This window comes from Mytilus edulis, chromosome 10 (genome assembly GCF_963676685.1).
Source record: "Mytilus edulis chromosome 10, xbMytEdul2.2, whole genome shotgun sequence".
Classification (NCBI taxonomy): domain Eukaryota; kingdom Metazoa; phylum Mollusca; class Bivalvia; order Mytilida; family Mytilidae; genus Mytilus; species Mytilus edulis.
Genome location: NC_092353.1, coordinates 76201995 through 76274083, shown reverse-complemented (window position 1 = coordinate 76274083; position 72089 = coordinate 76201995). Strand labels below are relative to the sequence as shown.

Here is a 72089-nt window from a genome sequence, read left to right as displayed (position 1 = left end):
AATGAGACAACTCTCCACAAGAGACTAACTGACACAGAAATTACTAACTATAGATCACCGTACGGTCTTCAACAATGAGCAAAGCCCATATCACATAATCAGCTATAAAAGTCCCCGAAATGACAAAAGTAAATCAATTCTAACGGCCTTATTTATATAAAAAAAAAAAAAAAAAAACGAAAAACAAATATGTTACACTTAAACAAACGACAACCACTGAATTACAGGCTACTGACTTGGGACAGGCACATACATAAATAATGTGGCGGGGTTAAACATGTTAGCGGGATCCCAACCCTCCCCCTAACCTGGGACAGTGGTATAACAGTAAACATAAGAACGAAGACACGTTCGATCTTTACAATTTACTCTATGGCCATGCAAAAAAAATTATGTCTTTCGTACCAAATTTATTTTATTTTTTAATGGGAATAGGGATGTTTTTCACAACAATTTATCATTTTTTTCTAATTTTAAAAAGGCAATTGCAAATTGGTTAATATAAAAATATGAAGATGTGGTATTATTGTCATATGAGACAACTCTCCATAAGAGACCAAATACGCAGAAATTACACATCTATAATAGATCACAGTATGTATACGTAGGACTCTAAAGTGCGATGTATTCTCTAAAACGCAATAGTCACGATAAAGTGCGATGGCCTACGTTTAAGTGCGATAACTTAAGGGTCCTACATATACGATCTCCAATAATGAGGAAAACCCATACCGCATAGTCAGCTATGAAAGGACCCGAAATGACAAATATTAAACATATCAAATGAGAAAGTGAACGGCCTTCTTAATGTACAAAATAATGATAAACAACAATACAATACAACCACTGAATTAAATGCTCCTGCATGACTTAGGAGAAATACATAGATATAAGAAGATGCAGTATGACTGCCAATGAGACCACTCTCCATCCAAGTCACAATTTATAAAAGTAAACTATTATAGGTCAAAGTAAGGTCTTCAACACGAAGCCTTGGCACAGCAACTTACAAAGTGTTCCCAAAACTACTAGTGTAAAACCATTCAAACGGGAAAACAGACTAACCACTTTTCCGGTTAAAATCATAAGTAAGGTATCCGTACCCATATGTCAAACTATGGTAGTACATTGTAACTTGATGAAAAGAAGGCGAAGAGAAATGGCTAGTTCTCGGTCAACAGTTGAACCAGGTGCCTGAATCTGCACCCTGCGCTCCTCCCTTAAAGAATTAAATGAATTAGGATAAAATTTACATTCAATTTAGCTTCAAAAATTAGGTCCTACAATTCCTAATTCTCATGATCAACCCCCATCCAACCCACCCTAACATCTACGTATGTATACCACATGTTTTAAGGACCCTTTTAGAAAGTGAAATAGTAAGAGCAAATTTCAACAGAGTCTTCCCTCTAGTCCGACATGCAGCAACTTATCGGTACTGCTAGTATTAAACATTCACCTCAATACTTCAACAGTTCATTAGCACTATTCGTTCTACCACTCAGTCTAGTCAGCTATGCCACTGTTCGTCTCATGCCACTTAGTCTAGTCAGCTGTGCCACTGTTCGTCTCGTGCCACTTAGTCTAGTCAGCTGTGCCACTGTTCGATATGCTACTTAGTCTAGTCGGCCGTGCCACTCTTCGTCTCATGCCACTTAGTCAAATCAGCTGTGCCACTATTCGTCTCTCCGTCAGTCGTCACTCCACAAATAAAATATAATGTATCTCCGTACAATATAATAGTTAAACTTAATGTTGACAATAAACTTTGAAATTTAAATAAAGCGTGTAAAGACTTAATACAGTATCTCACATTATCTGCTTTATTTTTGTCATTTAAACAAATTTAATTATTGTAGCTGATGACAATTACAAATCATGAACAATTACAACGAATATATGTATATGCAAAAACTACAACCTATGCCAACATTTGAAAAAAATATATTCAACATCTGCCAGCAAATCAAATATAATAGGTGTTGTTAAACCATTCAATTTACACCTAATGATAGATAAAATACAATATTTTGAATGATGTAAACATTACCCCTATACACAAGAGTGCTCACACTAAAAATGTATCGCCGTCTTTACTGACCATTGATCTCATGATGATAGTCCTAAATATAAAGCTTTACTACACGTATCACATAAACTTAACAAGATCCAAGAAAATGAGGTCAAGGTCATATTTATATAAACGATACAAGAAATATATACATGAACACCTTACAATCATAGAATACACACCCAATATAGTTGACCTATTGCTTATAGTTTCTAAGAAATAGACTTAACTAAGAAAATTAAACATTGACCAATGAACCAAGAAAATGATGTCAAGGTCAGATGAACTATGCCAGGCAAACAAGTACATCTTACAATTAATCTCTGCATTAAATAAAGTTGACATATTGCTAAATAGTATATAAGAAACAAACTTAACATTGACCAATTCACCATTAAAAATAAGGTCATGGCCAGATGATACCAGCCAGACAGACATATTGACCTTACAATTCTTCCATATAACAAATGTAGTTGACGTATTGCTTACAGGTTAAGAAAAACAGACCAAAACACAAAAACTTAACATTGAGCAATGAACTGTAAAAATGAGGTCAATGTCCAATAAAACCTGCGAGACTGACATGTACATCATAAAATATGTCCATACACATTTTGCATACAGAAATTATATTATTCAAAAACATAACTTTGACCATTGAACCAACAAAATAAGGCCAAAGTCAGATGACATCTGCCAGTTGGAAATGCACACCTTAAAATCATCTCATTATACACCAAATAAAGTAGACCTATTGCTTATGGTATCTGATATATGGGCTTGAGCACGAATCCTTAACCTTGTTCACTGATCCATGCAATGAGGTCAAGTCAAAAGAATGTATGGCGGGTATGTAGAGATAAGAAAACACCGCAGCCGGATCACAATTCCTATGTCGTCGAGCTTTCTGCGACAACAAAATTTAAACGAAATCTGACTTAATGCTTGATTGATATTTGGTGTTCAGAGAAAACCACCGATCTTTGGAAGTTTTGAACGCAATATGAACGTGCACTGATCTCAGTGTTTATAGGCTAATGAAGATGTGTGTGTGCTTTTCTTTATTGCTGTAGAGGTATATTCTTGTATAACGTTGACTTTTAAAAGGCTAAATGTACCCTGCAGAGTTCAAACACTCTTTGTGGACTTGAAAGACAGTGGTTACAGGTTACTAGACTGACGATGTAGAATACCAAAGAGTCTCTCAACTTGTTCGATTAGTTTCCATTGAAATTGGGATATACAGAAGTAAGATTTATTATAGAGTCCTATATAAAATTTATTATAGTTTATAAATTATTTTTGTTTATGACCCAGGTTGATCAAAGGTATTTTATGGTTTTCATGGGTACATAAATTTTCTAATTTCCTAACCAACTTGAAATTAGACCGAGGAAAAATATGTCAGGAGTTTCCATCTATATGAATAATTATAATACAGTGAAACCTATTTAAACCGAGCCTCTTCGGGACTTAATATTTTAATCGGTTATATCAGGTTTTATCAGGTTCACAACGCATACAGTTGGTATGACGGTGCCTAAGAACATGTTTGGTTTATTCAGGTTCTCGGTTAATGCAGGATTCGGTTTTTTTCGCACTTGATTGAATTTTCATTAAATACTTTCAGTATATCATCTAACGTTTAATTGGCAATATTCTTTATTATTGTGTATGGGTGATCGAGTTTTCCTTCAATCAATTAAATTAGAAAATTGGCTTTTTTATGTTGAGAAAACATTTTAAAAAATCACTTTATTCACATACTACCTACATTTTTACTGAACATTAGGTATTTCCATATAAAAAAGGGTATTTCCATATAAAAAAAGGTATTTCCATATAAAAATGAGGATAGGTGGTATGATTGTCAAAGTAACTATTCATCAAAGTTCAGATGGTGTGGAATTATAGGCATTTGTAGGCCACCGTACAGCCTTCAACAATAAGAAAACACAATAACTTATAGTTGGCTGTAAATAGCCCACACATAAAAAATGTCAAAATTTTCAAACGAAATAGCTGATCACTGAATGACCAGCCTAGGTTCCGGACTTGGGACAGGCACATACATAATGTGGCGAAGTGAAAACATGTTCCCTTTTAATTTAAACCGAGATTGTATGCTATATCACTGCACTAGTATCCAAAATTAATAACATGTCTTTACAAACAACGTTATGGCAATGGCTCCTCTAGATGCAAAGAAAAGACTCCTATTTATCAACATTCATTTTATCAACAAGTAAAACCTGGCTTCAGAGTTACGATGAAGCTGTCGTCTTTATGGGGGCATAATGAATCATATTCCACAAAGAACAATGCACACATTTGTTAGGTTTCCTACAATCCTGTCTGTATCCTCGAGCAAAATACGATGATATCTCTACCGTTTACATTATAGATTCAACCACTGCATCAAGTGTGTTACTTTATTTCTCCATTCAAGACAGTTCCATTTTTATTTAAATTTAAAGAGCGAGGCTTGTCAAGCTTTTTGAATACTAAAATTTTAACAGTTGAAAATTTTACTGAAGTAATTATTGCAATATTAGAATATAAATCTGATCCTCCTCGTCCTTATAAGTGTAACATGGACATATATATGTATTTAACCATAATTAGGAATAAAATATTGGTCTTCTAAATTCTACACTTAACAAAACATAAGAAGACTGAGCAACGATCATTCAAACAAGTACGAACTTCAATGTTTTAGAAAACTTGCGTTACTTGTGACATGTAAAAATCCTTTATAATTAACGAAAGAGAAAAAGAAGGCGAGTTCTAGATCTAAGATCATATAACTAAATGCTTAGAAAAGCAGATATATTAGAGGACGAGATTGAAGGTCATACGCAGAGCATTACATTTCACACGTATTTTCCACAGAAACAAGAAATATGTGCATTTGAAAGTTGTTCAATATACCAAGACATAATCAGATTAATCAAAGTTCAATGGTATTTTTAAACGTATAGCGTAGAATATCTATTTCTATGTTTAGAATATAAAGCGCACTATACAAAGAGAGATAACTTAAGAAAAAAACATGTAACATATAAAACCCACAACGACCTTGCAAGTTACATTACAAGTGAGTTGTTTACCATTTTCTTTGTATTATAATTGTGTTTGATAAATACCTACAAATCTGATATTTAACATACATTACTGAAGAAACAACACGCAGAACAACAGTTGTGTGTTGGTTTTTTTTCACAAATTTGATTGTGGTTTCTTATATATAGTGTATACAGTACATTATGCTAATTTTGTATATATTACAAATACATTACTCTCTTTCAACACAACTGGAAAACGACTTTAGCTACAGTAACACTACACAACTGTCCAAATTGAAGAGAGCTCATCTTTTAATAAAGTGACGATGTCTTACTTCCCTTTTTTTAATAGTTCAGTGACAAACGGTTCACTGTCAAGATGAACACAAATTAAAAAAGATACTTCTTATAGCTAGATTCTGCAAAGTAGATAGAAGCGGTATATGCTCTCTAATACATATAGATAGAAATCATTTTCAGCATACATAATAAATTTAGAATATTATTGACGTTTGATAAAGATTTCAATGCAAATTATTTCACTGTATATATTAAAGTGTGCACTATAATGCCATTACGCTAGTGTCGTGCAATACAAGAATATTTATAAAGATAATACTCATAGATGCAAGAATGCGTAATTTCCATTTGATTTCCGCTCCATGGAATGAAAAACACTGGATATGCATTATCAATATTAATTTACAATATAGATCCAAACAAGTAACAAAGAACGTGAAAAAGCTCGACGCAAACAACAACAATTAAGTTTACACCCTCTTTACACGTAAACAGTTCTAAATACTATAAAAATCAGTTGAAATGGGCTTAGTCGTAGATACGTGACTTATTTTATTAGTTGTTATTGGCATTAACTTGACTAGCTACATTGTATCAGTAACTGACTGAGAGTACTCTCTCTGAGTACTGTGAGTACTCTCAGTTCTGTACTTGGTGTCTTTTGTTGTCGGGGTGAATAAGTACCCGTCCATGCACAGCTGTCAGTAACTGACTGCGAGTACTCTCAGTTCTGTACTTAGTGTCTTTTGTTGTGGGGATGTATAAATACCCGTCCACAGCTGTCAGTAACTGACTGCGAGTACTCTCAGTTCTGTACTTAGTGTCTTTTGTTGTGGGGATGTATAAGTACCCGTCTTTTTGTTAGATGTATAATTATAGCTAGGATTTTTATTTTTTGTTCTTACTGTTACAACACTGTCCCGAGTTAGGGTATGGTTGGTGCCTTTAAACAAGTTTAACCCCGTTACATTCTATTTGTGCCTGTCCAAAATCAGTAGACTGTAATTCAGTGGTAATAGTTTTTTTGTTTTTTTTGTAACATTTTTGTTTTTCGTTCATTATTTTGTACATAAATCTATGTTAGTTTTCTCGTTTGAATTGTTTTACATTTGTCATTTCGGGACTTTGAATATGTGGTATGGGTTTTGCTTATTATTATAGGCCGTATGGTGACCTATTATTAGTTGTTAATTTCTGTATCATTTGGTCTCTTGTGCCTTGAGAGTTGTCTCAGTTGAAATCAAACCACATTTTTTTTTACATTAACACAGATCGATAAAAAGCATAAACAACTAACAAAAACACAAAAGACGCAATGCACAGATCTGAGAGTAGTACTCACAGTTACTGAAACCTAGTTTAAGCCAATTTCTAAAAAAAACCAAAAGAAGAATGTGTCTGAAAACACGCATATCCCCTCTTACCGTTTGCCATAAACAATTGACTATAACATGGGTTCCACGAAACCATTGGAATCTCCACCAGACTGTATATCAATTGTTCATGATATTTACAAGGAAAATTGATCACGAACATGTTTAATCCAGTCACGTTTCATATGCGCCTGGCCATGCAAGCACGAGTATTTGATTCTGCAATGGTTTCTGCGTGGTTGATAGATATAATATATTTTCGTTGACTGTTTTGTCATATCACCTTATTCATTGCTGTGCCTTTTACAGCTTACTATTTTGTACTGGGTTTTACCATATTTTTGAAAGTCGTATGATGACCTATAATAGATGAAATCCACCGCATTTGGACTGTAGTGGATATCTGCTTATTCTATCATTTTCGCTAGCCAACGGTTACGATCCGGTCTTCTATTCCAAAAAGGGGGATCAGATCGTAGTCATTTGCTAGCGAAGATGTTATTTTATATAAAGTACTGCTACCCAATCTAAGAATAGAAGAATATTGTCGAGGATTAATTGCTCAAAATGAACATTTTATCGTGTATGTCTAGTTTAATTGTCTAGTTGTTATCTCACAACACATGCATGTTTAACTCTGCCGCATGTTTGCGCCTGTCCCGAGTCAGGAGCGTCTGGCCTTTGTAAGTCAAGATTTTTAGCTCACCTGGCCCAAAGGTGTTTATCAGGTCAAGATCTATCTGCCCTGAAATTTTCAGATGAATCGGACAACCCGTTGTTGGGTTGCTGCCCCTAAATTGGTAATTTTAAGGAAATTTTACTGTTTTGGGTTACTATCTTGAATATTATTATAGATAGAGATAAACTGTTAACAGCAATAATGTTCAGAAAAGTTAGATTTACAAATAAGTCAACATGACTGAAATGTTCAGTTGACCCCCTAAGGAGTTATTGTCCTTTATAGTCAATATTTAACAATTTTTATAAAATTTGTAAATTTTTACTAACATTTTCCACTGAAACTACTTGGCAAAGTTCATTATAGATAGAGATAACTGTAAGCAGCAAGAATGTTCAGTAAAGTAAGACGTACAAACACATCACCATCACCAAAACACAATTTTGTCATGAATCCATCTGCTTCCTTTGTTTAATATTCACATAGACCAAGGTGAGCGACACAGGCTCTTTATAGCCTCTAGTTTTTAGTTCATTTATATGTTTTGAGAGTTTAGTATGACCTCCATTTCTCTGAACTATAGTACACATTTTATTTACCCAGGTGAGACCAAACTCCGGGGTCCGGGATTTTCTCGTTGCGTTGAAGACCCATTGGTGGCCTTTGGCTGTTGTCTGCTCTATGGTCGGGTTGTTGTCTCTTTGACACACTCCCCATTACTATTCTCAATTTTGATATGGCTGATGCATTATTGATGCAGAACTAAATTTGCATGATAGGCTATAAACGAACCTGCGACCTATTTCTTTTTTTCTTTTCATTCAAATATTTATTATACCAAATTGCAAATGTTGCAGGGATTTGTCCGTCTGTCGGTCCGTGTGTGCTTCTGATTCAATTAATATATATACAAATCAATTATGTTACTATAGAACCAATTAAGGGGGTGGTTGAAGGCATGGTTACATAAATCGGGTAATTCATCAATCAGGAGAATATATCATACTTTTATAATATGTTGTTTTGTCTGCATTTCTAAGAAGTCTTTGGTACAAGTACAATATGAATGACATTCATAGCTACGTACCCATTCAATCTTGTCTGCAGGGCTATCAGTATGAGCATAACAGCCTTTAATAGCTGACTATGCGGTATGGACTTTGCTCATTGTTGAAGGCCATACGGTGACCTATACTTGTTAATTTCTGTGTCATTTTGGTCTCTTGTGGAGAGTTGTCTCATTGGCAATCATACCACATCGTCTTTTTGGTATATATAAGATGTGGTATGATTACAATTGAGATAACGCAATAGCATGTGTTGTAAAGGAGCTACCATTTGGTTTTGATATAGGCGTGTGTGGATTTTGGGAGAAAAGGAGGGGGCAAGGATGCCTGAAACTTGAAAAAAAAAAACAGGACAGAAGTTTTGAGTAAACAAAAGGTAGGATGAGACACTTTGCAAAATAAAATGCAGGATCACAATTTATGTAAAAGTAAATCAGGATAATAAAAAAAAACAGGACCGAATACAGTGAAAAATAGAAAAAGCATAAAGAGATTGCAACTAAAAAACAAATGCAGGACAATTTTATTAATCCAATCAAGAACCCATAAAGGGCACCATTTTACAACAATATTATGCACAATATGATTGGAAAAAGCAAAAACAGAAAACTAATACCATACTATAACGTTATGGACAGGATCAGAGCATATCCTAGCACCCCCCCCCCCCCCTTCCCCCATAAAAATCAAATGGTAGCTCCCAAAGAATGTAAAGCATTACGTAATCTATTAAAAACAATATTTGCATTATAAAAACTCTTCTGAATGCGAGTTTGTTTATGATCAGTTGTTTCACAGAACATTGACATTTTCCTCTAGCCTCTATGTATGTTTCGTCTGGTGAATTCAATTACCGACTCGACCATTTGCTTTATTCCATGTCTAATTTTTCATGCAATTATAGACACTTGGTAATGCTAATATGCGTATATTAATACAGTGACCAGCATATGAATAATTCCCACAAAACGCTATCTCAATATTTCCGTTTTGCGTCAATAGAGTATTGCCATTTTCTCCATTGCGTTTGATGAAAACCTTCGCAATCATAGGTTTGAACGTAGTTTTCAATTTAGACTCGTTTACAAACGAGTCTAAATTGAAAATATATATAAATAAACGAGTCTAAATTGAAAACTACGTTCAAACCTATGATTGCGTTGGATAAAAACCGCAATTTTTATACGTGTGCATGTAAAACAAATTTCGTTGTAGAAGGGTCCAAATACAGCACAAACAACATTTTCCAAAAGACCAAAAAAGTGAAAAAGTATATTTAAACAAGACGCATTTGACTAACAGGTCGAATAACTGATGTTCTTTAACCCTGCTGACTGCCATTGGCTCAGAGGCCATTGGCGATTGCCAAATAAAATTGATCACAAGATGTAACAAGCATAAGCCTTTCAAAAAGGGCTAGTCGACTCTTAGCTGATGAAAATGGTAAGTGCTCTCGCTTTGTAGATTAATTTATTTACTAGAACAGCCACGTGCATCAATCAACAAATTTTACCACACACGTGAGGTCACACGTTATGAAGTAGTATATATCGTTTAACGATGTTGTTTACGAAACTCCAGAAGATTCGACTATTTATAGATAAAAGTTACCTGTATACCAATATCATGAATATGCATGATTAATGACCAGGCAAAATCTAATTGCTAAAATAGAGAGTACAAATCCGATACTCTACGGGATTGAAGGACATTTACTAGGTTTGGATTGTCCTAACCAATCAATAAACTTTGATTATTCACGTCTCGTAATAGTTTTTAGAGTCTATCTATCTATCTATCTATCTATCTCTCTATCTCTCTATCTCTCTCTCTCTCTCTCTCTCTCTCTCTCTCTCTCTCTCTCTCTCTCTCTCTCTCTCTCTCTCTCTCTCTCTCTCTCTCTCTCTCTCTCTCTCTCTCTCTCTCTCTCTCTCTCTCTCTCTCTCTCTCTCTCTCTCTCTCTCTCTCTCTCTCTCTCTCTCTCTCTCTCTATATCTATATCTATCTATCTATCTATCTCTCTCTCTATCTATCTCTCTATCTATCTATCTATCTATCAGGAAAAATTCACGCACTAACTGTCCATCGTTCAATTCTTAATATCGACTTCTAGGAGTCGATAACTAGGAGGCCATATAAAAAGTACCCACATTTTTAGAAAAAGTACCCTCATTTTTAGATAGACTCTTTAATTTTAAGAGTCAATATAGGATGAACGGATCATATACACCGGAGGGAAAATATGATACAAGCCCAAACGAAAAATATAAACGAGTCTAAATTGAAAACTACGTTCAAACCTATGATTACGTTGGATAAAAACCGCAATTTTTATACGTGTGCATGTAAAACAAATTGTATTGTAGAAGGGTCTAAATACAGCACAAACAACATTTTCCAAAAGACCAAAAAAAGTGAAAAAAGTATATTTAAACAAGACGCATTTGACTAACAGGTCGAACAACTGATGTTCTTTAACCCTGCTGACTGCCATTGGCGATTGCCAAATAAAATTGATCACAAGATGTAACAAAATGGATCTTAATATAAATTTAATACTAAACAGAAAACAATTAGCTTGTGGCCACGATGTTATGCCACAAACAAATATATATGATACAATGTAAATAAAAAAAATCAATAAAATAAGAGATGAATAATTTAACAGTATTATACCTCTGTGAAATGTTTACTATTTGCATGCTTATGAAAGAAACGAAAAACCATGAGTCTTGATATTTTTCGTTTTTCTTTGCCAATATAATTTGTACATGACTGGAACAACATTTTGGAATATTTTTGAACTACAGTGATCACACAATAAATACGTGAAGGTGATAATTTTGACTACTTCGGGAATTATCCGAAAACAATATAAGAAGGACATCCTTGTGACAAAAACAACAACGCATTAAAAGTAAAGCGATCACATATAGTTCTTCGAGTGTAGACTAATTTATTTTGATTAGAGACGACCTTCGATACCAAATTTTACCAAAAACAAGAATGTGTCCCAAGTACACGGATGCCCTACTCGCACTATCGTTTTCTATGTTCAGTGGACCGTGAAATTGGGGTCAAAACTTTAATTTGGAACTACAATTAGAAAGATCATATCATAGGGAACATGTGTACTAAGTTTCAAGTTGATTAGACTTCAACTTCTTCAAAAACTACCTTGACCAAAAACTTTAACCTGAAGCGAACGGACGCACAGACGGACGAACGGACGCACAGACGGACGAACGGACGCACAGACGGACGAACGCACAGACGGACGGACGAACGGAGGCACAGACCAGAAAACATAATGCCCCTTTACTATCGTAGGTGGGGCATAAAAAGTACAGTTTTCAATATATTGTCTTCAGCGGCGAATATATATGCTGATTGCTTTTGTAATTTCATTTAACTATGTAATATTGTGTATAATTTGTGCGAGAATATTATAAAATTCCTTATATATGCAAATGGTGTCCCTGTGAGTGAGTGTACCTAAAAGAATGTTGGCATGTATTGAGAAAATAAAAATAATATTTAAATTTAAAAAACCTCGATTGGTATCACCTGCCTCATATTTAGAACTTTGCATGCATGAATTAAACATGCAGCATACACTTTTTACATGTGCTGAATTTGCCAGAAATATTTGACGCTGGACATTGCGCAAAAATTGTCACAGAAAAATGCAAATGAACATGCATTGTTTTCGATCATAGGTAGTTTATGTTGAATAATAAATATAAAAGGGCATGCTGAATTCGAAATCAGAACACACATGCCGGGTCCCAGGTTGAGGGGATTGCTGGGGCCTGCAAACAAACATCTGATGAGTTGAGCCTTTTTAATTGATATTTATAGTTCGTTCTTATGCTGTAATGTTACACTACTGTACTATGTTAGGGGGAGGGTTGGGATCCCGCTAACATGTTCAACCCCTCCACATTATGTATATGCATGTGCCTGTCCCAAGTCAGGAGCATGTAATTCAGTGGCTGTCATTTTATGATGTGTTATATATTTGTTTTTCGTTCATTTTTTGTACTTGAATAAGGCCGTTAGTTTTCTCGTTTGAATTGTTTTACATTAATTGTCCTTTTGGGGCCTTTTAAAGCGGACTATGCGGTATGGGCTTTGCTCATTGTTGACTGCCGTACGGTGACCTATTATCGTTAATTTCTGTGTCATTTGATCTGTTGTGCATGGAGAGTTGTCTCATTGGCAATTTGACCACATCTTCTTTTATATATAACCCCGCCCCATTCTGTATATATGTGCATGTCCAAAATCTGTAATTCAGTGGGAGCTGTGTATTTGTTGCTATGTATCATATATTTGTTTTTCGTTCATTGTTTTGTACATAAATCTCGTTTGAATTGTTTTACTGTGTACACACGACATTTGTCTTTTTTGGTACCTTTTATAGCGGACTTTGTTGATAGGTTTTGTGCAGTCACTTTGTTGAAGGCCGTGCAATGACATTTACTCGTTATCTTTAATGTCATATGAACTCTGATGAAAAGTTGTGTCAGTGAGTGGCAGTCATATACCACATCTTCTAATTTGAATAAAATATGTTTCCGTTAGACAAATTTCCTATTTCAAACAGCTCAGCTCAACTAATCAATTTATCATGCAGTTTAAAGTCTGTTTCAAACAGAAAAACAATGAATTGGATTTATAAAATCAGTGTCTGTCCATACCAAGACATTCCAATGCTATTATTTCACTTTTTTCAAGCAATGCAATACACATGCACTTTCAGTTATTATATAGTAGTTCCTTCTGGTCTCTATATAGCAAACTGTGATCATATTATTTCTACTTTAACAAGCATGATATCAAATTGTTCACACGTCATGAGGGAAATTCGCCAAAATAATGTAGTTCGTAATGTACATGTTCATTCTTATACGGTTTTACGCAGGAATGGTCTTGCACACGTCCCAAATGCCCTTCAAAAGTTTTCTTATTGTCCCGTTTATCTGCCTTCTTATCAATATATTTAAATTTGTTGCAGCCTTATATTTTGTAATAGGCGACTTAAGACATTTATTGAATTAGTTTTGTATGTGTAAGCATATTTAAAGGTTAGATTAATTACTTTATACCGAATTATTAAAGTGCAACCAGTTTTATTTTACTCTAATCCGTGACGGTAATACACATTTACAGAGGAATTAAAGATTTGTTGGCTAGAAACTTAATCAGGATTAAAACAGAGGACTGAAGAATCTTAAAATACAAAGTTAGAAAGTTTTTCGTACTTAAGTTGATGTGAGCATTTCTTATAACGAATTCTGTGTTTTAGTAATTGGTGTAAATGTAATTATGCTTCAAATTCAAATGCAAAACTTATCACTAGGTTTTCCCGACTTTGTGATAGAATTTTAACTAAATTTACGTCACAATAGCCTGACGTTGTCTTACATCACTTCCTGCCGACGCTAAGCCGTTTATTGTTTGGTTGTTTTTTTGCTGATCAGTTTTGTTTAATTTTTAGTTTCTTTTATTTTCAGTTTACTTGATTTTTTTTTACCATGGCATCACTTGACGAGCTGTACAACAAATTGAAAAAAGGAGACAGCCATTCTCTTTTGAAAAAATACCTTACGCAAGATGTTTACGACAAATTGAAAGGACTCAAAAGCAAACTTGGTGGAACCTTGGCAGACTGCATCAGATCAGGTTTGTTTAATATTATAAAAATGTATTGTGGGTTCGTGTTTCACAATCTTAAGTTTTCTGAGATTTGTAACATATTTTTCACTTAAACTTTACTGACTTTGATTTCAAGGACAAAAATCCCAAGAACGATAAGCACTAGCCACTACTGTCAAAGCTTCCAAATATTTCTGTTTTAAATCCTTGAAATAGAATATTTATAATATTAATTTGAAAGCATAATTGGTGTGTGATAGCTGCGGAACTAGGGAACCAAATTGTCAAAAGGATATTCAAAAGGAGCTAAGCCTACGGTTCCACAATTCCGCAAATCGCCCTGATCAAAATCTTGTCTTTCCAGATCTAAATTTGCTGCTTTCTATCTATTTTTTATTTGTGTTTTAGTCTTCAACCACCCCAAAAAAAATCTGTTTATGTTTTGTATCAATTCAGACAATTGCATTAATTTTCAATATTTCCACTCGTGCCAACTCATGAACCGATATAATAACTGGTTATGTTTTTCCTTTCAACAGGTTGCGAAAACTTGCACAGTCATTGTGGTGTGTATGCCTGTGACCCAGAGGGATACGACACCTTCGCTGATCTTCTCCACCCAGTCATCAAAGACTACCACAAAGTCCCAGAAGTCAAACATCCTAAGCCAGACTTTGGGGATCTCAGCAACCTAGGATTTGGCGATCTCGATCCTAAAAACGAATACATCTTGTCTACACGTGTCAGAGTAGGAAGAAGTCATGCTGCTTTTGCCTTTCCACCAGTCAGTTCAAAAGAGGTAATTTTTGAATCGTCAAATGTATAAAGCTTAAAAAGTTTAGTATGCGATTATTTCTTTGTTCTTCTGATTTATCATAAATTAAAATATAACTCTCCAATTTCGTCACTTCATAATGAAGACTGCTAATAATATTATTCATACAAAACCAACAAAAAACAATGTAAATGTCAGATGTAAAACCTGTGACTTGAGGAATTCGGTCCAGCCGAAACTGTATCGTTTTACAATGAATCATTTACATGTATATATTATGATTTGTGACAAAATAAAAAAAAAAACACAGAATAAAAAATCATGATACAAATGATCAGAACAAAGCATGTATTGTGTAATTAAAAACAAACTTGGATGGAGAGTTGTCTCATTGGCACTCACACCACATCTTCCTATATCTATCTGTTGTCATGGCCTCTTTGTGCTGAAAGAAAAAGATGAAGAATCTAACTAAACAATAGTCTGTCAGTCTGTGCCAAACTGTTTATGGTTTGTCTGACCGAACTAAACAATAGTCTGTCAGTCTGTGCCAAACTGTTTATGGTTTGTCTGACCGAAAGAGAAATTTTAACGTTTCTACTATGTATTCAACCAAAATATCTTTAAAGTTCTGTCTGACGGAAAGAGTTTGTCTGACATTTGTCTGTCAGACAGAGTTTGTGATACACTGAATATGAAATACATGGAGAAATTCGGTTTCAAAGCAGTCTTTACTAAAAACATTTCGACTAAATCAATCTTACTTCATAAAATTTCTTTTTATGGCTTGTGATGCCTCTTTGAAGGTTGTTTGATAATATACTGAACGTCATTACTGTTTATTTGTACTAGTTATTGCTAATATTGCGCATGCTGTTCAGCATGAAAATATTGAATTTTAAAAGCTGGTTACATGCAACTTGTAAATAAAATTGAAAAAAACTGTATTCAATGAAATTAAATTGTATTGCCCATTTTTTTTTATTTAGGACAAAGTTGAAATGGAGAAACAATCTGTAGCAGCACTGAACAGTCTGACTGGAGAGCTGGCTGGAGAATACTTCCCACTTGAAGGAATGACCAAGGAAGTTCAAACCCAGCTCACAGCTGACCATTTCTTGTTTAATGACCACGATTCGTAAGTATCAAATTATATATATAGTTACCAAGAAGCCAATGGCATATTTAGTATGCATTTGATTATTTCATGCTTTTTTTTGTGTGTCTAAACTCTGTCTTACTGACAAAATGTCAGACAAAAAGTCATAAGTCAAACAGAAATTTTCTGATTTTTTAGTTGAAAATCTAGTAAAAAAAACGTCAATTTTCTTTTTCGGTCGGACAATCTCAAACACAGTTTGGCGCTAACTGCATGTTGTTTATTCCTATCGTATGTTATGATTAAAATAAATTTATATTTATACTGAATAGATGTTTGAGATCTGCTGGTGGTTACAATGACTGGCCAACTGGAAGAGGAATCTTTTTCAACAAAAACAAAACTTTCCTCGTCTGGGTCAATGAAGAAGATCATCTCCGTCTCATCTCCATGCAGAAAGGAGGAAATCTCAAAGAAATTTATACCAGATTGGTCAATGTAAGTAATAGTTCCATATATATATATATATATATATACATCTTCATGCCTTATATATCATGTACTGCAGTACGCCGCTAGATTAAAACTGACGTGGAAAGGTAACACACGGCCAGCGAAAGCTCTTTTTATGAGAGCCCAGGTGGTCGTGTGGTATAGCGGGACGGCTGCAGTGCAGGCGATTTGGTGTCACGATATCACAGTAGCATGGGTTCGAATCCCGGCGAGGGAAGAACCAAAAATTTGCGAAAGCAAATTTACAGATCTAACATTGTTGGGTTGATGTTTAGACGAGTTGTGTATATATATATATATATATATATAGCGGATGTGGTCGAGTGGTCTAGAGCAGCGATTGGTGCTATAGTGTATCAAAGGTGTGAGTTCGAGTTCCGCTGAGGGACGGACAAAAAAAAATTGTCAGTAGAAAATCTTACTCTAACACTGTTAGGTGTAATTTTCAGACTTATATATATAAAGTTTAGCATTACAAGATACAGGAGTAACCGTTAGTCCACAAATGACTGAGAAAAACACAACATTTTGAAGAGAAATTTAAAAAAAATGTTTCATTGATAGATTAATTGATTGATTTACAAACATAATATAGCCAAGCGTAACTATTACGTACATCTACGTTCTAGCAGACGATATCATGTTAAAATATCCATTGAACATAGAGTTCTTGTTATAACCCTTTTTGTTGTGTAAGTCACAAATATTTTACCAAAAAAATCAACATGAGATGTTCAACAATGACATACACATTTAGTGATTATTTCAATAATACCAAAGAACTGTCTGGTGGACTGATAAAATGTAGAATGAACTGGCAATTTTCTTCCAAATTAATGTCTTATAAAAGAGAAATATTTTCAAGATATTTACTGCATGTGCTGCTTTGTTCTAGACCAACATACTTAGTGTATTACTATAGAGTGCACCATGCAGCTAGGACTGTTGATTGTACCGCAAAATGACAGTAACGTCGACTCATTGGTTGCATTTTTATTGTTTATGATGATGTTAACCAATCACAAATATAACCTAGAAAGCGATAGCCAGATTCGGGAACGGCGAATTGTATAGTAATACTAACACATGATTTCACCTTTTAAAATAACAGCAATAAAGGAAATAACATAAGAAAATTTGGTGCACACGGTGACGTTTAATAACCTGCGTTGATGACGTCACGGTCACATGACCTATTCTGTCCATGAGCTGATATAACAAAAACTTCAGTAAATCAGAAGACATATATGATGTTACATTCAAAATTAAATCATTTAAAACATTTTCAGGCTATCAAAGAAATGGAAAAGAAATTGACATTTGCTCATCACGACAAACTTGGATACCTAACTTTCTGTCCAACAAACTTGGGAACCACTCTTAGAGCCAGTGTACACATCAAAATTCCAAAACTGTCAGCAACTCCAGACTTCAAAGATATCTGTGAAAAACTTAATTTACAGCCAAGAGGTTGGTATTCAAAGTAAAATAAATTGATTGATATTTGTGTGGTTTAAATTTATGTCTGTATTATTAATCTGGACCAAAAACTTATATTGGAAGATAAATGTATTAAATTAGGCCACATGCCAATAATCTTTCGATCCATCCTCTCGTCTGAAGATTATAAAATAAACAAAGAGATTAAAGAGGAGGTTATATGACGGAGTATTTGCTATTTATTTGTTTTTACCTGAAAAACTAGAAACTAAAATTAAAAGGCACAATATGAATTATGTTATCTATAATACTAAAATTACGAGGTCCAATTTGTCAGCCGTCATCACGTAAAAACGACGAATCACAGAATTCAACTTTATATATATAACTAATATAGAACAAAGGTGTAGATTAAAAATTACACCACTCCAGGCCCTTTTGTTTTCCACGTAATTAATATTGCCAATAATGAAGAAGTTCCGGGTCGAGTCCGCTACCGATACCAATAGTATATTCACCTGTTACCTATTACCTTATATGTACGTTCCGCATCTGACAGGCGCACCACCAAACGTTGTATTCAGGATTAATATGCTATATACACGGGTCATAACCACAGGGTTGACACTACTAAATTGTAAAATTGTTACCTATTGTAGTATTTTAATCAGTTAGACTTTCTAAGATAACAATACGAATACTAAAAATCTAGACTAAAAATAAGGCGTATAGGTACAGTTTTCAATTTGTTAGTGGGCATGACGTAAAACAGCGAAGCAAAGAATTCAACTTTACTTATAACTTATATAGGACAATGCTGTTGATTAAAAAATACTCCATTGCAGGACCTTTTGTTTTCCAAATAATTAATATTACCAATAATTGATAAGTTCCAGTTCGACGGGTTCAAACAGAAAGACTTGAAAGCAGAGAAAAGCTGTGTATCTTATATTCGGCATGACTTTATCAGATGACAATACTAATACTAAAATAAGGCTTGCCCATAGTTATATACTTTAATTCAGTCACGGACCCGTGATATCACGGGTGTGTTCTAGTGTTTAAACAAAATTGCTATTTATTACTTTAGTATTTCAAATTGGTGTTCCGAGATTGGTCCATTCTTCACAATTCGGCCGATTCCGTGGAGATTAGCGGATTCATCCGAGGATTGCCGATTGGAGATTAGTCGTGACATGCATGGTGGTCGATTGCTACCACAGGCACTTGTCTCAGAAAAAAAAATCCTCTATACCATTACCTTTATATAGTGGAAATTTTTTTTCTGAAACAAGTGCCTGTGATTGCTACACTGCTCTTTAGAATTTTGTAAGAATTACAAGTAAAATGAAATATTTATATATATGAACTGTTGGGGTACTTGTTGGTACTTGTCTATCCCAAATTCATGTATTTGGTTTTCATGTTATATTTGTTATTCTCGTGGTGTTTTGTCTGATGCTTGGTCCGTTTCTGTGTGTGTTACGTTTCGGTGTTATGTCGTTGTTCTCCTCTTATATTTAATGCGTTTCCCTCGGTTTTAGTTTGTTACCCCGATTTTGTTTTTTGTCCATGGATTTATGAGTTTTGAACAGCGGTATACTACTGTTGCCTTTATTTAAAGTATAATTGGTTGATGGTTTAATTTTTTATTTATCTATTTATTTAGGTACTGATGGAGAAAACACAGAAAACAAGGGAGGAGTCTATGATATTTCCAACAAACGTCGTCTAGGTCTAACTGAAATCGAGGCTATCCAGGAAATGAGGAAAGGAGTAGAGGAAATTATCCGATTGGAAAGACAACTCGACGGAAACAACTAAACCCAACGATAGAACTGTACAATTGCACTGTTTATTTATTTGGTTGATATTTACGCTCACTCTTGTTAAAAATGATCAAAATAAAGTCGGCAAAAATCATCTATTTTTAATTTTAGACAGGCAATGCTGTTTTGTATGATCACTTCAGACCAGATGTAGAATATTAACCACAAATCAAAACATATAACACAATGTTAAACAGAGGCAAAATATACTAAAGGAACATTCAAACTCACAAATCGAAAACAAATGGACCCGCCACGTCCACTCTGTGTTTTTGTTAGATGTATTTTATTTGTGTAAACAGTATCCATCTGATGAGTGAAGCCTTTTTCAACTGATTTTTATAGTTCGTTCTTATGTTGAACCGTTACACCACTGTCCCAGGTTAGGAGGAGGGTTGTGATCCCTCTTACATGTTTAACTCCGCCACATTCTGTATGTTTGTGCCTGTCCCAAGTCAGTAGCCTGTAGTTCAGTGATTGTCGTTTGTTGATGTGTTACATATTTGTTTTTCGGTTAAATTTACATTTGTCATTTCGGGGCATTTTATAGCTGACTATGCGGTTTGGGCTTTAATCATTGTTGAAGGCCATATATGGACCTATAGTTGTTAATTTCTGTGTCATTTGGTTTCTTGTGGAGAGTTGTTGCATTGGCTATCAACCCATATTTTTTTTATATGACAATGTCATGGTACAAATACTAAAACAAAGGCATACAAGTGTTTGGGTAGATTTATTGATTTTCAACATGAGCGGAAGCGGCGAGCACCACGATTACATTGAAAACGGTAAACATATGTTTCAACGAACAACACAACACAAACTCATGATCACTGCTCGACAAAGTATTAGATTGGGTCAGGATGCTAGGCTAGATGGTATGATACTTTACCATAATCATTGAATGGAATTTGTGGTTGATTTTCATATGATAAGGACATAATCTTTCAACAAGTTTAATTGAGGTCTGGAGCTGGCATGTCAGTAACTGCTAGTAGTCCTTTGTTAATATATGTATCATTGTCATTTTGTTTAGTTTCCTTTGTTGCCTATTCTGACATTGGACTCCGACTTATTTGAAAATTGAGTTTTACTGTGCGTATTGCCGTGTGTTTGTTTAATCTACATTAGCTAGAGATATGTTTAACCCCGTCGCAATTTTGCGCCTGTCCACAGTCCGGAGCCTCATGTCTTTTAATTTTGTTTCATTTTTATGTTGATATTTTCTCGCTGTTTTGCAGACCTATTGGTGGCCTTCAGCTGTTTTGCAGACCTATTGATGGCCTTACACATTGGTCGGGTTGTTGTCTCTTTGACATATTCCACATTTCCATTCTCTATTTTATGTATGAGTGTAAAAATCGGACCAAACTACAAATGATGTGTTTGAGGGGTCCTTAATAAAAACTTAATAAGTATAAATATGAAAAAATTAAAATCTAATCAAAATATTTTACTGGAAGTGTTTAAGATGTAATTAAAAAATAGTGTTTAGAGATGTACCTTTACTATGTCAAAAGTTGCAATGTTTAGGATAGAAACTGACCAGAGGAAAGCGAACATCCAACACAACGATACAAAGGAAATGGGGTTTTTAAGCCGGACTTTTATCGATCAACGACAAGTAACAACTGCTGAATTGCAGCATGTTGACTTGTGATTAAATGTACTTCGGTCAACGCTTTTACATCCCAATGAATTTACAAAAAGAAGCATTCAGTTCTTAAATGCAAATTATAAACTTTGCAATCAGACGTTCAGCATGCAGTATTGGTCAATCTAAAAGTGTCGAACAGATTGCAACTTCTTTTTCGCGTTAAGCACTCGATTAATATAGAAAAAAGCCTATAATCTGGTAAGCCAGACGATTGTTTTACCTGAATATTAAGGCTTATCAATGGCTCTTGAAACAAAACAATTGAAAACCCAAAGCAATGGCGGATTCTAATGCAATTCTTCCGATTGGATGACTACTAGCATAAACTTCACAATGTAGATCTAAATTATGGGTATCGAAATCTGCCGAGCTGTTTGCCGATTAAAAAAAAGTGGCTTTACAGTAGCACATATATCCTCTTACCTATATATAGCTCCTCTTAGGTTTAAATATGTAGGACTCTAACGTGCGATGGGGACGCTAAAGTACGATGGTCACGCTAAAGTGTGATGGTCCGCGAAAATATAGACGTTTGAAACGTAGTTTGATAATGACGTTAACAGCCGTTTATACAAACCAAAAATGAACATGCTGGAAGATAGATTAGGAATATTTGATTAACAACTTTCTCTCGCATTTGAATTAAAGCTTATACAAATAAATGTTGCACATTCCGACAATGAACTTTTGTATTTTTTAATTTTCAATTACGACTGTAAGTGAGGTTGTAACATTAGTGATCATTAGTGTGAACGGCAACATACACCAATTATTCAAATATGCAATACGCTCCGAATTGTTCAAAAATCATTTTACTATAGCACATGAAATATAATATGTTGCGACACATATATTACCTTTATAGCAATTATTACTTGGTCGGATTTGTTGATTAAGAAAATATCACTTAAGCCTACCGGTAAATTATAAAGCCTATCACATATGTTATACCCAGCATACTAGTAGCTTTTGCAAACAAAAAGACTTTTTTAACGTCGATGTTTTAATCCCCTTTAGAGTACCATCGCAGTTTAGAGTCCTACAAATATATTACAGTTATCTCCCATAGTTTAATAATATCAATGGAAACTTATGTATGCCATTAAGTTCATTCGGCAATCCTCGGTAGAATCCGCTACAGTAACTCTCCTTCTATCCGATGAGGGTACGGAATCGGCCGAGTTGAGACGAATGCCATTAAGTTGTGCAATTAAAGTTGTTACTTGCAATCGAACTACATAGCTTCTATTATATTTGTCCAGTCAATCTAGCAAAAATTTGACCCTAACCTGAAAGTAATTGCAACAGAAGATGTTTAAGTTTTAATCTTTAGCATTATACCCCAAATACACACAGAAAAAAGTCCCATAAAATCTTACTTAGGAAAACTAAAAAAATCATGCATTGAAAAGGGGGGAAATAACTCTTGCAAAAAAGGCAGAAATATCAATAAAAATTGATATCAAATTATAACTTTACCGCTTCCATTCATCAGAATGGGTACTATGGAGTTCTTTACCAGTGACGCACATATGCCATTTTTAAGTGTACGCCCCAACCTCATCGAGGCAGGGTCACAGGGCCCCCAGCGGTCAACATCCTGGAAGAGAGTTTGACGGAGCTTAATGTATACCTTGAGTGTTGACATGATTTAATTACACATTAATGAAGTCGGACTCTTTCTCTCCAAGTTCTGTCCAAGAGCTTAGCAATGTCATTTAATTTAAAATTTACAGTGTTATAAATTTTAAATTAAATGACACTGGTTTGCTGGTTTTAGAACTCTTATTCGATGCTCGCCAAACCTGCTGGTTTATGCTAGCCTGAAATCGTCATTCCGTTTATATACACATTCGGAATATGTAAAACACATAATAACAAATGAAAACGGAACTAAGTCTATATGCCCCGGGCGTTCATCTGTACATTGTTGTATTATAATGAGAAATATGACAAAATTTCTATGTATTTACGAAGTAGTGTGGTGTTTTCGTAAAACAAATCTCAAACTTAACATATGGAGAGATTTAATAATAAACTTCCATATTAAAACCAATACCTGATTTCCGGATTTTCGTTATCTTCATGTGTTATCAGAAAGGTCTGTTATCTGTAGGACAACCTAGCTATGTCAGGTGTATGAGACAGACAAGGTAAGGCAGCTTTTTGTTAAGGTTAAAAAAAAATCCAGTTTTTGTCACTATTTACTTTTGTTATTTAGATTTTACGTCTCTTTTTTAATTATATGTATGCGTATTTTTCTACATATAGATATGTAATAGAAGTGTTGATTGATATATACGACTGTACATGTGGGTTAAGTCATGTTTACCTAATAACTATTGTCAAATTTTAGTGAACATCCAGTTTTAGTCACTACTTACTTTTATTTAGTTCTTACGTACATGTAGGTCTTTTTTTTTTTTATTATACGTATATTTCTATATGTATATATAGATATGTAATATAAATGTTGATTGATATATATGTATGACTGTACTTGTGGGTTAATTCATGTTTACCTTAATACTATTGTAAAATTTTAGTAAAATTTCTGCAATTTTGGATTTGAAACCAATAAAATATTCGTTTCCGCTATACGTTTATCATATGCATAATATTTTCCTAGAAAAAATAAATCGGTGCGCTTCAAGACTTCACAAATCGGTTTAGTATTTGATTTATGCAGATTTCGTAGGATATTGAATAAATACCTTCCAAAATCAATCGAAATATATTGCCTAGAAACATTTGCAAACACGTTGTTATATTTTAAGAAAAACAATTGGTCATTATACCAGCTCATGTCAAAGTTATAGGTGAACGTTGTCATCTTGTTAATTTTTATGAGGTGCCTGACTTGTCAAATATATAGTATTACGACAGCTTACAAACGTGGATATGAATAAGATGATGTGATCGAATATGAGGCTTTCCGAAACTGACTCTTATGTCGTAAATATATTAACGGATATACACGTAACGTTTAGTCCCGGTTTAACAATGAATTTACACAACATTTTTTTTTCTAAAATGGACGTATATGGAAATTAATATGATGTAAGTAATAAATCAATTTGTTTAATTTAACGACTCTTAATTTACGTTTAAACAAGACAACATGGACATTACTTGTTTTAACATTTTTTTAGGAAAAAATCGTGTTATTGTATGATATTTATAACTTCTTATTTTACTAGTATTTGAGACATTTACAGAAAAAAATAGCATTTAAGGATTAGCCTACAGAACACAGGAAACTTGAAATGACTTTCAAAAGATAGTTGTCTCATGGGCAATCATATCACATCTTCTTTTTTATATTTGCCAAAATTATAACAAAGGCGAAGGGCCATTTGTCCCTAAATTTATTTCACACTAGGACTATTTCCAAAACGTATTTTATTCTTACTGACTCTAATTCATATATAGTATTACAGCTCAACGTGTGTTCTTTGAGGTCCTTACAATTTTTTGGCTTATTTTTTAACACGTCATAAAATTATAATCCCAAAGCTACAGTTTGAAAGGATAAGGCAAATTTTGAAAGATTTGTCAATTGTTTAGTATTGATCATATTAGATATCATTGCACATGGACCTGGGAAAACATTTAAGACCAGGAACAGCTTATAAGGGGAAAAAATGCAGTAGTATAGAAAAACTTTGATTTGAATGATCAGGTCCAGAAATCCTTAAAAAGGGGGGGGGGGGGGGGGTGATTCCATCTAGGAAAAAAGTTGATTGTCTCAGTTTGCGTCGCTGGTAAAGCGACAAATCACAGTTTGTTTGGGTGTCTTCTTCGCGGTCCGCGTTTAAGTAGTTTCAATTTCTGTAACAATCAAACAACAGACGGGATGCAGAGAAAAATAACACACAATCTATTTTTAGTCTCTGGTTGAAGTAGAGTTGCATGATAATCACAATGCATATACGTAAATTTTCGGAAAATACAAAATTTCTTTCTACTCGCTATGAACAGAATAAAAGCTTAACAAATTAAGTTTTCCTTCCTGTTTCTTGGGTTATAGTACAAATATATTATACATTTCCTTAGAATGTACACATTTTGTTTATTGAAACAATCAAGATGTGGTCTGTCGATAAAAGGACACACACAAGTTTGATTAATGTAATACTTTTAATCATATAAAATGTACAAAAACATAATGAATAAGACACCAGACTGTGACAAATAACGAATATACATTTTTAAACATATTTTAAACAAAGTTTGGGGAATACAAATCAGAAAATTAAATTATAAAACAAAGAGAACTTTTGTCCTGTAGACAGCTCTATATCTCAAACTAAATTTATTTCGCCATAGCAGGTATTTTTTTCCAGTTTATTAAGGTCTTTTTCAATTATAACAAGTTGGTCGAATATAGTTTTTTTCATTCAGAATCTTAAAAAGTTTACCTTCGACCATTTGAACATTTTTTCGGTATTTTATTAACAACAATGGATAATTCCATAACATTAATGATTATACGGCAACATGTTGAAATTATTAATTTTTATTGAACCAATAAGTAAATTGTACACAACTTGTACGTAAAAAGGTCGATAAAAAAACTTGCATTTTTTCCGGTCTACCAGTATAAAAAAAAGACTGGTAGACATTTATAATTTTTATTTGTGTATTTAACAATTGAGTCAAAAGATTTTTAAAAAATGCGGTGGAGAAAACATGGGGATGTACGAAATAGAAAGAGAAAAGTTGAAACCTGAAAAATTTATAAAAAGCGGAATTTGGGTAACACTCCCATTTCGGTTGAGGGTTTTAACTAAAGATGACATTTCTCCTTAGTATATATGAATAAGTATATGCATGGTGTTCCATTTTTTTTCTTTATCTTAAGCGCCCTTATCCTAAGTAAGAATGCTATCTCGTTTACACAGCGATAAAAGAACCAATATTGACAAGAAATCACAGTTTTCTATATCAATAAGAGGAGTGGTTGTGTAAAATTCACACAAGATAAAGTTATCATTTTTTAAATAAGATCAAAAGTCATCTGTTTGTTGGACACTCACTTATTAACTGTTCAGAACTCTAAACGCCCCTAATATAAACTTCAATATTTGAATTAGAAAGGTATGTGAAATACGATTATGGACATTTTTTTAATACAAAAAAATATTTAAAAAATAGGTTGATGGTGTAAAAAAAATATAAGTAAACGAAAGAAAGTTTAATCACTCAAGTGCATCATTGGAATACAGGTACGGATCACGACCCTAAAAATAGAAGAACAAAACACAAGAAATGTGTCCACTCGCATTTTCTATGTTAAGTGGATCGAAAAATTCGGATCAAAAACTCTAATTTGGCATTACAATTAGAAAGATCATATCATAGGGAACACATGTACTAAGTTTCAAGTTGGATTTCAATATCATCACAAACTGCCTTTACCAAAAACTTTAACATGAAGCGGGACAGACGGACGGACGAACGGACGCACAGACAGAAAAACATGATGTCCCGAAGTTGGGCATAAGAATTTAAATTAGGTAAAGCTACAGCCCATTTTTTTCATATCAACATATGGTCTTCCAAATCCTAATTCTCAAGAGCCACACCCCCTTACCACAATAAGCATCAAAACCTTGATCCGCACCTAGAGTCGAATTCACTATGCAAATGTAACGCCATTAAAGAGCCACCTACATTGGTACCAGTGGATTATCGGGCTTATCCAATCGAGATAGTTAAAAATGAAAATTGATAATTTAACTAATCGAGATAAGATAAATCCCAGAAACCACTTGTAACTATGTAAGAATCTGTTTCTATAATCATATAAATGTTCTTTTGATAAACAAAATCACCTTCGAGTGTATTAGTTAATTCTGGGAACAGTATACCTAACAATAGTCAATATATATGTTCCTGGGGCCTGTTTATCGAAGCTCTCTTAGGATTAGGACGTATCCTAAGACCAACTTAGGACATATCTTAGTCCTAAGTGGGTTTGTCAAACATGTCGCAACTTTGGAAAATCCTAGGAATTGTCCTAACTTTAGGTGTCTTAAGATGGTCTTAGGATAGTCCTAACTTTAGGATATATTTAGGATGGTTATTTTATAAACAAATATGGTTTGTATAGGTCCCATTTCATTTTAATGGCGGGGTGAAAAGAGGGAGGGGGGTCTAGGTTGAAAAATATTACCATGCTTTCTTTTGGTTGTTGTCTCTGTCCTTCATTTTTATTTATATGTATATTGTGACTTTTTTTTTTACATAAATTGTTAAATTGTTATCCGCCTTTTGTTTTTGCAAAGTTGTCCATCATGTTTTATTTTATTCCAAACTCCTGTCCAACCGTTTTCAAATTTCATCCTTAACCCTTTCCTTTCCTAGAAAATCTAATTTAGGTCCCTTATATGATGCATGCTATATCCGAACCCCTCTTTTCAGCAGAATTGGTTGCTACATTTGACAAGTTTTACTCTTTTATCAAGTCGTTCAGGAGAGTGTAGTTTTAAATCGGAAAATTCGAATTTCGTCTCTTGCTCATATACACAAGTATTAATAAAAAAATAGTTGAAGTACTCTGTATCTATATGAAAGATGCACGAGACTTGCCTTTGAACTAATAAGTATGAAACCGTGACACTTCGAATTCAACTGACTCTAGCATATAGTGATTTTACCGATTACATATTTGGTTTTAACTATTTACAATTAGTTTGTTCAATTTTATATACAAACTTATTATTTTGTTATCATACGTTTCGTTTAATCAAATTAAAATGTACAATTATAATATAAAAACTATTTATTACTTTTAATTTTAAACTATAAATTAATCTATAACTATTAATCTTTCTTTAAATTCTAATAGTTATTGGTTAAATTTGATAAAATATTTTCATTTTTTTAGTTTTCTTTTCCGCCAATACTTAGGACAGCAGTTAGGACATCCTAGCTAAGATACTCCTAAGATAGCTTCGATGTGCATGCTGAGACGTGTCGTAAGTCGGTCCTAAATTTGTCCTTACTTCTCTCCTAAGAAATTCTTAGGACCGATCTTAGGACAGTTTCTATAAACAGGCCCCTGGGGCCGTGTCAATGAAAATATCCTAGGATATGTCCTAAGATAGGTCTTAGGACATTATTTAGGATGGTCTTAGGACGTGTTTGAGACATGTCTTAGGATGTAAAACAAAGCTGTCTTAGGACAGTCCTAACTACGATGGTCCTAGGACCATCCTAACACATATATAATTAATTGAAAAAAATATATAGAGATTTCTATGACATAGATTGTATTGTATTTTAATATTTATATATGTAAAGAGAGGGAGGATGACTTTTATATGGAAAACAATTAACGCAAAATAAAAGTTAAAGATTTAACGTAATACTAATAAATACGTTATTTAAAAATATGATGGAAGATATAAATGATTTTAATACGAAAACAAAAGTAAATAGTCACAAAACTTTGTTAAATGCGATATTCGTGCTGCAATTTTAGTACGTAAACTAGTTTTGTCCTTAGGTCCACTCGATTTCATTACATGTATCGAATGAGGATTAGTTAAAAAAAAAAAAGTAATTTTTTCCCATATTTAAATTTTTATTGCACCGTTTTGGTAAGTTTCAAAAATGTTGCTTTACTGATAGTATTTTTTTAGGCTTCAAAAAAGGCAGCACGAAATAATTTAATGTAATACATGTACAATTGAATCTTTAACAAAAATTGAAAAATTTTTTTTTTTTATTAATTTAATTCTTATAACAGTTTGATAGTTTAATATTGTATTAGTATTTTTAGTATTGAGTTTATGCCATATTTGCTGTTTTTATTACGTTTTAGGACATTGTAACCTTTAGGACTATCCTAAGACACCTATTTGTATGTCCTAACTTTAGGACCAAATTTAGGACATATCTTATTTTAGGAGACTTTCGTTAACCTGACTTAGGACTAAGACGTGTCCTAAGACCATCCTAAGACATGTGCTAGTCCTAGGACAGCTTCGTTGACACAGCCCCTGGTTAATTGTCAATATCTCTAGCACTTTTCGATTTAACCAGCGAGCTGATAAAGGTTATGACCTTAAAACTCAGCCAATCATCTTGGATCATCGTCAGCCACATGTTGATTAAATATTTTATATCATTGGTCAATAAAGGGTTGAGAAGCTAAAGTAATTTTGTTTATACCATAGGTCAAAAAAGGGTTAAATAACCCAAAAAATAGATAAAAATAAAAAAACAAAAAACAGAGAAATGAAAAATATAGTATAAAAAAAAACCACCAACTACAACTAAAAAGAAACAAACAAAAACATAAACATACAGTCATCAATTATATAGTTCCGAAAAAATTAGATTTGGTATAACAGAGATGTTGAAAGACAACCTGAGATGGTTGTGTAAGACACATTTGATTGCCCGTAATAGTTTATAATTTATTCCACAACGTAGGAAAATTTATTATTTTTTCTGTTGCTCGGACTCCTTTCAATGTTCAAAACACATTTTGCAAAGTTAACATGATATTAAATGAGAATTGTTATATATTGATACAAAATTCTGCATGGCAAAACAAAATCAAATGTTATTTTTATCAATCGGATTTAAAAATAACAATATTCAACGTCCGTCCAATGTCGAATCCAGGGGATGTTCCGGGGTTTGGACCCCCACTTTTTTTTCGATATATTTTTTACTTAAACTGTGAACGCTTCATGGTGTTCCAGTGGTTGAACCTCCATTCTTTTCAAAATAGCTGGATCCGTGCCTGTTGTCATTTGTGTATAATATATCAGTTAAAGCGTTAAACTGAAGGATTAGTTAGCTGTGAAAACCACGTGGGACAGACGGGCGGACGAATATGGGTAAATCAGTTTGCCCTACATTTTGTAGCGGAGTAGGGACATGCAAAGCAAATGAGTGATAAAGCAACCCAGTACTTGTAGAACTTCACAGACAATCTCCTAGTGACTAAGATGGTTAGTTCTCCAATTCCGGGATACCCCTTCCACCACTACAACCCAGAAGACAATTCAAATTCTCTAAAGAAATTATCTAATCGCTCATATTTTCCAAAGCTGCTTTTATTATTGTTTATGTATTATCTGCATTCCTTGTGTGTTAAAATAGTATATAAAAAAATTGAGAATGGAAATGGGGAATGTGTCAAAGAGACAACAACCCGACCAAATAAAAAACAACAGCAGAGGGTCACCAACAGGTCTTCAATGTAGCGAGAAATTCCCGCACCCGGAGGCGTCCTTCAGCTGGCCCCTAAACAAATATATACTAGTCCAGTGATAATGAACGCCATACTAATATTTGTTTTCCAGTTTTTCGTACTGAAAAGACAGAAAAGAACATAACAAATATATACTGTTATATAAATATTTGTCTATTTATTTTTTCAGTTTTTCGTAAAAGGACAGAACAGGGAATTTAAAATTTGTCAACACGTGTTACTTGCAATAATCCAGGAAAAAATAAAAATCGAAAAGTAGATACCAATAACCACTATATCAATTGATCACCAATGTCGACATTGAATAGATGAACTAATCAGTTTCATGTATATCTTGACCGACGTGAAAAGAACAACTCAATTTCAAACCGATGAAACAAAATCAAGAAAAAATATTGCTTACGTTGAATAGTGACCACACGTACAAGTTAAATGGAATGGGGGATGCGAATGAACGGCATTGTGCAAAAGGATCAGTGTTTAAGTCTTTGTTCTTAGTGCTTTTGTTTCTGATTACGATTCAGATAGCGTTCAATTTATCCATTCAACAGGCAGCTTTCACGTTTATGTCAAAATGGGTACAAGTATCGGAACAGTTGTACTCGAGTTCGTCTCGCCTAGCTCAGTTTCAACCATCAACATTAGGCATCCCAAAAGGAACTCCAAGTGCTGCATCATTTCATATAGAACAGTCAACACAGTCAGTGATAAAATCAGATAACAACGTGACTTATGTGTGCAGTAAAAATGTATCAAATGTGACAAGTGAAGATTGTTTGCCCTTGTGTCCAGTAATTCCAGAAAAACTCGGTAAGGATTACAGAAACTGACCCTGATTATCAAATTTGAATAATCTCTATACTTGTTGCATTTAGTACCGTTGTCTTCTCCTTTTTTTTCTTTCTTTTCCCATCCAACTCTCAAAATAGAGATTTCCATATTCAAAGTAATTTTTTTAGTATCTATTGGCGTTACATTCCTATCACATATTTGTGTCTATATGTTACCGTGAATTTGTATAATCAGGGATTATGTAGAATCCCTAAAATTTTCAGGGATTATGTATAATCACTGGTTAGTTATGGGATTATATATAATCACTAAAACTTTCAGGGATTATGTATAATCACTTGAAAAAACGTCAGGGATTATACAGAATAACTGAAATGATACTAAAATATATAACATATTGAAATATCTTAAAAGTTAACCTTAATATATCATAATAATAACCTTAATATTGTAAAACGTTAGGCATTTATGCATAATTTATCAATATGAAAGACACAAAAATATTGAAATGTTATACACAAAATAATCAAATGATAAGCACAATATAATTAAATGATGAGCAAAATATTTATGGAATAATTGATGTTTTGTTTTTAATACTGACTTTATCAGTAATAATATCAAGCGAGCCCTTTTTGATATTGACTTTATTAGTAATAATAATATCAAGCGAGCCCACACGGGCAGGTTGATGAAGTCAGTATGAAAAAAACTAAATTTGAATGGCATCGACTATTACACATTTGCCCTGATTCTCTTCAGGCATATCTATCAAATTCAAATCTGTTTTTACTACGATATCAACATTAAAAAAACCTTGTCCTCCACATCAAATCATATTTTACGGCACTTCTCAGAGAAATAGAGTTTTCAGCACAAACATCTGAAGGTACAAATTGTACCAATGAAGGGTAATCAGCAACCTCAAACTGATTTCTTGTATTAAGGATCCGAGCAGGATTCCATTCTATATAGCAAGGCGATATCCTTCTTCAGCCTTTTCGTGAATATTGACCATTAGTTTTTTGGGATCTCCCTTTCCTGGAACCAAGGATTTGTATAGTAAGACTATATAAATCCTTGCTGGAACCACTAGTGTAATTGGTTTGAGATATCATCTTTGAAGCTTTTGATTATTGATAATCCCTGAAATCATATTAGGGAATTTGTAGAATACTAATTAAAATTATCAGTGATTATCTAAAATCACTGGTAATTTTCAGGGAATCTATATAATCACTAATGTTTTTAGTGATTCTACATAATCCCTGAAAAATCAGGGATTCTACATAATCCCTGATTATACAAATTCACTGTAACATATACATTTTTACATGTTTACTTGTATAAGGGCCATATGAATAATAATAAAATAGCTGAAATTGAACATTCAAATTCTACAAAGTTTAGCAACTAATAAAAATATGAGATGTCGTCCGCTTGGAACTTGACAATCTGTTCTAAAAAGGGCTTTTATTGTACTGACGTTTATAAAGAGTTCTTTTCCATCAGCGTAATGTACCGTTTTAAACAAATGCTTAAAAACCTTAAATGAAGGTTTTTAAATAAAATGTTTATTCAAAAACATGTACTTCACAGGAAAAGGAAATGACAAAAATAGGGATGTTTGATCTTGTCTTCATGTGCAGTTTCCTTATCCAATAAGTGTCTATGTTAAAACGGAAATCATATTTTCCTCATTATCAGGGCTTTCCATTGAAGCCGGTAGCCGGCGGAAATCCGCCGCTTACGGTGGCTTCAAGTGCCGGCTACTTCACTGACAAAAATATAAATTCAAAAAGAAAAAAATATCTTTTTCAAATGTTTACAGGCAGCCGAGAGACGTATTGTCGCAAAGTCGCGGTCACGATAAACAAGGATGAAAAGTCAGTGTTTACCTTGGGCTAAATATAGTTCACATGAATTCAGGTCACTGATTGGTTGTCTATTTAAAGTCAGAATGCATCGTTTCTTTTCAAAGATAACAAGAGAGACGTTCCGGTGGTCATTGAACGATAACAATAGAGACGTTCTGATAGTCATTAACTCGTTGTTTTTTTTTTTGGGGCTTTTGAAACGTGAAGACAATCAGATAGAATGACAATCTTATATTATGGAATATTATTAGTCAAATTAAAGAAAGTGTAGTAGATCATATTGTTCAGAATCTGGAAAACAGTATCTTTTGAAGTTCATTTTTCAAAGCCCACGTGGTGTTCAGAGAATCAAGGTCAAAAACGAAAGTAGAATATTGTCGACTCGACCTCAAATGAATAACATTTCCTAATGATTTATGTATCCTACTAATTGAACAGTTTACAAAAAAAAAAGAAGAGAAAATCAGAGGATATATCAATTTTCTGTCAATGCTTGAGAAATAACTATGATTTATACGCGTAACTGTCTTAAGAGAGAAAAGGGGGGTCATTTGTTTACAAATGCACGTAGTTATGCAAAATAAATCGATCAAGATTTGTAACAAACAGGATGATTATTTAAATAAAACTCCTTTAAAAGTAAATGAATTTTAAGCATAAGGTAATGAAAATAAAAAAACTAACATAAAAAAAATGAAATTTCTTTAAGGTTTATGTACCCTTCTGTAGCCATTTTTGTACGAACTTTTCAAACTTCAATTGTATAAAAACTACAGATATTATGAAAAATAGAGATAGGCCATTTTGTACATATTCCAAGAGGAAACTTGATGCAAAGCATTATTTTTTACTGTTCCATTGCATTTAATAGAAAAAGAGGACTTTGTGGCAAATAAATCAAGATTTTTATAGAAAATCCACAGCCTTTATCCTTGTACTCTCATATTTGGCAATTTGATGACTGATAGATATAGGATTATTGCATGCAGTGCTAGCATTGATTTCCTTAAAACAAGTTTATAAATGTAGTTATTGGTTATAAAGACAAGTATAAATATGGCCAAAATCAAGTACACCTTTTAGGGTGCGCTCGACTTTAGTGACTCAGCACCAGGTGTTTTGGAATTTACAGGTTACTTAGAACTTTTTGTAAAAAATAAACACTAGCACATCATAGAAAATCAAGTGAGTAATTTATGTTTCAAATTTTATAACAAAAATCTCTGTATTAAAGGCTGTGGATTTTCTATAAAAATCTTGATTTATTTGCCACAAAGTCCTCTTTTTCTATCATATGCAATGAAACAGTAAAAAATAATGCTTTGCATCAAGTTTTTGTTTTTTCTTTCTTTAATTTCATACATAAATAATGGTCATTTGAAAGATGAAATTAGGTGCCAGGAGATTGCGAGAATGCAGGATTTTGCTCTATTTATGCCAGAGCTTCTGGGGGCCTTGAGCGGCCCCCAGACCCCCTGCCGTAAGGCACCAAGCTTACAGCTTGGTGGGCGTCCGGCTTCGCCGAAAGCATGTTACAACCGCCTATAATTTTAATAGAGCCTTCTACTTCAATTTCAATGGAAAGCCCTGCTCATATTTTGACCACGAGTATACGCTTTCTAAAAAGCTTGTCTGACCTCACTAATTAGTACTTTTATCATTAAACATTAAATATATGATTTAACGCATTAATCTTTATCATTGCTGATGACACGAAACGAAATAAAGACCAAGCGATTTCGTTTTAGTAATAAAAACGTTGCATTGTGTTTGGTGATTTTACCATTGGTTATGGTGAAAAGAAATACTAAAACAGCGTTTGTAGCAAATAAAGGGTGTTTGTTGTTCTCGAATAAAACAATTCTTACCCATTATACATACGTTAGTCCAAAATAATGGGGGAAAAGGGGGGGGGGGGTATCCGTATGATTATTTATGGTATAAAACACAAATATTGTATCCGAAAATAATTTGAAAATACAGTACTTAAAATTGAAACTGTGATTTTTTTGTAGTTTAAAACAAAATTAATATATCCAACTTTAAAGAGATATTTTCAGGGAACAATTGAACCTTATTCTTGATGTTGCTTTTATACATTCATTGCTGGTAGGTTTTTAAAATTTTACAAGACTCAAATATAAATTTGATGCGGCAACAACTTTTAAAATTCTTAAAACAAAAAGTATTTTAGTTATTTGATAGCCAAACAAATTTGACTCAATCTTAAATGTTTCATAATGAAAAATTAATATATATTAATGCAGTCAAGATATCTGTTGTTTGGTGAAAATAAACAAACAAAAATATTAACATGATAAATCAATTACCTTCGTAAGCAATCTTTGAAAACGTTCATGTCACTTCCAAACTCATTGTAATTCACTTACAAATCAGGACTTCAAAACGTCTTTTTTGTTAAAACACTTATAACTTTGAATTTAAGGTAAGGAAAATTAAAAAGATCAATCAGAAATGGAGAGCTCTATTTAATATGCAAATATTTGTCTTCTATCTCCAAAATTGAAGTAGATTTTGAAGTCAATCAGATTTGCCTCTAAGCGTCCCGTCCAGATCCTCATTTATCTATAACAAGTTACGTTGATTGACCTTTTATGAACTTTTACTAATATATAATTGAAAAAATTGATAGAAATAGACTGCTTTGGTCCCCCATATTTTCATGAAAGCTTTTAGGATAATCATATAATTGTATAGAAAGGGGAGGATTTCGAAAATTGAATTATTTAGAGTTTAACATTCATGAATTGGAATATCAACATCGCATTTTTTCTTAGATGGTCGAATCGGTCTCCTTGGAGCCTCTAGTTTTATAACGTGAATACTCCCAATTATTATGTTCTCATTTCTGAGTGCAATTTGTACTATAATTGTATACAATATCTTTCATTCATAAAACAGTCTTCACTCTGGGTCATGTCAGTTCATGGACAGGACGTTGATTTAAAATAATCTTTTGGTGAACAGCTGTGACCATTGATTTGTTTTTTAGATAGTGGTCAATATCGTATAGGTAATTTGAAATATTTGTTTTCTTTTGTTTTCTCAAAAAAGGGATTCTGATAACAAAGTTCAATCAAGGCTACATATCTGAAAAAAATTGGAAAAAATAAATCATCATATAAAATAGGATATTAAAAGACAGATTTTTCTTGTTCATAAAATCAAAACGAAAATCGTATTTTCAGTATTCATAAATTAAAAAAAAATGTTTTATTATAGAATATTCTAGTACTTCTTAAATAAAAACAGTTTTGAATATATATTTTTATTGTTGGTATATTTTACTCAAAGATGTATATTTTTTCCTTTGTGTTGCGTCTGCGTGCTAATTTGCCTGTCCTTTGAATATATTAAAAAAATAACACGAACAAAATTCACAAACATATCTTTTTTTATATGTAAAGCTAATTAAAACTTAGTCAAACTACATGTATGTATGTCGTTAATCATTACATACACTCAGTACTTTTGTTAACTTAAAGGTAAGATAAATGGTTTATCAAGAATTATTAAAAAATAAAAAAAAAACATGGCGTCAAACATTAAGGAGTGTTTATTTAATTATGGATTTGTTTTATTTTGGTGGGTTTCTTTTTGGGTAGTTGGAGGGTTTCAACTTGTAAAATATTTTTTTTAAAGCACAGACGCCGCAATACCATGACAACATATATTTAAGTTAACTAAAAAGCTAAGAATATTTCCTACTACACTTGTTTCTAAAAAAAAAGACCTCCTTTAGGTAATATCAATTTATTAAAAATTAAAATCAAACAACAACAGATTTAGTTAAAGAATACAATGATACATATATAAAAATAAGAGAGTATTAGTGCTTACAAACTGCATAACAGTGTTGGTTAAGATTTAACTATTTATGTTGAATTGTAAACTATATAAATAAAAAAGCTTGAACTTATATCAAATGTTTAAGTATTTATCGTGAAGAATATCAGATGATACAAGTATAAATAGTATTATAAGTGTTAGAGGGTATTGGATTCTAAGAGCAATCAACTCTTAATATGAACATGGAAGTAACTTCCATGATATGAATAACATAAACGACGTTACATTTCTTGGTAAGGCTGAACGAGTTAAGATCCGTTTCCACTTGTTATTTTATTTAATGAAAAGTGTACTTCAGTTGAGTAAATTTCGTAATTTATTTATCTATTTGTCTGCTGAAAACCGAATATATCGAGGTGGTTCGTTCCTCAAAAAGTTGAGGATAGTAAAACATATAATAGACTAGTGGCGGATACCGGAAGGGTTGAGGTGGAATGTTATATATGAATGTTTGAAATATATATATATAAAAAAAGGAATGTTATGATAAAACAAAATTTTGAAAAACACTAAAACAACAGTTTGTTTCATTAAAATAATTTTATTTTGAATTTTTGTAAATAAAAAAAAAAGATGAAATGCCACGTTATATACTATGTCATATGCAGCTGTGCAATACTATGGTTAATCCGTTACTACAAAATTAATGCACAGTGAAATCGATATTAACTGATATTTGCATGATTTAAGTTGTTGACTTTGTAATAATCCGTTGTAGTGCTCATTTATTGATTATAGAGGTCCTTTCATCAGTTTACACTACTTGGCGTGCATATCAATTTGATAAATTCGAGAAACCGTATAAAATGCGGTGTTTTGGAGTTGATTATTATCGATTGAATTTTAATTTAGATAGAATAAATTATCTGAGACACCCAAAATTCACTACCTTTTGTTAACATTCTAACAGCCGTGGTGTAGTGGTCAGCGCATCGGACTACTAACACAAAGGTTCCTGGTTCGATCCCAGATCCGGTAGGAAAATTTCAGGGAGTGACAACATTTTCGAGTGTGATCTTGAGAAACGATGATAATCCGTCGGAAGGTGACGATAAGGGGACGATAAATGGCTAACCCGTGTTACGAGAGAGCCGTATCTCTTGCACGTAAAAGACACCCTAAAAAGGCTTATAGATTTCGAAAAAAAAGCATGCTAATGCCGCTACAAGGTATCACTCACAACCACAATGTGGAAAGGGAGTTATATCAGTTTCAAAACTTGTTTCCCAATCCACTATAAATAAATATGTTTAAAGTAAATTAAGGGGACGACCCGTGTTAAGAGAGAGCCATGATATCTCTTGAGACCTTGTAGAGTAGGCTAATGCCGCTACAAGGCAGCACCCGCAAAGTGGAGAGGGATTAATATAAGTTGCAATAACTTGTTTCCCAATCCACTATTAATAAATATGTTTAAACTAAACTTCTGACAATTTTAAAAAAAATACTACCAGCGTTTTATCTAGAATAATTGCCGGTTTGAAATATAGTTTTTGTCAAAACATATATGCTTTAACTCTAAAAGAAGAACTAACTTTATAAAGATCAAATGTTTTTATTGTCATTTATTACACACTAGCTACATGCTCATTGACAAATTATTAATGCAATACCAAAAAAAACATGAGTCATTAAGTATGCAAAGTTATGTACAAAAAAAACAAAAAAACAACATGAAAAATTAAATAAAACCGGTGAAATCTGGAAACTAATTCAGTTTAATCTAGACGAAATCTAACACACTTTTTTAAAATCACAAATGATCAGATTTTTCTGTTTACACTGTCAATTGTTTTTTCACCGTCAACGTCGTTTTAACATATTTTTTTTTACAAATTCCTAATGTAATAAAAAAAAAAATTCATAAAATAATCAAAAGGTGAAACGGAAATAAATCTAGAATTTATATAATCAAATATTCGCATTATCGGCAAATGTCGGGTAAAACATGTGTTCTCCTTTTCATAGATATCGGTACGGCATCAACCGAATTTTTTATTCGTACTTTTACAAAACTAAAGGGCGATAATTGTGGTTCTGAGCCAAATGCACTACCGCAGTCCAATGGGAAATGATTTAAACAATTATAGATCCCGGTCCAGCCTTTAAACAATTTGAGCAACATTAATATCTTAATATATATATACAAAGCTTTAAGAAAGCACCGACATGACAAAATGCATGTCATATGTATTTTATAACACGGCAATTACCGAATTAAAATCCCATATATGACAGAAAGATGCTCGTGATGATGGACCGGCACCAAAAGAACGTGATGGGGACCTATTGTGAGCGCTTACCCAGCCCCGCTACCTCTTACCTGAAAACCATTTTACAGCCAAATATGAATAACAGTACTAGATAACAGTCTGCTTTTGAAATGCCTTTTAATAAAAAAAAGTCTTTCAATCGGTTGCTGTCTCATTGGCATCTTCCTTACTACTGAGTAAATAAACATACATGAACAGGAGCATGAACACAGAATTTACACGTATATAAGCTGGTTATTGAAAATTGGTAAACTATAACTAAGCAATTACAATTTCATATAAAAGATTATATTTTTTTTCTCAAAAGAAACAAACAAATAATGGAAACTGCAAAATAATACCCGTTGACACTCAGGAAAATTTAAAACTTCTTTATAATTTATTATGTAACGTTATGATTGAAATGCATTCAACATTTTTAACATATTTATTAATATGTAAAAAAGTAACTGAGAAATGTCTACACATGTCTGGAATTTTATCTTACTATTATAAGGAAAACAAAAACAATCATAGGCGTATACAGCTCCTCCCCTTTTTCGTGGGGGAAAAATTGGTTGATTATAAAGGGGAATCACTGAAGCATGACTAGAGCTGCCCCCATTAGGTCAGTTAGCGCCCCCTTCAAACCCCTTATAAAAAGTTCTGGATCCGCCACTGCCAATAGAAAGCGACTACTCGTTGTAACTGTATATTGAAATAAGCTTGTAGTTTGTTTATTAATTCACATAAAATATTGTAAAAAACAAATTTATTTTTAGACCTACTGCTAGACAATTTGAACCACAGTATCCTGTTCACTCGGAAAAAAGTGTTACATACATGTCAAAATAAAACAATGTAATATAGGGAATGAATGTCGGACTTTTCAAACCGGAATATTTTCATATGTACATGCATGTCTGTAGGCAGTGGCCTCCTTTGGAGACGGAGGGTTATATGTTATACAATGGTGCTTTAGTCCTTGAAAGTTGTGATGAAGCATGCTATTTGTGTTCTAAATTCTCCCCTAAAAAATAAAATCGAGCGTCACTGACGAGTTTTTTTTAGGCAATGCGGGTCTGGAGCACAAAATAATAAGCCTGGTATCTATGATGGCTATGATGTGTGTATTTGAACGTCACCGACTAGTTAAACTTTTGTGTGGGTGTGAGTGTTTTGTGTGATTCACTACCCCATATATTAATACTGTACAGGAAAAATGTTTTTTTTTAATTAATATTTTTCTTTCTTAAACTTTAATAAGAAAAATCATCAAGACACTCATAAATAACATACATACTTATCATTAAGTTTTACTGCACGATTTATAATTATACCGACTTGTTTATATAGTAATGTGTCTTTTTATGTAAATGTTATAAAGAATTAAATATAAAAAAGAAGATGGGGTATGATTGCCAATGAGACAACTATCCACAAAAGACCAAAATGACACAGACATTAACAACTATAGGTCACCGTACGGCCTTCAACAATGAGCAAAGCCCATACCACATAGTCAGCTATAAAAGTTTAATTGGAATATTTGCCACTGTAGGTAAAATATTTTAACAGTTAAACTTGATTCATCAAGTTTTCATCTGACGTTGTTTTGTCGAGCCTGTAACAATTTATGTCGCAACATTGAGAAAAAAATTGTCGGCGTCGGCAGCGTCAACATATAGGTTTAGTCTGTGAATAGAGTTTTTAAAATCAATAAATTTGTTAAACATTCATGGAATTTTCGGAAATTGGACAGAAGCTTGGTTTCCTTTTCAACGGATATATCGAAACAGTTAAATGATAATATACTGTACATATCGTTTTTTAACCATTGTTCGACTTTGATTTTTGAAAAATGCTGATCAATTAAAACAAATATAAAATTACCAATACTCTTTTTTCTTTTTCAGTTGGTGCTTTAGCAACATATTCCGACTCCCCAACTTACTCTGACTTAGATAGACTGTATCCCTGGGTTCAGGATGGTGGAAGGGGAAAGCCGTCCGACTGTTACCCGCGCCATCGTGTTGCCATTATCATTCCATACAGGAACAGGGATAGTCAACTCCGGACATTTTTATACAATATCCATCCAATACTTTATAGACAGGAGTTAGATTATGGAATTTATGTCGTAGAACAGGTATGCAATCCAATGACTTAAAACTATACGTCGTTCAGTTCAAGCGCGGATTTAGCTATTCTAAAAAAAGGTTGGGAGTGTTCCAAACCACCGGAACACCATAAAACATTTATCTAAAATCATAAAATTGAAAAATAAAAAGTGGAGTTTCAAACCCCGGACCCTCTGTTTTTGGATATGTGTATGAAATTAATTCAAACTATTATGATGAACTTTGTTGCTCCAGTAGGACAAAGAGTGATAAGGGGAAGATCATATGTTTTTTGTTTTGGGGGGGGGGGGGGGGGGATGAAAAGAGGATTACTGGCTCTGGTAATCTGATAAGAGCTGTTTCTAATTAAGCTGTCCAAGACATTATTCATATGTCATACAATTGTACATAATAATCGTAAACAAAATAAAAATAAATTTCACACGAAACAATTTCGCCCAACTACAGCCATAGAAAATGAAAAATACGAAAATTCACTTATATGCAAAATATGTAAATAACATTAAAAATCAATCACATAATAACAAGGCTAGCAGGATTCAAAAAATGTAACAGAATTCTGTTTAAAATTTACAAAATATATTACGCATTTCCTTATTCATTCATCCTTCCTTGTAAGATTTTAAATAAACAGTTATCATATCTACCAAACAAAATAAGCGAATCAATAACAGCTGATAGACACGTTCAAGCTTCGTAATTTGGTACTATTTTTTGTACAAATAAGACAATTTGAATGGTGGTTTTATTAATCGATAGCCTGTCGGAGATAATTGTTTATGTGAAAAATTGTTTATCCTTATTCAAATCATAAATAAAAAGACTGACATTTAGTTTTCCATTTCATACCAACCACCCTTCAACATGTCACTGAATGCATTTGATTTTCAAGCGAAACTCCCTATTTTGAAATTCTAGTATAAAGTATTGAATTCTTTTGCATCTGAAGAGTAAATGAAATTTATCATATACACTATTACTAGAGTAAAACATCCATAAAAGGTGGAAAAGATCACCGAAGACCCCAGCCCATTTCCCAATTTCGAAGTATGTTACATAAGAAAATGAAAACTGAATCCGCATAAAATCCGCCTGGCTCTCCAAGAATATCAAATGGTCCTTCCTTAATTGACAAATAGTTTACTTCCATTAGTTTACAGTTATCAAAAATGGTGTTTATTAACACTTATCTATTCCATGTTTTATGCTCCATCTACGATAGTGGGGGAGCATTATGTTTTATGGCCTGTGCGTACGTTCGTTCATTTGTACGTCCATCCGTCTGTCCCACTTAATGGTAAAGTTTTTGGTCAAGGTCCACTGAAGATAGAAAATGATAGTGCAAGTGGGGCATCCTTGTACTGTGTTAATTTTTAAAATATCATCAAATCAAAAAGCATTATGACAAACTTTGGCCAAATACAAATATTTGTCAAACTGTAATATATATACAGAGGGAGATCGTAAACGAAACAAAAACATGTTTACGGAATAATAACTAACTAAACTAACAATCAGTGGCGGATACAAGAGGGAGATTAGTTGACGGGAGACCATCGCCCCCCCCCCCCCCCCCCCCACCCCCAACATGTACGTCCCCTCTTTGATTGGACAATATATCATCTAGACATATAATCGTAAAAAACAAGTGTTTTCAGCAATTACGCCCCACCCCTTTTCCCGTACTCTAAAAAAATATCCTAGACACACCATAAATATCACATTATACTGAAATAAATGAATTTCCTTATTCACTTCAATAAATAGTTTCAATCAAACAAAAATAGTAAAAATAGTATGAAATGCAACTTATAGCGATTTAAGGTATGTTTTTATTGTCCTGGTAACATATGTTACCAATGTTGTAAATGTTATTATCCCGTGTGTCTAATGGGACAGATAATGTATAGACTGGATCTCTTCGTGTGAATAAATTGTTAAATTAACATTATTTTCAATGGTTTGCTCTTTGTTGGCGTCCATTTTCGTGCATTTAAAAATACAAAAAGATATCAAACAGCAACAACACAGTAAATAAACTGTCGTATGTGCACTTTTCAAACGTGTTTCTGTCACGTATGTCTGATTCAGTTTTATCCATATGATCGCTTATAAAGTATATCAACCCCCATACCCCTAATCCTCGATGAATTCATATGATCGCTTATAAAGTATATCAACCCCTATACCCCTAATCCTCGATGAATTCATATGATCGTTTATAAAGTATATCAACCCCCATACCCTTAATCCTCGATGAATTCATTGTTGGTGACAATTGTTGCTCCTAGTATCAAATCAGCAATGTTATACATTTCGTTTTTTTATATTTATTTTTTTAAATTACGAGTTTCTATATGTGCACATTTATCCATCTATACTAGTATATGTTTCACTAGTTTTAGTTTAGTTTAAACAATATTTTATTCAAATAAATTAAATTGGATTGGGCAACAGGCATAGCCTATGTAAGCCCTCTCCACGAAAAAATTATATAAATATTTAATGCAGACTTTGTCAAAAACTCTATTTAGCAAATTGAAAAAAGGGATGGTATTTCATCGTCCTACACAAATTATACCTAAAGTGTTTCTATATATAGCTTCGGCTACGTATTTATGCATCCCACACAGCTTAAAGGGGGAAAGGGGGGGGGGGGGGGTCCTTCTATACCCTATGTTTCTATCTTACAATACACTAAATCAAAAACTATGGACAGAGCAACACGAACCCCTCAAAAATGTATATTTTTAACATAATTTATATATGACTAGAATTGTAGGGCCCGCTTTTTTAGACGACTAGCTTGTACATGTGAACTCCCTCGAGGAAAACCGGCGCCGTCCGGGTGTTCAATTTAACAACCGTCTGCTGTTGGGTTTCTGTTATAACTTTTACACCAAATCTACTATCATTTACATAAATGTCATAATAATGGTGCGAGTTATGGATGGACATTATGACGTATTTAAACATTAATAATTATTGTTGTCGTGTTAACCTGGAGGGCTATTAATCATGATTATTAATGTTTTACTAATATTATCATCGAGTGTTAGAGGTATGATCAAGGTCCAATGTATTTGTTTCACTCGAGGGGTCAAATCTTAATCATATGTCAGCGTTGTTCGAACTTCCTGGAATTTTAAAATTTGAGTTTCTGAAAAAGAGACTTACATCAAGGACGTATAATATACGTCCTTGCTTACATGTACTAGATTTTACTAGTTTTGCAGACATCTGTAAAATATTATAATTGTAAAATGATATTAACAATCTTATGTGAAATTTCTGTGTAATGTTTTACGTCCCTCTGTTTTTTTTATAAATGAATAGAAATGTGGTGTAACCATGATCGAGCTAGACAGCAACACAACAACACTACAAAAAAAACCCATCTCATAGTACTGAATATGAATGAAATACTTGCAACTGGACGTTCAGCAAGCACAACTCATTTCATTATTCGCCTAGTATCCATCTTTTTGTGTGTCCTTCGATATATGGATTTTTGTTTCATCTACCTGTCTTTCTCTTGTATCGTTACAATTTACTTTCACACATTCTAATAATTTGAGTGCCTTGTAGGAAGAGTGGTCTTAACAGTTTTAACAACTGTACATACTCACTATCCTAAATTTGAGGTTATGAGTTCGAAGCGCACACGTGACATAACACTCAAATATATTCGTAATTGGCTAGGATTATTTCCTCCAATAAAAACTAACCGCCAAGAAAAAGCACAATAGTGTTTAAAGTGATGTTAAACACAAAGCAATCAAATCGAATTTTAAATTCTGAGTCGGGCAAATATCGATAGTTTTGAAAATCTTAACCCATAATCATATCATAAATTTGACATTTTACCTATTGTTTCTATTTGTTTTGTTCATGCATCGTTGTCAATATATTTGGAATTTAATGCGTCTGTCATATAAGTGAGAGGTTACGGCTTGCTATAAAACCAGGTTCAATCTACCATTGTCTACAGAATGAAATGCCTGTACTAAGTCAGAAATATGACAGTTGTTATCCATTCGTTTGAAGTATTTTATCTTTTGATTTTGCCATTTAAGTAGGGACCTTCCGTTTTGAATTTTCCTAGGAGTTCAGTATTCTTGTCATTTTACTTTTTTTGTAACGTTTCAGAATGGAAGTTCTAAATTTAACCGTGCCATGCTGATGAATATTGGGTATGCAGAAGCAATGAAGATACACGACTATCAATGTTTTGTCTTCCATGATGTCGACTTGATTCCAGAAAACGACAAAAATATTTACAACTGTCCAAAACAACCAAGACATATGTCAGTTGCAGTAGATAAATTTAAATACCGGTAAGAAATATAAGGTATTCTATCGCACCGAGGGTCAATGAGTAGATACATTTAAATACCGGTAAGAAATATAAGGTATTCTATCGCACCGAGGGTCAATGACCACGTTGTGATTGGTTTAACGCCGTCACGTGGTGACCCTATGGATCCGTAGGGGGGTAGTAAATTTCATAGGGGGTTCATGACTTCATGTCTAGATTTACTGTTCATGGTGACGTCATCTATCCGTAGGGGGTCAGTAGCGAACCATATAACTTATAATATTGGGAAGACTTCTGGGAAAACTGTTTGACAAGTTAGATTATAGACACTTTACTTTACAGTGAGAATACGTTGAGAAAAACATGTTTATGCCCTTTCCGTCACCGTAGGTTGCATTAAGTATTACCCTTGTCCGCCCGTACGTACGTCCACAATTAAATGTTATGAATTTAACACACAATGCTTATTACCACAAAACGGGGGAGCTAGGATGAAAGTTAAAAATAGGCAGGATATGGTTTTGAGTTAAAAAAAAAAAAAAAGCAGGATAAGACACTTTGCAAAAGAAAAAGACAGCATGACAATTTATCTTTAAAAAAAGGCATTATAAACTAATCATAAAAAGGCAGGACCGAATATAGTGATAAATAAAAAGGCAGGGCAGATATTGCAACTAAAATAAATGCAGAAATTCAGAACAGAACAAAACTGTTCATCCAACCTCCCCCCCCCCCCCCTTTTCCACCCCACCCCTCAAAATCAAATTATAGCTAACTAAAGTAATTTTTGTCCTTATTTTAGTTGTTAATGTTACCCTTTTCATATGCGCATATCCTTCTCGATGACTTTGTACTCTCTTTTGTCCAGTTAGGTTTATATTTTTCTTTTTTTTAAGGTTACCTGTTACTTTTTTGTTGGTATTTCTAGACATTTGTTTAATGTTATAACATATAATTATACATGTGATTTTAGATTGCCTTACACTGCAATATTTGGAGGCGTATCATCTTTAACGAAGGAACAGTTCCAAAAAGTCAACGGTTTTCCGAACAGATATTTTGGCTGGGGAGGTGAAGACGATGATATGTGGAATAGGTAAGGAGCATGCGCAAAGCAACGCATATCGCATGCATATTCTGGAATTCTGGAATAAGCAGAGAATGAACAAAATGTATGTATACAATACGTGTAGGAATTGTGATTTATTGATTGAGTGTACTTTGTTTAACATCCAGGGACAAATATTACACGGATTATCAAAACAACAACAAATTAAACATTATAGAAGCAAACCCATTATCCTGTTGTATTTTAACGGAATTTCCTAGTAGTTGTGCTAAAATATGCAAGAACTGCATTACTTGTGTTACAATAATCAAGGTCACACTTCGAAAAAAGATTAAGACATGCATATATATACATTGAAATACAGATCAGTTGAACAGCCAAGAAAAGAGAGACAACTCAATATTCCATATGATTTTTAACTTATGATTTTTAGTATCAATAGAGCTGAAAGAATTTGTGATCTTTGTAATAAGCAAGAACTGGGTGATGAATTTCATTATATATTTAATTGTAACTTTTTTACTCAAGAAAGACTCAAGTTTATACCTGATCATATATATAAAAAAAATACTGTAAGCCTGTCAAGTTTAATGACTAGTCAAGATATATAAGTATGTTGGGTTGGCAAAATTTTGCAAAATTGTTATGTCTGTATTTAAGTGATAATATATATGGATATTACTCTAAATTCTGCATACACCTACTTTATATGTACAAAAATGTATATATGTTAGTTCATGCATTACTATTGTTTGTTAAATTTATTGTTTGTTAAATTTATTGTACTATTATGCCTCATGTAAGGCCTTTAGTGAAATAAAAAGTTTCAAAGTTTCAAAGATTTTCTTCTTCTTTTTTAGAATTCACAACGCGGGATATAAAGTGATCCGATATGCAATGGAAATAGCTCGTTATAAGATGATTAAACATGGAACTGAAACAGGAAATAAAGCTAATCCTGGAAGGTAATGACGAATGACCAACTAAATTTTATGGCTTATCATAGAAGATCAATTTACGCTCTGTTATTCGATGTTAATAGAAGTTTCTATCTGTACAGTATTTTGTTTGTAATTTTACATTCAGGTGAAAATGAATGTTTTGAAATTTATTTTTAATTTTGTATTTACTGCGTTAGTGGCCTATTGTTTTTTAAAATATAAAAAAAGTAAACTTACATGGTGCGTATTCAAATTCATTTTTGAATATTAAAATGAGAGTATTTCAGTTATCTGTGTATGTAATTTTAGTTTTTGTGTATAATTCGGAGTTTAGTATGACGTCCATTATCACTGTAATAGTATACATATTTTTTAAGGGGCCAACTGGAGGACGCCTACGGGTGCGGGAGTTTCTCGCTACATTGAAGACCCATTGGTGGCCTTCGGATATTGTCTGCACTATGGTCGGGTTGTTGTTGCTTTGACACATTCCCCATTTCCTTTCTCAATTTTATGTAGAATAGTTGACAGATGTAGAAGGTGTTGAAAATTTTAAAACGGCTATCATTATCCCAATGGGTCATGAAATACTACCGTGCCACCTATAGATATAATCTACAAAGCAAAGGAAACTAATTGTACCTCAAAAATCATTCAATAGTGAGTAGGACTTTCCGGCAAGGTTTTGTACCCCTCTAGAAGCTATTATATAAAACGACAGTTTCTCTTATGATTTAACAAACAATAAGATAAAAAAAAACACATCTGAACATAAAATCATTTCTATCTCTGGCATAGGCCGAACAGTATTTTTGAACTATCATGATTAGTTATTGATTTTTGTAACTACGTAATTGATACATGTTAGATAATTTATCATTCTTGATTACAGGTTTAAAATGCTGAAAGAAAGTAAAAAATATTTCAAAACTGATGGCATTAATAGCCTGAAGTATAAAGTTTTAAAGATAGACTTTAATCATCTCTATACACGAGTCGTTGTTGACATTGACGAAAAAGAAGTTTTGGCGGTATGTAAAAGTATTTTATCTGTATCTTGATTTACATTGGAAAAAAACACTATGTAAGCAAAATATTATGAGATAAGGTATGTTTGACTAAATGTGAGTATACATACTTTAAATTTAGAAGAACACACAAATTGCAGCTAGCGTAAAATAAGGGTACCAGGTTAGGATCAAGCATAAGGAATCTGTAACGTTTTAACATAATTCTGAATATAGGGTGACGTGTTAACACACTTCAAAATATCTGGTAACGTGTTAACACTTCTGAATATATGGTTACGTGTTCACACACTTCTGAATATATGGTAAACTATATGGTGACGTGTTAACACACTTCAAAATATATGGTTACGTTGTAACACTTCTGAATATACGGTAACGTGTTATCGCACTTCTGAATATATGGTAACGTGTAAACACTTCAGAATATATGGTAACGTGTTAACACACTTCAGAATATTGGTAACGTAATAACACTTCTGAATATATGGTAACGTGTTAACACACTCTAAAATATGGTAACGTGTTTACACTTCTGAATATATGGTTACGTGTTGACACACTTTTGAACATATGGTAACGTGTTAACACTTCTGAATACATGGTAACACTTCTTGATATCTGGAAACACTTCTTGATATATGGTAACTTTTCTTCACTGCATGAAATTATGAAACGTGTCATAACCACGTGCACTTGGTTTTGATAACGTCTCATCGCTGTGTGATGTCTGGAAACATTTCGTACTGAGCTGATTGGTTGCTGATAACTTCTTATCAATGCTTGTTATCTTGTTAAGTTCTATCGCCGATTGATATCTGGTAACGTCTCATCGCTGCTTGATATCTGGTACGATCTAGTTACTGTTTAATGTCTGTTATTATACGTTTTGGCAAATTTCTTATATCATCCATTCCTATCATTGGACACGCGGCATTTGTTAATTTCTCGCTGCTTGATATCTGGTACGATCTCGTTACTGCTTGATGGAATCGGGTGACGTTGCATCACTATTTGATATCTGGCAATGTTTCATCACCATTCTTGATATCACTACAGACTGTTAGGGATACATTCCTGTTTTACTCGCTTTGACATTTTTTTAAAGTGATATTGCATTCAGATTCAAAGTTCGATTATATGTAAACATGCGGTAATTTGAATTTCATTTAAAAATATAAAAAGAATTAATGATTTATTGTTTATTTTAGGAAATAAAAAAGTCATAACACCAACTTAGAGATGAATATTCTTGGAAACTTCTGAGGTGAAAAGAAATAACCACTACACACCAAATGACGACAACAATATGGAGACACTTCATTAGACAATTCATTTGTGTTGAATTTTGGGTACACTGGTGTTCCAAACATTCATAACACTGCCTTGTAACTGAAACTGTGTACAAAAGTACCGGTATGCATTAGGATGACAACAGATGGATTATTTTCTAATTCACCAATTGAAGCAAATTAAAAACCTCATGTACACCTTTTTTAAAATGAAATATAAACGTCCTTGTTAATAAGAAGTAACGATTGAGACAGAGTGTTTGTAATTGTTGTTTTTTTTAATAGAAGCGTAGTTAAATGATTATATATATATGTAGTATGTTTGTGTTAAAATGTGTGTAAACTTTGTATAGCAGGTCGGGTACACTTCTTTTTACGGTTAAACATCAATTATCATGTCAATGCCCCCTATTTAAACCAATCCAGCAATGCATGATCGATTAATACATATTTACGTTCACATTTTGCTCAGAGCACCAAGCTCGTAGACTCAACCGTCTCAAGTTCATCTAAAGAATACGTTACTGCAAATGGGGATTTAGATGAACTGACTTTTAAAAGCAGGTCTTGCAAAAAGTTGACACAACTAGTTTTTGTTGGCAGCCGATCATTCAACCCTGGTTATGCTAGGTATTCAACAACTGTTTCTCAAGAGCATTGTTTTGAAAGGTATAAAACTACTCAATACGAAAACTCCTGGAGCATAAAGTAGTATGTGTTCCGTTCGTTTAAAAACTATTTAATAATTAAGTTACCAGTGGCGGTCAAGAGCGAGGGTCCGGTGTTGGAACCCTTCTTTTTTTAAACGATATATGCATTTGAACAGGGACATGGTTGGAACCCCTCTTTATCTCGGGTAGGGAACCTCCCTTTTAAAAATGACAGTTACAATATTCCTCGTATTCTTACGTGACGGTAAACTCGTAGTAGTCAACAATGCGTCGCAGTTCATTGTATTGATTGGGAAATTTCTTAGAAGCTGTTTACATTTTGTAATTTGGGAATTTAATTTATGCAAATTTATGCAAAATGCATTTTGACTATAGAATTCTAGTGGTCTCGATCTGTCTTTTGATTATATGTGTCTTCTTATTCTCGTGAATTACGTGATCTCTTTTACCAAAGAATATTAACGAATTATATTTTATTGCAGGAAAATGATTTATCATTGTTTTATATAGTTTTATCACTTGAAAATTACAGCTGGTCACGCTAAATGCCGAAGAGTATTTGCGCAATCAGTAGTGTATGTAAACTGTTGTCTCATTGTCACTCATATTACATCTTTTTATATCTAGGAACAAAATGTTTTATCATTATCGATCATTATGCAAATATAATTATATCAGGGTTTGAATTTTTTCAAAGGAGTAGGTTCAGTAAGACCCCTTTTTGGCCCCAAAATATAGCAGTTTTACAAAATTAGTAAAATGTAAACCTTTAGTTATTTATTAGACAGTAGAATGCTTCTGATACATAAATATGGGCTGTTTTTGACAATACAATGCACATATATCCGGTACTAGCACCATTAAGTCATGCTAAATTACTGAAATCCTCATAATTCTAGCATTTTAGTTAAATTTTAGACGGTTTTCGTGTAAAACGAAAATGGCCGCATTCGTGTTCATCCTTAATATTGAAATGTAAGTCGTATTTTATTTCTGAAAAGTGACATTTTTCGGCATATTAGGTAGATTTTTCATATTTGAGCTTGAATCGGATCGTTTTTAATGACTAAATCTGTTAAAATCTTTCACATTAACTAATTAATTCAAATAAAATAGACACTTAAGTGTTTAAAAAGTGGTCAAAATCTTTCGTCAGATGAACCTGAAATTTGAGGCCAAAATCGGTCCTTACCGGACCTACTCCTTTATATTTTAATTTGTACGCCTGTTATGAAGTGCCTTTTTTAACACAGAGTATTGATAGAGGTCCTTTATTACTGTATTCTTTCATATTTTTTAATACATTTTTCTTAATCTTGAAAATGACGATTATTCTATAATATTCTCACGAAAATAATTTACAATTAAAATGTTCTGTATTTACATGAATTTGTATTCTGTACATTGATTATTTTTTAAATCAATTTAGTATTACCCAATTTTTTTTATTTTTTTTTTTGTCTAGTTAATCTCTATCCTTTACACCACTTATTCCCTATTCTTCATACATTTTTCAATTTTATTTTCCCTTTTTCATTATCATAATTCTCGATTCCTTAAACTCCATACAGACTCTCATTACAGGAATTAAATTAAAAAAATGCACGAAATAATGTTCAGTGTTAAGAAAATGAAAACATGTTATAAATGTCATGCGTCTCCGAAGCACTTTTCCGGATATTTGACTGTTATAAGAAGAAATTAAAAAAAATATATTAAACGCTTCACGTATGATTTCATTTTTTTCTGCTTTTTAATTGTCCTCCAATTTAAACGAGGGTCTCAATGGTGTTTGTACAGAATAGAGAATATTTTGAAAGCGGTGGGCGAAAATGAGAAGAGAAAAATAAGAATAAAACCAATAGGATACAACAATAATTAAAAAAAGAATACAGGAAAGTAGGCAGAAATAAAGAATGGAGGAAAGTGGGCAATCATAAAGAATTGAGGAAAGTGGGCAATCATAAAGAATAGAGGAAAATGGGCACAATTAAAAAATTGAGGAAAATAGGCACAAATAAATATAAAAAAGAAAAAATGGACACAAATAAAGAATAGAGAAGTAAGTTTTAAAGTTAAACAATACAGAAATGAGAACCATCTTCTATTTATATATTTGCTTAATGTTTATCCTTTAATAGAATATGTTACCCTTTTTAGATGCCTTTCAATACATTCCTACCTTGCCCTTTTTAGATGCCTTTCAATACATTCCTACCTTGCCCTTTTTAGATGCCTTTCAATACATTCATACATTGACCATTATTATTTTTTTATCATTATTTAGGTACTTCATGATGTAAACCTTTGTTTGTTTTTGACGTTTTTTTCAGACTCATTTTGAGATTTTCATTTGTCTTAACGAATATTCAATGTTCTGTTTAAGATTAGTCTATTTTTAGAACGTTGTTGGGGGTAAAATTTGTTCATAGATCATACTGAAAATCATCGTTATATTTATTTACAAGCTTTATGATAATCCGTTGTGTTTTGTATCACTATTAAAATGTTGATAAACTTGGTTTTTTTTATTTGTGAACAACTTTTTTTTTAACGAGAATGAATTGCACGCTTACAAAAAAACCATCTGTTACCACACAATAGAAGAGAACAACGACAACTAGTTATTTCCTGTCCATTCAATGTTTGCTGTGAAGGGTGTGTGTTAACATGGATGTTTCGATGTCTTGTCTAAAATGACAGACAATAGAAAAACGTTTCTGCCTACGTCTAATGTTAAAGGGGAGGGTGTGAATATACCAAGGGGCAATCAAATACCACAAATCGAGGACTGTTAAATATGAAATACTACACAGGAAGAAGAAAAAAATGTCTCATTTGCTGACAATAGAATACAAGTCTTTGATTTTTGTCGAGCCTGTGACAAAAATGTAGCGGCAGTGAGCCTGTTGGTAGCACGGTAGTACTTGTCATCCAGAATTTAGGTTGCTCTTTTGTGAACCCTATTTTAGTCAAAGTATCTGGACAGTGTGATTGGACAAAAAATCAACTGAACATACTTTCCCAAACTGAGGGATAAGTCAGGTGTAGAAAAATATGAAACAGTTTTACATAAAGGTGAAATTGAATTTTGTGAATTTTTTTAAGTTTTGTATTCACTGCATGATAAAAGGCCTAAAAGCACTAGTGGCCTTAGGTTTTTAACGATATCAAAAAAAGTAGACGGTCATGATACATATCCAAATTCATTTCTGAATAGTATAATGAAAGTTCTTCAGTTAATTGTGAATGTAGAATTTTTGGCAGTTTATCAAAGTGATGAAAATTATAAAAAGGCTATCGATATCCCTTATGGGCCAGGAAATACTACCGTACCACCTTAAGGGGGATATATATGATAAAGCTAAATCAATAAAGGTATTTGTTTACCTTTTCAATTTGTAAGTTTATAAATAAAAAATAGATTAAGTACAACTAGAATAAAACAGACCTTAAATTCCACCCCTGGGAGTGAAAATTGTTGATTCAGCATATTTTGCCTGATCTGCGGGTAATAATGTAAAAATCTACCTAGAAAGTAGAACTTCATTATTTTTATGTAACTTGCAATACATCTTAAATATAAATGTTCGCTTTAACTTTTCACAGTATCTGACTTATGTGCAGCACCTGGAATTTGAGACGCGACATAATTTAGTTGCCTGTACGTCCTACTATTTTCTCCGAAATGAATAACATACTACATAATTTCTAACTTTTTTCACACAAGTACAGCTATACTAGTCTTTTTAGTTCTGTGGTAACATGACACCAATATGAGCATTTTTGGAACAAGAGAGTGGTAAGGGGGGGGGGGGGGGGGGGGGGGGCTTTACCTTTTGCATTTAGCCCTCATATTTAGCTAAAATAGAGATAGCAATAGGGGTTTCTTTACATTGACAAGACATCTTTTGGGGACAAAGAATGTGATTATGATTGTAAATCAGGAAGATTTAATAGTTTATTCATTTTCCATGCAAATGTCATTATTTTTTTTATTTTTTTACCCTGAAAAGCTAAATTGATAATGAAAGGGGACATAATTTAACTTAATGCATACATGATAAATAGACCAACAGTCATCTTAGAGATAGATGGTCAAAAAGATCTTTGAAAAATAGTTAACGGCAATCTAAAGAGTCTTGTTGTTTTGCCTTCATGATCTGGAAGTGCTTAAAGTAAAGTCAGGCATGTTGTAAATGTGGAATGGACTTTACTATCATTTTTCATGATTTGGTGCTTCAATTGTTTCTTTCAGTCAGATGAACTATTCATAGAGTTGGCAATCCAATAATTTCTCCTGAATCACCATGGTTTACATCTGTGTTGATTTAAAACAACATATTTGGTTTTTTTTTGCACTCCTTAAGTAAAAATGTTCAGATGGGAAAAAAAAGTGAAAATCTGCCAGCTGGGATAGGGGTATACTTTTTACGTAATGTGAAAGCCAAATAAAAATTTGCAAATCATCATTACGACATAATAATACCACATCATGTAATGAAACAACTTAATAACGTTAAGTCACATACACATCAAGAAATGTTAAAACCACATTGCCTAATGACATAACCACATTAAAAAAATGGTTCAACCACATCGGGTAAAGACAAAACCATATTAAGTATAGACAGAACTATATCAAGTCAAGACGAAACCATATTGTGTCATATCGAAATATTATCAAGTAATGACCATTGCAAACCACCTATCCTACCTCTTTGACAAATATGTTGTTGTCCCCGCAGATAAAGCCCCAAACAACATCGTTTTTTGTGTGTAAAACTCATTACATTAACTGCTTGATAAACGAATTAGGTATTGACAATTCACTTGGAAACTCAACATATACCCTCAGGACACTTACCAAAGAGGAAATCCTGGATAATCATAGGTCTGTTCTATGTTCCTTTGGAATTTCAAACAAAGATGAAGAACTGGATCTTCCATCACTGTATTGGATACCTAAACTACACAAGTGTCCTTACAAACGACGGTATATTGCTGGGTCTTCCAAGTGCTCCACAAAACCTCTTTCTAAATTATTAACATATATTTTATCAGCAATCAAAGACGGGCTTCAAAGTTATTGTGAAACTATCTATTCTAGAGGTGGCGTGAATCAGATGTGGACACTTAAAAATTCCAAAGATCTTTTAGAGTACATACAATCTAATTCTCTTTCATCTTGTAACAGTATTAAAACATTTGACTTTTCTATATACTCTTTACACAAGTATTCCAGATTCCAAACTAAAAGACAAATTGAAAGAGTTGGTATTGCTTTGCTTTATATAAAAGAATGGCCAACGTTAATACAAGTATCTTGTCTTAGGGAGGGATAAATCCTACTTTGTAAAGGATCACTCCGATTCAAACAAAAAAATCTCTGAATCTGATATTATCAAAATGCTTGATTTCTTGATTGACAACATATTTGTTACGTTCGGAAGACGTGTTTTTCAACAGACTGTCGGCATTCCAATGGGAACAAACTGTCCCCCACTACTTGCCGACTTGTTTCTTTATTATTATAAGGCTGTCTTCATGCAGGAGCTTCTTAGGAAGAAAGATAAGAAGTAAGCAATATCCTTTAACTCTACTTTCCGCTATATAGATGATGTTCTTTCACTAAATAATTCAAAATTTGGTGACTATGTGGAACGCATCTATTCAATCGAACTAGAGATAAAGGATACTACAGATACAGTTAAGTTGGCCTCATATCTTGACTTACATCTAGAAATTGACAATGAGGGTCGGTTGAAAACAAAACTTTACGACAAAAGAGATGATTTCAGCTTTCCAATTGTGAAGTTTCTATTTCTAAGTAGCAACATTCCAGCAGCACCTGCATACGGGGTATGTATCTCCCAATTGATACGATATTCTCGTGCTTGCATTTCCTATCATGATTTTCTTGATAGAGGGTTGCTGCTCACAAGGAAGCTATTAAACCAAGAGTTCCAAATGGTGAAGTTGAAATCATCCCTTCGTAAAATTTACGGACGCCATCACCAGTTGGTTGACCGTTATGGAAAAACCGTTTCACAAATGATATCGGATATGTTCCTTACGTCGTAACTACAACCCCCTTCCCTTTCATGAATGTGACCTACCGAATTAGACTATTTACCGGATTTGTTATCAAATAAGCAACGCGACGGGTGCCACATGTGGAGGAGGATCTGCTTACCCTTCCGGAGCACCTGAGATCACCTCTAGTTTTTGGTGGGGTTCGTGTTGTTTATTCGTTAGTTTTCTATGTTGTGTCATGTGTACTATTTCTTGTCTGTTTGTCTTTTTCATTTTTAGCCATGGCGTTGTCAGTTTATTTAAGATTTATGAGTTTGACTATCCCTTTGGTATCTTTCGTCCCTCTTTTACATATTGAGTTATATCAAAACAGCATTACGGAATGTATAAACCATATGATGTAAAGACAAAATATCATCAAGTAATAATAAAACAACATACAATGTAGTGTAATATCAAAGTTCCACATTAGACAGCTGTGGCGTCCCATACGGAATTTTCTGGATGCGCTAATGGACAGGATGTTGAACATTGTTATTTTTAGCCTGCATGATAAAATTACATTTTGATTTTTATTTTGCCAGGAACAATTTTGTATTCAGTGGCGCATCCAGGGGGTTCTGGGGGTTGGAACGCCCCCTTTTTTGGACGATCAATGCATTTAAATGGGAGCATATAGTTGGAACCCCTCCTTTACTCTGGGTTGGGACGCCCCCTCCCCTTTTTTTAAAATGACTGGATCCGCCCCAGGTATTAATACTACAATTCTCATTTAATATCATGTTAAATTTGCAAATGTGTTTAGAAGTTTGAAAGGAGCAACAGAAACAATAATACATTGTCCTACAGTATGGAATAAATTATAACTATGACGGGCAATCAAATGTGTCTTACAATTGTCCTACAGTATGGAATAAATTATAACTATGACGGGCAATCAAATGTGTCTTACAATTGTCCTACAGTATGGAATAAATTATAACTATGACGGGCAATCAAATGTGTCTTACAATTGTCCTACAGTATGAATAAATTATAACTATGACGGGCAATCAAATGTGTCTTACAATTGTCCTACAGTATGAATAAATTATAACTATGACGGGCAATCAAATGTGTCTTACAATTGTCCTACAGTATGAAATAAATTATAACTATGACGGGCAATCAAATGTGTCTTACAATTGTCCTACAGTATGAATAAATTATAACTATGACGGGCAATCAAATGTGTCTTACAATTGTCCTACAGTATGGAATAAATTATAACTATGACGGGCAATCAAATGTGTCTTACAATTGTCCTACAGTATGAATAAATTATAACTATGACGGGCAATCAAATGTGTCTTACAATTGTCCTACAGTATGGAATAAATTATAACTATGACGGGCAATCAAATGTGTCTTACAATTGTCCTACAGTATGAATAAATTATAACTATGACGGGCAATCAAATGTGTCTTACAATTGTCCTACAGTATGGAATAAATTATAACTATGACGGGCAATCAAATGTGTCTTACAATTGTCCTACAGTATGAATAAATTATAACTATGACGGGCAATCAAATGTGTCTTACAATTGTCCTACAGTATGGAATAAATTATAACTATGACGGGCAATCAAATGTGTCTTACAATTGTCCTACAGTATGGAATAAATTATAACTATGACGGGCAATCAAATGTGTCTTACAATTGTCCTACAGTATGAATAAATTATAACTATGACGGGCAATCAAATGTGTCTTACAATTGTCCTACAGTATGGAATAAATTATAACTATGACGGGCAATCAAATGTGTCTTACAATTGTCCTACAGTATGAATAAATTATAACTATGACGGGCAATCAAATGTGTCTTACAATTGTCCTACAGTATGAATAAATTATAACTATGACGGGCAATCAAATGTGTCTTACAATTGTCCTACAGTATGGAATAAATTATAACTATGACGGGCAATCAAATGTGTCTTACAATTGTCCTACAGTATGGAATAAATTATAACTATGACGGGCAATCAAATGTGTCTTACAATTGTCCTACAGTATGGATAAATTATAACTATGACGGGCAATCAAATGTGTCTTCCAAATGTCCTACAGTATGGAATAAATTATAACTATGACGGGCAATCAAATGTGTCTTACAATTGTCCTACAGTATGGAATAAATTATAACTATGACGGGCAATCAAATGTGTCTTACAATTGTCCTACAGTATGAATAAATTATAACTATGACGGGCAATCAAATGTGTCTTACAATTGTCCTACAGTATGGAATAAATTATAACTATGACGGGCAATCAAATGTGTCTTACAATTGTCCTACAGTATGAATAAATTATAACTATGACGGGCAATCAAATGTGTCTTACAATTGTCCTACAGTATGAATAAATTATAACTATGACGGGCAATCAAATGTGTCTTACAATTGTCCTACAGTATGGAATAAATTATAACTATGACGGGCAATCAAATGTGTCTTACAATTGTCCTACAGTATGGAATAAATTATAACTATGACGGGCAATCAAATGTGTCTTACAATTGTCCTACAGTATGGATAAATTATAACTATGACGGGCAATCAAATGTGTCTTCCAAATGTCCTACAGTATGGAATAAATTATAACTATGACGGGCAATCAAATGTGTCTTACAATTGTCCTACAGTATGGAATAAATTATAACTATGACGGGCAATCAAATGTGTCTTACAATTGTCCTACAGTATGGAATAAATTATAACTATGACGGGCAATCAAATGTGTCTTACAATTGTCCTACAGTATGGAATAAATTATAACTATGATGGGCAATCAAATGTGTCTTACAATTGTCCTACAGTATGGAATAAATTATAACTATGACGGGCAATCAAATGTGTCTTACAATTGTCCTACAGTATGGAATAAATTATAACTATGACGGGCAATCAAATGAGTCTTACAATTGTCCTACAGTATGGAATAAATTATAACTATGACGGGCAATCAAATGTGTCTTACAATTGTCCTACAGTATGGATAAATTAAAACTATGACGGGCAATCAAATGTGTCTTACAATTGTCCTACAGTATGGAATAAATTATAACTATGACGGGCAATCAAATGTGTCTTACAATTGTCCTACAGTATGGAATAAATTATAACTATGACGGGCAATCAAATGTGTCTTACAATTGTCCTACAGTATGGAATAAATTATAACTATGACGGGCAATCAAATGTGTCTTACAATTATCCTACAGTATGGAATAAATTATAACTAGGACGGGCAATCAAATGTGTCTTACAATTGTCCTACAGTATGGAATAAATTATAACTATGACGGGCAATCAAATGTGTCTTACAATTGTCCTACAGTATGGAATAAATTATAACTATGACGGGCAATCAAATGTGTCTAACAATTGTCCTACAGTATGGAATAAATTATAACTATGAAGGGCAATCAAATGTGTCGTACAATTGTCCTACAGTATGGAATAAATTATAAACTATGACGGGCAATCAAATGTGTCTTACAATTGTCCTACAGTATGGAATAAATTATAACTATGACGGGCAATCAAATGTGTCTTACAATTGTCCTACAGTATGGAATAAATTATAACTATGACGGGCAATCAAATGTGTCTTACAATTGTCCTACAGTATGGAATAAATTATAAACTATGACGGGCAATCAAATGTGTCTTACAATTGTCCTACAGTATGGAATAAATTATAACTATGACGGGCAATCAAATGTGTCTTACAATTGTCCTACAGTATGGAATAAATTATAAACTATGACGGGCAATCAAATGTGTCTTACAATTATCCTACAGTATGGAATAAATTATAAACTTTGTCGGGTAATCAAATGTGTCTTACAATTGTCCTACAGTATGAATAAATTATAACTATGACGGGCAATCAAATGTGTCTTACAATTATCCTACAGTATGGAATAAATTATAACTATGACGGGCAATCAAATGTGTCTTACAATTGTCCTACAGTATGAATAAATTATAACTATGACGGGCAATCAAATGTGTCTTACAATTGTCCTACAGTATGGAATAAATTATAACTATGACGGGCAATCAAATGTGTCTTACAATTGTCCTACAGTATGGAATAAATTATAAACTATGACGGGCAATCAAATGTGTCTTACAATTGTCCTACAGTATGGAATAAATTATAACTATGACGGGCAATCAAATGTGTCTTACAATTGTCCTACAGTATGGAATAAATTATAAACTATGACGGGCAATCAAATGTGTCTTACAATTATCCTACAGTATGGAATAAATTATAAACTTTGTCGGGTAATCAAAATTGTCTTACAATTGTCCTACAGTATGGAATAAATTATAAACTATGACGGGCAATCAAATGTGTCTTACAATTGTCCTACAGTATGGAATAAATTATAACTATAACGGGCAATCAAATGTGTCTGACAATTGTCCTACAGTATGAATAAATTATAACTATGACGGGCAATCAAATGTGTCTTACAATTGTCCTACAGTATGGAATAAATTATAACTATGACGGGCAATCAAATGTGTCTTACGATTGTCCTACAGTATGAATAAATTATAACTATGACGGGCAATCAAATGTGTCTTACAATTGTCCTACAGTATGGAATAAATTATAACTATGACGGGCAATCAAATGTGTCTTACGACATATCTGTTATACCAAATCTATTTTACAGAACTAATTGCAAACTGTATGTCTATTTTATGTTTCTTTCATTTTAGTGTTGATACTTTTTTTTATTATTTTTTTTTTTCATTTCTCTAAATTTTTTTCGTTTCATTTTTTTATTTATATCTAATTATTTGACTATTTAACCCTTTTTCGACCCATTGTATAAAAAAACAGACAACATGTGGTTGCCGATGTACTCAGAACATGATTGGCCGAGTTCAAAGGTCATAAACTTTATCATCTTACTGGATTAATTAAATCGAATATAAATAGTTTATTTTTTTCTTCAGTTTTTCGTAGAAGGACAAAAAAAATTCTTGTAAAATTTGCCAACACGTGGTACTTGCAACAAATCAGATATAAATTGAACAGAAGATACCAATCACCACTATATATTTCTATCACCAATATAAATCGACATCGAACTAATCAGTTTCAATAATATCTTGACCGACGTGAAAAGAACAATTTCAAACCATACTTAATATTTGGTGACAGAAAATCTAAAAAAAATATTGTTGAAAAGTGACCACCTGTGAATGGAATGAGGGGTGCGAATCATCGGAATGTACGGCATATCTCAAAAGGATCAGTTTTTAAATCTTTGTTCTTAGTGTTACTGTTTCTGATTACGATTCAGATGGCATTTAATTTGTCCATTCAGCAGGCAGCTTTCACGTTTATATCAAAATGGGTACATGTATCGGAACAGTTGTACTCGAGTTCGTCTCACATAGCACAGTTACAACCATCACCATTAAGGATACCGAATGGAACTCCAAGTGCTGCACCATTTCATATAGAACAGTCAACACCATCAGTGATAAAATCAGATAACAACGTGACTTATGTGTGCAGTAAAAATCTGAGTGAAGGTTGTTTGCCGTTGTGTCCACTAATTCCAGATAAACTCGGTAAGGATAATCAAATTTGAAAGTTTATCTCCTTCTTCTTGCATTTACAACAGTTGTCCTTTTGTTGTTTTTATGTATTCAATCCAACTCCCAGAAAAGAAATTTCCATTTCAAGGTGGGTTTTTTTCTTCATATATATGACCTGGTATATCGTTTATTTGTTTCCATGCATTTGAAATTGAAGTTGAACAGTCAGTTTCTACATAGTATAACAACTAATATAATTGTAAGATGTCGTCTGATTTAATTTGACGATCCGTGCTTTTTATATATTGAAGAGGTTTTTAATTACTGACATCAGCGTTACACATGTACCGTTTCAAACAGGTAGCAATTACTTTTCGCAATTTTGTACCTTTGCCATTTGGTACCCATCATTTACTATATAGACAAATGCTTAAATCTTAAATCTAAACATGTACTACACAGGATTTTTTTTTTATAAATGAGGATTTTTGTAATTTTGTCTGATTGACAATCATGCCGCATCTTCTTTTTTACACAATGTATATAATAAGTCAAAAACAAACTGACAACGTCATGGCAAAAACAAAAAAAGACAAAACAAAACAAAAAATAGAGACCAATAGTAAACAACACTGAAAACGAAAGCCTCTAAATGAGAAACATGATTATTTCGTAAAATATCACCTATTCAACTCTGAAATGTAGTTTTTGAACTTTTATGTTAACGACCATGTAAAACAATGTTAATGTTCAAATCGTGTAACCATATTTTCGTAATGAATATGTATAAATAAAGGCAACAGAAGTGTACCGCTGTTGGACATTCATAAATCGATGGAGAAAAATCAAATCAGGTTTACAAACTAAAACTAATTACATTGACACATAGGTTTGACACTAAAAACATATCTTTTGTTGATTGGCACAAATGTAATCATAACAAGTTTTCTGAATGATGTATCTTTGGTGGTTGAATTGTTAACATACCACACCAGTGTTTCAAAGAATTTATATCATGTAAGATCATAGAAAAACAAGTAATGGATCATCCATGGAACATTTTAAACAATTTTGGTACAAACCCTCTAAATTAGCATTGTACATATGATTTTTTTTATCAGCCTTTCAAAATGAGATATAAAATTTGTTAGATATCTTATTCAAGGTATTATTGAATAGCCATCTGTGTTAGTATTATATCTTCTGATAACAGTAATACATACAAAACATATTGCATTTTGAAAGCATAAGTTTTATATTTCATTACTGGACTTTCTGTCAAATATTTCCATTTAGTCTTTTTATTAAAGTTTGAATAATGACATTTTTAAACAAGTTGCAAAATTGAAACTGTCAACAAACAGATAATGCATGAATTGCAGATAAAAAAAACTCCTCCCTGAGAATAATTCAACATGATAAAGCTCTGGATTAAAAATAAATTCATCCCCTTTCATAGAAACCAAGAACTTTCACGACATTTTTCCTTGTAAATTAAAAATGGATAACTTAATGTTCAAACCATCAGCAAACAGGCAGTGGCTGCACTCCAGGTCTATAACATTTTTCACACATCAAAACTAAACAGGATCAATTCTTTGGACCAAATGAATGCTGTATTGAATTCAATTCACAACACCAAGTTAGAATTGTAAAAATATATATGCAAGGTCAGTAGTGTTAAAATTGATTCAATAAATTTACCATTTTGAAAGAATATTTTGATTTAAGACCTTTATGAATTCAAATAAAGCCATAGAAAAAATTAGAATTTTGTTAAACATCTTCAACAAGAACCCCCAAAAAACATAAGTAATATGATTCTATCATCAAAATCTTACACATAAAAAGTAAAAACACAAAAATACTGAACTCCGAGGAAAATTAAATGTGTTTAATATTGCTAAAAGCATATCTGTGAGAATATTTACATGGTAATTCTTTGATTTATTTTACTTTCATTTTAAATTATGTATAAATCAAGTCGAACTATACTATATACAAAAGTAACTATAACTTTAAGCACATACATTACAGTATCAAGGGTAGATAATACATCATTTAAACTATATATATTAACAGATTTCTGTTAGTATTTAAAATAATTAGATATATATAAAATCTTTTTTTATTACAAAAATCAGCACTCATTTTGGAAAAAAAAACTAGCCAAACAAATTACAAACTGATGAAGTCTTTCAAAAACAAATACCAAATTTAATTTGTAAATTGTTTGAATTTTTTTTATGTTTGTACATGCATTCTTAAAATAAGGTGTCTGTCTCCATCTTGGATTTTGAAGTAGCAGATATAACAATCGTTCAAGATCATTAATGCAATTTTCAAAATTTGTGAAGCGGTTGGAATTCATGTGTAAGACTTTTAATGATAATATAGAAACATATTTGTTTAATTATGTTTATGACTGTATTTTCTGTGTTTTATTAAAAGAAAAACAAAAAACTTTGCAAAATGATGGGAGATAAATCAGATAAAGAATGTTTATAATAGAAAGTGCTGTGAATTTTCATTTTTTTATAAATAGCAAGAAAACAAGTTCAAGTGACCTATTTTTTTTTATTTTTCTTATCTGGAAGAATGTTATCAGAGCTATTTTCTAAGGAAACAAAAACAATAGTAAGCGAGTCTTATCAAGACTGTTCGTTGTTTCTGACACGCGCACCACCAAACGGTGTATTTCGGATTTTGCTATATACACGGGTCATAATCACAGGGTTAGGTTGACACTGCTAAATTCAATCATTGTAAAATTTTTCCCTATTGTAGTATTTTAATCAGTTAGACTTTCTAAGATGACAATACGAATAATAAAAATCTGAACTTAAAATGAGGCGTAAAGGCACAGTTTTCAATTTGTTAGCGGGCATGACGTAAAACAGCGAATCAAAGAATTCAACTTTATTTATAACTAATATAGGACAATGTTGTTGATTAAAAAATACACCATTCCTGGACCTTTTGTTTTCCAAATAATTAATATGACCAATAATTGATAAGTTCCAGGTCCACGGGGTCAAACAAAAAGATTTTGAAAGCAGAGAAAACTTTGCATCTTATAATCGGCATGACTTTATCAGATGACAATCCCAATACTAAAATAAGGCTCACGCATAGTTATATACTTTAATACAGTCATGGATTCGCGATATCCCGGGGTTGTTCAAGTGTATATTTATTTTTCTAACATGACGTCCTTCAAACACTTTGAGTCGTGTTAAATTATGAATATATTGTTTGGGATGATACAATCATACTCCCTCGTTGTATGCTGTCGCTCATGGTTAAATTTTTAGCATAAAGGGCCAACCCGTGGTAAAATCAACATAACTTCAAGCGCCCATGAATTATTCCTTAATTAATTCACATAAAATACATAAAAAGATCTACTGCTAGATTATGTAATTTAACCGCAGTACCCTGTTTTCTTGGAAAAAAGTTTTACATGTCAAATTCAAACTATGTAAATAAACTCATCATAGATACCAGGACTAAATTTTGTAAAATCGAGAATAAATGTTCGACTTTCCAAACCGGAATACGGTAACAAACATGCATGTGACCTCCCCTAGGGACTGAGGGTTTTATGTAAGATATTGTCACTGTGACCTCCCCTAGGGACTTAGGGTTTAATATAATATAGTGTCACTATGACCTCCCCTAGAGACTGAGGGTTTTATGTAATATATTGTCACTGACCCCCTACGGATCCATAGAGGGTCAGTAGTAAACCGTATAACGAACTTATGGCACGCTGGTACTTTTTCTGCTGCGTTATGTTGAAAAATAAACAATGAAACACAACAACATTAATAGATGACGTCACTATTAACGCGTCATGAACCCCTATGAAATTTACTAACCCCCTACAGTCTCAAAGGGGGTCACCATGTGACGGCGTTAAACCAATCACAACGTCATATTTTACCCAAGGTGCGATAATGTAATATATTGTCACTGTGACCTTCCCTAGGGACTGAGGTTTTATGTAATATATTGTCACTGTGACCTCCCCTAGAGACTGAGGGTTTTACATAATATATTGTCACTGTGACCTCCCCTAAAGACTGAGGGTTTTATATAATATATTGTCACTGTGACCTCCCCTAGGAACTGAGGGTTTTATATAATATATTGTCACTGTGACCTCCCTTAGGAACTGAGGGTTTTATGTAATATATTGTCACTGTGACCTCCCCTAGGAACTGAGGGTTTTATGTAATATATTGTCACTGTGACCTCCCCTAAGGACTAAGGGTTTTATATAATGAATTGGCGCTTTAGGCCTTGCAAGTTGTGTGTGATGAAGTATGCTATTTGTGTTCACAATTCTCTTCAAATTATTTTGTTTTCAATTCGAGCATTACTGATGAGGTTTCTTTAATAACAATGAGCGTCTGGCATATACAATAGTAAGATTGATGATTGATATCTATGATGAATATATTTGTAAGTCATCATTTGTGTGGCCGGGTTTGAGTGTTTTGTCGATTGAAAACATTCACTACCAGTCTATAATTTACAGGGGAAAAAAGCTTAAATAAAAAAAAAAAAATCAACAAGACCCTCAAAAATTTTTAAGTTTATTGCGCAATTTTTAATTATACCGACTTGTTTAATGAATGTGTTTATGTACATGTCATGTTTTTTTTAATGCATATGTTATAATTAATAAGTTTAATTGAAATATTTGCCACTAGAGGTAAACTATTTTAACAGTTTATAATTAATCAAATTCTAATGTGTCGCTCTTTTTGTCGAGTCCGCGACAATTATATCACAATTCAATTAATCAGGGATTTAGTCAATACACACCCATTCAATTAAGTACACCAAATTTTCAGTACCATGGTCAGCCGTATCAGTTTTAACAATACCCCAGTCCACCACCGCCACCCCACCCCTGCCGCTATAATCTAGCAACAAACGGAATTGAGATGATACTAAATTTTTATGTAAAAAAGTTGATTCGATGGAAACAAAACTCAACAAGCTAGACTCTATTGAAGAGCGATTAAACAAATACGAATCGAAATTTTGTGCTGTTGATGTTGATATGAAATCCTGCAAAGACAGAATAAGCACGCTTGAACATAGTGCCCAATTTATGTCCGATATAAAGGATGAACACCAAGCTATTAAAAAGAAACTTGATAAGGTGTCTGAAAGCATAGAAACCTCAAAAACAGTAAACTTAAATGTGAAAAATAGACTTGTCGACTTTGAAAAACAAAACTTTAGCAGTAATCTTCTGTTCTTTGCTATCGATGGACAAATTGAAGTTACTGAAATGGATACCGGAATAAACGGGGCAAAGGGTGATAACGAGGATGCGAATGCGGCGGAAAAAAAAGTACCGGAAAATTGCATCAACGTTATTACAGATTTTCTCGAGCAAAGGTTGAACATTAATGACGCTAAAACGCGCATAAAACTCGAAAAAGCATATAGACTTGGTAGAAAAGACGAATGCCGAATGATCGAGACCAATAGTGGTAAAATTTGCTGCATTCGCTGATCGAGAAACGGTACGAAAAGATTCGAGTCGCTTAAGACAAACAAGTTTTGGAATTAGTCCTCAGTACCCGACAGAGGTTTTACTAAAACGAAAAAAATAATACCAGTGATGAAGGAAAAACGTAAAGAAAATAAAGAAGCATATCTAGTAGGGGATAAATTGTTCATTGAAGGAAAGTTGTGGCAGGAATAGGAGTTTGCGGCGAATGGCTGTACTACTGTTAAAAGTGATAAGTGTAATAAATGTTCATTAAATGTGTGCTCATGGAATATCTCTAAAGGTCTGTTGCGGAAAATAAAAGACAAAGAATTTTTAATGGAAACAAAAATTGCGATATCGTATGCTTAAATGAGTGGGTCAAATGCCCGACGGAATTAAATGGTTATGATAAAAAGTTTGTTTACAGGGAAAAGTGCAACAGAGGAGAAGTAATTGTTTTCTATAGAAAGTTGTTAAATCCGTATATTGAAATATTGAATTGTTGTGCTAATAGTATGATATGGTTAAAAATAAGCAATGTTATTATATTTGATAGTACAGATTTGTATCTGTGTGCTATTTATATATATGCCCCCTGATAATAATGTGTTTAACCGAAAGATTGACTTAGATGTCTTTGAAGTTTTGCAGGAACAAATAGAACATTATAGTGTATTAGGTAACATTGCAGTGATTGGTAATCATCTCAACGGAAGAATAGGTTTAGAAAATGACTTCATAATGCAAGACAATTTAAATGTATTTAATTGCAATGAAACTGATTCACTTAATCATGAACCTGATCTACAAAGTAAAAGAACAACAGAGGACATAAAGATTGCTAATTCGTTTGGTCGTAAAATTTTGAACTTATTTAAATCTTCTGGTATAAGAGTCATCAGTGACGCTCATATCAAAATATTATTAAATCCAAACAAGTACAAAGTTGAAGAGCCAAAATTCCAAAATGTGGTGCCAAATACGGCTAAGGTAATCTATGCCTGGGATAAGAAAATCCTTAGTTTTCGAAAAATTCAAACTTTTGTAAACAGGAAATTTATAAAAATGACCACATTATTGATATTCATGTCAACACCGAAGTGTTGACTACTGGGCTGGTGAAACCCTCGGGGACGAAACGTTCACCAGCAGTGGCATCGACCCAGTGGTGTAAATAGTTATCAAAGGTACCAGGATTATAATTTAGTACGCCAGACGTACTGTAACACAGAACACACTATCTGAACAGGATAGAAAGGCTACATTTTGTTTATTGAGTAAGATTTATGATGATTGTTATTACACTGAGACTTTGATATCATATGAAACAAGTATTGTGAATTATGGTTGTGAAATATGGGGTTTCCATATGGAAATTGATATAGAAACGCTTCATTTGTATTATTTAAAAAGAATTTTGAAAGTGAGAAAAACGACTGTAAACCATATGATGTATTTTGAACTTGGGCGTTTACCATTGTATGTAAACAGATATGTAAGAATTGTACGTTACTGGTTGAAATTATTAGAATCTAATAATTGTATATTGAATAGTATTTATGAAAATATGTATGAATCTATTTTTGTCAAACCGAATGATAAACTCAATTGGAGTTGTAAAATAAGAGACATACTACACAGGTATGGTTTTAATGATATATGGTTAGCACAAAGTGTTGGAAATAGTCAATTATTTTGGCATGAATTTAAAAAAAGAATTGTTGATAATTATAGAGCTGAAGCCTTGTCATTTTTTGAAAATACTTCAAAATGTAATTTATATCAATATATACATGATGGACATACTTTGCAATTTTATTTGAATCGACCATTGAACAGTTTATACCAGTCATACGTAACTAAATATAGAATCAATTCACATTCACTTAATGTAGAAACTAGAAGATACTTTAATATTTCCAGACATTAACGTGTTTGTAATATGTGTAATAAGAAAGTAATCGAAGACGAATATCATTTTATATTAGAGTTTGATAAATATATAAATGTCAGAAGTAAATTTATTAATAAAATTAACGGTACCAATTTTCCTGCACCAGATGCGCATTTCGACAATACATGTCTCTTCAGTGATGCTCGTGGCCAAAATATTTGAAATCCAAAGCTTATATAAAAGATGAGGAGCTATAATCCAAAAGGTCCAAAAAGTAATACCAAATCCGTGAAAGGAATCAGAGCTTTGCATGAGGGAGATACATTCCTTAATTTATAATAATTTCTATCATTTTGTAACAGTAAATTTTAATAACACAAAAAATCCGTATTTTCATGCCAGTACCGAAGTACTGGCTACTGGGGTGGTGATACCCTCGGGGACTAATATTAAGGTATATTATAATAGAAACCCATCTACCTTCAAATTAGTTCAATTACTATCTGTAAGATATATTAAAGAATTAAATACTCTGGGTAAATACCCAGGCAGAGAAAATTCGTCACACTTGATTTTTGTTATGTACCTTTATTACCAATGTAAATTGTATGCCAAACTTAAACTATATATTAATGCTGTATATGTTTATGTCAACTGTATAATTTGTGTATGTATTTAATCCTATGAGCTGTATATTTGCTTACGGAATAAAAGAATTAATTAGTGCGACTATCGATCTTAGATTCTGTAGTCGGTTTCGGCGGCGTCAACTTCATTAGGTTTAAACTGTAAATAGAGTTTATTATATAAATAATTTTGTAAAACCTTCAAGGAATTTAAGGAAATTGGACATAAGCTTGTGTATGACCAACATACATTATCAAGGGGAAAATATTGAAACTTTTGGTATTTAAATGATAAATGGACTTCGTTTTTTTACAGTTAACATACATAAAAATACTGTTAATATGATTTTTGTTTCTTTTTTTAGTCGGTGATTTAGCAATATATTCCGACTCCCCAAAATATTCCTTCCTAGATAAACTGTATCACTGGGTTCAAAATGGAGGAAGGGGAAAGCCATCCACCTGTTATCCGCGCCATCGTGTTGCCATCATTATTCCATACAGAAACAGAGAAAGTCATCTGCGGACATTTTTATATAATATCCATCCTATACTTAATAGACAGGAGTTGGATTATGGAATATATGTCGTTGAACAGGTATGCAATCCAATTACTTAAAATTATACGTCGAACTGTTCAGGTACGGGTTTAGCCATTTTAAAAAGGGTTGGGAGTTTTCCTAACCATTACAACAACATTAACCGTTTATTTTTTAAATCACAAAATCGAAAACAGTGGGATTGAAACCCCTTTTGGATCCACCTATGCAGTTAACCAACTATTACGATGACTTTTGTTGCTGCGGAAAGGTTAGCAGTTGTCGCTGGTTGTGTTATTTTATTTATTGCAAAACGAGGCTATGCAGCTGCTGAATATGCTTTCTTCTTTTTTAATAAATGTTTTAGCAAGGAGGGGATTGAAATTGTGGCGATTAATTTTTTTTACTCTTTACTAAGTCCACATTTGTGCACTAATGTACATTTTTGTAGTTGTTATTGAAAATGTTGTGTCGCTTGATACAGGGAAAGTAATCTTTTTTCTTTCTTTTTTTAGAGGGGAAGATTGGGGGACGGGTAACGAGAGCAATACTGGTCCTGGTAATCTGGTTAGAGCTTTCAATAATTACGCTATCCAAGACATGAAGAAAATTAATACTTTGTCCAACAAATTACGTTTTATTGTGTACTGAATCAAAAATTAATTTGCCAAGAAATAATTTCTCCCGGGTATAGGAATAAAATATGAAAAATTTACTAATTTGGCAAATAATGTGAATAGTATTAAAATTCATTACCATAATTACTAGTCAAACAGGACATTTAAAACTAAACATTTATTTTAAATTTACAAAATATATTATGCATTTCCTTATACGTCCTTCC

The 72089-nt window shown here is 32.9% G+C and overlaps 3 protein-coding genes across 4 annotated transcripts in view; all 3 read left to right on the top strand.

Moving 5' to 3' along the window:
* Window positions 1-13686: 13686 nt before the first annotated feature.
* On the top strand, window positions 13687-19966 carry LOC139491904 (arginine kinase-like). The gene is made up of 6 exons (XM_071279828.1): window positions 13687-14243; window positions 14756-15015; window positions 15981-16129; window positions 16423-16588; window positions 17893-18073; window positions 19713-19966. Exons 1-6 carry the CDS (start codon window positions 14096-14098, stop codon window positions 19865-19867), a joined length of 1059 nt encoding a protein of 352 aa, XP_071135929.1. The 5' UTR covers window positions 13687-14095; the 3' UTR covers window positions 19868-19966.
* A 3583-nt stretch (window positions 19967-23549) lies between these two features.
* LOC139491903 (beta-1,4-N-acetylgalactosaminyltransferase bre-4-like) lies at window positions 23550-53531 on the top strand. Of its 2 annotated transcripts, none has more exons than XM_071279827.1 (8): window positions 23550-23682; window positions 30934-31574; window positions 41472-41704; window positions 45846-46033; window positions 46988-47110; window positions 47944-48048; window positions 48917-49055; window positions 50264-53531. In XM_071279827.1, exons 2-8 carry the CDS (start codon window positions 31136-31138, stop codon window positions 50279-50281), a joined length of 1245 nt encoding a protein of 414 aa, XP_071135928.1. In that variant the 5' UTR covers window positions 23550-23682; window positions 30934-31135; the 3' UTR covers window positions 50282-53531. The 2 variants fall into 2 exon arrangements, with proteins under 2 accessions (XP_071135928.1, XP_071135927.1); XM_071279826.1 differs by lacking the exon at window positions 23550-23682 and adding an exon at window positions 24321-24589.
* A 14130-nt stretch (window positions 53532-67661) lies between these two features.
* The window catches only part of LOC139492990 (beta-1,4-N-acetylgalactosaminyltransferase bre-4-like), a 9041-nt gene continuing 4613 nt past the window's right edge, over window positions 67662-72089 (top strand). Inside the window, exons 1-3 of the mRNA XM_071281135.1 lie at window positions 67662-68007; window positions 68743-69042; window positions 71072-71304. Coding sequence (XP_071137236.1) covers window positions 67662-68007; window positions 68743-69042; window positions 71072-71304 — 879 coding nt within the window. The remainder of the gene's footprint in view (window positions 68008-68742; window positions 69043-71071; window positions 71305-72089) is intronic.

Bases quoted from the DNA above. Each gene is read 5' to 3' on its own strand.
- LOC139491904 (XM_071279828.1), top strand. From the start codon at position 14,096: ATGGCATCACTTGACGAGCTGTACAACAAATTGAAAAAAGGAGACAGC. The intron at 14,244-14,755 runs GTTTGTTTAATA...TCCTTTCAACAG, and splicing joins GGCAGACTGCATCAGATCAG to GTTGCGAAAACTTGCACAGT. The intron at 18,074-19,712 runs GTTGGTATTCAA...CTATTTATTTAG, and splicing joins ACTTAATTTACAGCCAAGAG to GTACTGATGGAGAAAACACA.
- LOC139491903 (XM_071279827.1), top strand. From the start codon at position 31,136: ATGAAACAAAATCAAGAAAAAATATTGCTTACGTTGAATAGTGACCAC. The intron at 31,575-41,471 runs GTAAGGATTACA...TTTCTTTTTCAG, and splicing joins AGTAATTCCAGAAAAACTCG to TTGGTGCTTTAGCAACATAT. The intron at 48,049-48,916 runs GTAATGACGAAT...TCTTGATTACAG, and splicing joins AATAAAGCTAATCCTGGAAG to GTTTAAAATGCTGAAAGAAA.